We start from the raw sequence: 68,897 nt of genomic DNA on the forward strand, positions 1-68,897 counted from the left end.
TGCCTGGATCCCTGTAGGCCTTGCCAGGGGCTGTGCTCACCTGGCAGACTTCCAACTGGCAGCATCTGTAGCCCTTTCTCTGGCCACCAGAGCTGCTCTGCCTACATTCAGGGCCGGCCCAGAGGTGCCAGGGAATTAGCACTTCCTTCCCCACGAAGAGCAACCCTCAGCCAATAACTATGTGGAATTGGTGTATCCACGCGCCAGCTCCTTCTCTGCTCGGGTGGGAAGTGTCAAGGTGCTTGTTCTACTTTGCGTCCCAGACCTCCCCGGTGGGGTTACACTCCAGGAGCTCATAACAGTCCCTCTGTTGATAATATACCCTTTACTGGCTGCCTTTCCCTCCCCAGCTCATGTCCCTCCCCCACTGGTATTTCCTGGAGTCTCTCTTAAATAAGCTTCTTTCACTCAAATTCTTCTCTTGGGGTTGCTTCTGGCAGAATTCAGACTTCCGGGAATGTATCCTATAAATTGTCTTACACATATGCAAAAACGACATATATTCAATTTATTAATTCACCATTGTTTGTCATTGCGAGAAGTTGGAAATAATGTATCAGAGGGAGACTGTTAAGGACGTTAGGATCCACCCACACAGTGGAACGTGGTGCACTATATAAAAGAATGAAAAAGTACTTTATGTCTTCATATAAAACAATGTCTGAGCCATATTAATGAAAAAAGCAAGATGCAGACAGTATAAACAACGCATGCTGCCATTTGTGTAAAAAAGCTTGTGCGTGTGTATGTGTGTGTGTTTGCATACACCTAGAATCTTTGTGAAGGAGACCCCAAGTGCACAGCCTGGACTACCCGTTACAAGAGACCTAAATGGCTGGCAGACCAGGATGGAAGGGGAACTTCATCACACACCCTTGCGTGTCTTTTGATTTTGATACTACAGACCTGTTCATCCATTCAAAAAATAAAAGTAGCATTAAAATAATAAAGTGAATACATAAAGGGAGGTGCACCATTGTGCACTGGACACATCAGCTCTAGTGCGGAATGGGTTGGACAGGTTCCTGCTGGCTTGTCCGGGTAGGCTCAGGCCCAGCTGCATGGGTTCCTGCTGGCCTGCGGGCTCACCCATGAAAGGAGGTCTCACTTCCTATAGCTGGGGGAGGATTTCTTGCACTTCCCTTTGTGTTCACCCACAAGAGCTGCCATCACCTCTGTCCCTGAGGAAGAACCAATGGCACCTTCACCCCCGCACAAGGAAGCCCAAGCAACTCCCTCTGCCTGAGATTTGTGCCAAAGGCACTTGTCCTCATGCAAGAGAGATCTGAGCCACACACACAATTCACACTCGTGCATGCACACGCGCGCACACACACACACACACACACACACACTGGAATGGAAACCCAAGCAGGTTGCTCCTGAGTGAGACATCACTGCCCTGGTCTCCCAACAGATGTGTCCGTCCAGCAGCCTGGGGACCCGCTCGCTCTTCGGTCTGACCACATCCTGTTTGCTGCAGGGGAGGCCACTCAGCAAAGAGTGGGGAAGGAGCTGCTGTTACTGCGGGGGAGCAGTTTCAGGGCCAGCTTCAGTTATCATGTCCTTGTACTGTCGTTTGAAGAAGCCAAGCTGTGGAGGCAGAGACAGGGGAGTAAGGGCATCAAGGCCAGGAGGGCGAGTGAAGGCTATGCAGGCCAGGCTGGGAGATGGTGGGACCAAGAGCTGCAAAGAATAACGTGGCGGAGTGCAGAATAGATCTGGGGAAAGTGGGACAGGGAGGGGGATGGCATCACTATTGAGAAAGAAAAGAGGGAAAGAAATCTAAAATATAATAATAAGTACTCTTTATATAGTGTTTACTCTGTACCAGAGACTATTCTAAGTGCTTTAGAGATACAAACCCAAAGAGCTCCACAGAATGGGTATTTATAGTCTCATTTTACAGCTGAAGAAACTGAGGCTCTGTGAGCTGCCCGAGGCACAGCTGGGAGCTGAACCCAGGAAGGTGCTGCTGAGTGAGAAGCCGTGGGGGTGGGGGGAGGGGAGGGGCAGGAAGAGGGCCCCGGGGGACTTACCTTGTACAGGCCGCCCGTGATGAGGGCCAGGAGTAACAGCCCCCCAGCCGAGCTGCCCACGATCAACGGGACAGGGTTATGTACTTCGTAAGGCTCCACCTTGGTCTCTGTCTGGAGCAGGGAGAAGGGGAGGGGGGAGCATCAGGGGAGAAAGACTCTGAATTTCTGGGGGTTCCCCAGTCAGACCTTGTGTGCTCCCCGAACCCCATGACTAAATCCCCTGTGCCGCCCAACCCCAGCCCTCACTCCTCCTTCCCGGCCCCCCCCCACCTCTCTCTCTCCCACAAGCCCAGGCCCCTCTCCTGCCTCCAGCGGTTCTTCTGTGTCCGAGACAGATACCTGGGCCCTCACAAACGCGCCCTGTCCTGGGAGCAGGGCAAACTCCGATTCATCAAACAAGATCTCCGCCGTGCTCACAACCTGAAGATGGTTATGCGAAGTCTGTGGGAGAGAGAGGATGGGAGCTGGACCCACTGGCCCTGGAGGATCTCGTCTGTGCCCAGCCAAACCTCAGGCGCCCACATACCTTGATGTACCAGTCAAATGAGAGGTTGCCCTTGAGGGTGACCTTGAATTCTTCCTGGACGCCAAAGGACGGGATGTCACACTGGATTCTCTGGCAGACAGCGATGGAGCAGTGCTGGGGAAGGGAGGAGGGGAGAGAGGTGAGCAGGAAAGCTGGATGCAGGCCACATCCCATGCACTCAGCCGGCAGTTGAGAGCCGGTACTGGGCCCAGGTGAGGGGACAGTGTGGAGTCTGCGTGCAGCCCCGAGGCTGAGGCTGGGCTTAGTCTCACCAGCAGTGGGGCCTTCTTAAGCTCCCCCAGGAAGTCAGAGCGACGAAGGTCAGTGTTGTTGGTGTGGCATCTACTGGAGAGGTTCTGAGGAAAGAGGGACACTGTGAGGACGGATTGAAGCGAGGGCTCCTGGGTCCACCCTCCAGGAGGTGAGAAAACCGAGGTCCAGGAGAGGCTCAGAAATGGCTCCAAAACCCAACAGAGGAAACAGAAGTGATTTTAGGAAAGACCAGGGCTGTGGAGAAAGGAGTTGGACCCAATCCTCAGGCCCAGCTGCGCTTACCTGGGAGAAGGTGACTTGGAGCTGGTCCCACACGGTCACATTGTTCAGCTGGATGGGGACCAAGAAGACCACGCTGATGGGGAGCTTCCTCCCGCCCAGGTTGTTGAACTGCGTCGGGTGGGGAGGGGCAGATATCAGGGTTCTGGCCTTTCTGCCCCCACCAGCAACTAGAATCAGGCTCCCCACTCCCGACAGCCCAGTACTGAATCAGGCCTCACAGACCCAAGCATCCTGCCTCTTGATGCTTTCTGAGAGACAGGAGAGCACAGGGGTTAAACACCCATTCCAGAGCCAGACAGGCTGGCGGAAGCAGTGGCTCTTCCACTCTCTAGGGGTGAGACTGTGGGCATGTTCTGTTAGCCTCTCTGAGCCCCAGTTTCTTCGTCTATAAACTGGGGGAGACAACAGTACCTCCGTCACAGGGTCATTACGAGGGTAAAATGAGTTACTTACATACATGTGTGTATACACATACAGATGCACGTGGTGGTGTGTGTGGATTCACAGCAAGCTTAGAACAGAGCCTGGCCCAAAGCAGGCACCTCATGCATGTTTCCCATCATTTTTTTTTTTTTTTTTTTTTTTGTGGTACGCGGGCCTCTCACTGTTGTGGCCTCTCCCGTTGCGGAGCACAGGCTCCGGACACACAGGTTCAGCGGCCATGGCTCACGGGCCCAGCCACTCCGCAGCATGTGGGATCCTCCCGGACCGGGACATGAACCCGTGTCCCCTGCATCGGCAGGCGGACTCTCAACCACTGAGCCACCAGGGAAGCCCTCCCATCATATTTTTTTTGGCCACGCGGCATGCGGGATCCTAGTTCCCCGACCAAGGATCAAACCCATGCCCACTGCTTTGGAAGGCGAAGTCTTAACCACTGGACTGCCCGGGAAGTCCCTCCTACCATTCTTCCTGTGTTCCCATCATCTCGATTTCCCTCCCCAGGCTCCTTCTCAGCTCCCCACCTGATACTGATGCTCTATAATGTGGCGGGTCTTCTCTGAGGCTGTGAAGTTGAGATATTTGGTCGAGACCTCAAGGCTGATGGGAGAAAGAAGAAGGGGCAGGAGGTGACAGAACATCAGGGGAGTCCTGGGAGGGGGTCTTGGGCTAAGTGTGTAAAGGGGTGAACAGGCACGCAGGTAACACAGCCCTGAGAGGGTGCGAGCGGGATGGTGTGCAGGGGCAGTGTGGGTGGGACCTCCAGCATGTGCCAGTTTGGGCCCCTCACACACACACATACACATGCACGTACAGACATACATGTGCGCACACATATCCTCAGACTCACTCACAGGCACACGTGCACAGACTCGTGCACACAGGTACTCAATGCGCCATGTCCAGCCCAGTGGTGAAGGCAGAACTAAAAGCCCCAGCAGCCAGTACCTGGTGACCACCATGTAGACAGCGTATTTCACAGGCAGCTGCAGCTGGAATTTGGTTTTGTTGTTCCCAGGTATGTTGTTCTCACTGAAGGGAAACAGAGAACTCTGGTCAGCTCTTGAGAATTGAGAATCAGCCTTTCCTTCTCCTCCTTCCTCTCCCTCACCCTCCGTCACCAACCAACCACCAAGTCCTGTCCTCTCAGCATCCTAAACGCTGTCCTCTAAATCCAACAGAGGAAACAGAGATTATAGGAAAGACCAGGGCTGCCCCTGTGTAGCCCAGGCCCATCCCCACTCACCAGGACGGATACCTGCAGAAGGGTGCCTTCTTCTCACTGGTCCCCTGAATTCAAAATGACTCCCACTCCAATCCCCCCGCTCCTGGAGAGTGATCTTTCTAGCATGCAAAGGTGATCACATCACTCCCAAGTTAAGTTGCAAATTCCCTAAGAGCACTCGTCGATCATTTCCTGACACGGCCCATGTCTAACCAACTCCTTCAATCCTGCCTCCTGTGCTCAGACTCAGCCTGACCTTTGCAGTCTCCGGGCTTTGCTTGGTCCACACTTCCTTCTCTCTGTCTTCATGCCCAGCCTCAATTCATGCCTTTGCTTGGCTAACTCACAGCCTGGATGTAGTCTTCTCTGAACACCAATCTCCCAAGAAGACTGGACATCATTCATTTCATACCGTATCATAATCATCGGCTTTCCTGTCTATCTTTGCCCCTAAATTATAACCTTTGTGAGGGCAAGAATCACAGCTGTCTTGTCCATCACTGTCCCACCAGCACAGGGGGCCACGCCTGGCACATGGTGGGTGCTCAGTTGGTGTTTCTTGAGTAAAACAATGAGCTGAAGGGAGAACAAGTGGGGAGAGGGCAATGGTCCACCCTGAGCAGGGGGGCCGGGGGCTGGGACCTCAGAATGGAGGAGGCCAGGCATAGCGCACCTGGTCACGTTGGCCTTGAGAAGTAGTTTGTTTCCAAAGAAAGCATCAGGGTTCACGTCAAATGTGATATTGAAGGTGATCTGGAGTTGGAGAAAGAAGAGACGGTGACAAGAGTAAGAGAGAAGGCACAACCCAAACGTCCATCAGCTAAAGAACGGGTAAATAAAATGTGGCACATCCATACAACAGAATATTATTCAGCAGTCAAAGGAATCTGAATATTAATACATCCTGCAACACGGGTGATCCTTGAGAGCGTGATGCTCAGTCAAAGAAGCAAACCTATTGTATGATTCCATTCATATGAAATATCCAGAGTAGGTGAATCTCAAGACAGCAAATAGATTAGCGGTTGCCTAGGGCTGGGAGAGATGGGACGACACGGGCCCATGGCTGAGGGGAGCAGGGTTTTTTCTTGGGGTAATAAAATACTCTAACATTGATCATGGGGATGGACGCACAACACTGTGAACATTGCAAAAGCCACTGGATTGTATACTTGAAGTGGGTGAATTGTGTGGTAGATGAATTTTATCTCAATAAAGCTGTTTTTCAAAACAAAGAAACATCTACTTAAAAAAAAAAAAAAAAGAAGGGGGCTTCCCTGGTGGCGCAGTGGTTGAGAGTCCGCCTGCCAATGCAGGGGACATGGGTTTGTGCCCCGGTCCGGGAAGATCCCACATGCCGCGGAGCGGCTGGGCCCGTGAGCCATGGCCGCTGAGCCTGTGCGTCCGGAGCCTGTGCTCCGCAACGGGAGAGGCCACAACAGTGAGAGGCCCACGTATCGCAAAAAAAAAAAAAAAAAAGAAGGGAATTCCCTGGCGGTCCATTGGTTAGGACTCCATGCATTTTCACTGCCGAGGGCGCAGGTTCAATATCTGGCCAGGAAACGAAGATTCCACAAGCCATGGGGGGGGGGGGAGAGGAGGAGGAGGAGGAGGGGGAGGGGGAGGGGAGGGGGGAGGGGGGAGGGGAGGGGGAGGGGAGGGGGAGGGGAGGGGGAGGGGGAGGGGGAAGGGGGAGGGGGGAGGGGAGGGGGAGGGGAGGGGGAGGGGGGAGGGGAGGGGGGAGGGGAGGGGGAGGGGGGAGGGGAGGGGAGGGGAGGGGGAGGGGAGGGGAGGGGGAGGGGGAGGGGAGGGGAGGGGGAGGGGGAGGGGGAGGGGGAGGGGGAGGGGGGAGGGGAGGGGAGGGGAGGGGAGGGGGAGGGGAGGGGGAGGGGAGGGGGAGGGGAGGGGAGGGGGAGGGGGAGGGGAGGGGAGGGGGAGGGGAGGGGGAGGGGAGGGGAGGGGGAGGGGGAGGGGAGGGGGGAGGGGAGGGGAGGGGAGGGGAGGGGGAGGGGAGGGGAGGGGGAGGGGAGGGGAGGGGGAGGGGGAGGGGAGGGGGGAGGGGAGGGGAGGGGAGGGGAGGGGAGGGGAGGGGTAGGGGAGGGGGAGGCGGAGGAAAGAAGAAGAAGAACTAGGGAAGAATTCAGAGGAAGACAAAGGAGAAAAAGGGAGAAGGAGCCAGCAGCCTGACCTCCGAGTTGTCTGGGAAGATGGGGTGGTTTATGCTGCAGCTGGTGCTCTTCAAGGTCCCAGACCCTTCAGTGGAGACGTCAGACTCACAGATCAGGCGCCAGGACCGCTGTGAGCGCTGGTTCTGGAAGGCAAAGGAGGCAGAGGTGATGATGTCAAACACCACCCATGGGGGCAGGGAATGCAAAGTCAGATGGAGCCTGAGAAGGGTTTGGCTACCTGGGCTCCTGACACCCTCCGATAGGACAAGCCAGATGGGTAGAAGAAGGTGACCTGTGTTCTGTAGGAGTCCTCGCCCTGGTTTCTCACAGTCAGCGTCACGTTTAAGTCCCGAGAACCACCTACCACCAGGGTGTCCAGGCTGTGGTGGGAACAAGCCAGGCCATGAGATGCTGAGGGCTTTCCTGCAGCGAGTCTGCTCCAGCGGGAAGGAGGCGCGGACACTCGGAGGCAAAAGACAGTGCACGAGGCAGCCACAGAAACACACCTCTGAGGCAGCTGCTCTGCGCCGGGCTCCCTTGGGGGCCAGGAGAAGAACAGAGCAGCAGGTCATGGTGCAGGTCTGGGGGTAAAAATGAGGACAGGAAACTCACCTCATAAAACTGAAGGTGATGCTGAGGTCATCCTGGCAAATGCTGTCATTGCCACAATTCTTCTCAAAGGGAAACTGCCGAAAACAGAGTATGAGGAAAATGAAAGGAAATCGTGAAAAGACGTGAAACGAAACAGTAAAATGAAATCTTGAAATAAAATTATGTGAAATGAAATAAAATGAGCTTCAACAACCTTGGCCTCTGGTCCCTTCCACACCCCGGCTGGACCCCAACTCCCAGACTCACCGAGGCTGTGAAGAGTGTTGGAGCGTCTACATCCAGCACTGGCCGGAGGTTCCCAAAACGGGACGAGGGCTTCCCCACCAGAGAGAAGTTGAGGCGCAGGGCAATGGGGGTCACTGAGTCCTCTACACAATCCTGAGAGACAGTGGGGGTTTGGTGGTCTGCCCTCCTCAGCATCCCAAGCCCACCCCATGCTTGGAGGACCCAGGAGTATGGTCACCCTCTGCTCACCAGTAACCGGAGCTTCAGGGTCTCACATTGCTGACTCAGCCCCAACGTCACTATATGTCTGAGAGTGTTGTTCTTAGTCTCATCAAAGATGGCCTGGGAATGTGGGCGACCTGGGTCCAGAGCCAGGTCATATGTGATGGTGCTCTGGGTATCTCCTGAAGGGCCAGGGAAGAATGGTGGTGAGGAGCCTGGGTTTGGAGTCAGACTGGCAGGAGGTGGAGGCCCAGCTATCTGAATTTGGACATGTTAGCTGACCTCTCTCAGGGCCTCAATTCCTTATTTTTAAATTGAAGATAATAATTGGACCTTCCCAATAGTAAAAACGAAATAGTGCCTACAAAGCATTTAGCATAGTGCCTGCCACACAGTAACTGCTCAATAAATAGTAGCTATTCTGTCACCTACTGGAAAATTAAGTATATTTTTTCTGGCTGCTTTTAACTTCTTTTCTGTCTTTGGTCTTCAGCAGTTTGTGCCTTAGGATGGTACAATGTCTAATGTTATCTTGCTTTGATTTGGTAGAGAATCTTATTATTTTTTATTGTTTTTGGCCGCATGGCATATGGGATTTTAGTTCCCCAACCAGGGATCAAACCCACGCCCCCTGCATTGGAAGCAGGGAGTTTTAACCACCAGACGGCCAGGGAAGTTCCTAATTTGGTAGAGAATCTTGATGTTTTTCATCAATTTTAGAAAATTCTTTACCACCATTTCTTTTTTTTTTTTTAATTTTTATTTTATATTGGAGTATAGTTGATTAACAGTGTTGCATTGGTTTCAGGTGCACAGCAAAGTGATTCAATTATACATATACTTGTTTCTATTCTTTTTCACATTCTTTTCCCATTTAGGTTTAACTGTTGCTTCTTTCTTATTCTCTCTCTCTCTCTCTCACTCTCTCTCTCTCTCTCTCTCTCCCCCTTCCTTTTGGAACTCCAATTACATGTTTATTAGATCTTTCACCATGTCCCATATGTCTCCTATGGTTTATTTTTCATCCTTTTTTCTCTCTGTGTGCTCATCTGGATACTCTCAATTTACTTACCTTCCAGTTCACTAATTCTCTGTTCTACTTGTTTAAAATATAAGTATAGATAATTTACAATATTGTGTTAGTTTCAGGTGTACAGCAAATTGATTCAGTTATACATATATTTTTTCAGATTCTCTTCCATTATAGGTTATACGAGATATTGAATATAGCTCCCTGTGCTATACAGTAAATCCTTGCTGTTTATCTATTTTATATGTAGTAGTATACATCTGTTTGTTCTGTTTCTAATCCACTATTAAATCTATCTATTGAATTCTCAATATCATTCAGTGTATTTTTCAGCGCTAGTGTTTCCATTTAACTCTATTTCATGAATTCCAGGTTTTATTTGAAGTTCTCCATCATTTCCTGTTTTTTCTTGAAGATATTAGTTTTAGTTATCTTTTAAATTCCTATCTGATAATTCTAATTGCTGAATCACCTATGGGTCTATTTCTATTGTCTATTGTTTCTCTTGGTTTGCTGGTTTCAATGGACATTGTCCCAGTAGAAGGACCAAGGTGTATTTTAAGGTCCCTCTCAAATCTCAGCTTCCTAGATTTCTGTTCAACGCTTGAGCTCTCCAGTTGTTGTCTTCCACTGAGTTTCTAAGAGTATTGATCTGAACATGCATGGCTTAGAAGTCAGCCAATGACTTACAGGAAATTTCTATGTAGATTTTGGGACACCTTCTCTGTAATTCTCTAGTCTCCAAGACTTTGCTCTCAATTTCTAGCCATGCTGGCTGCCCAAAACTCTGACTGCTATCTCCTCAGTCCAGTAAGATGACTGCTAGAAACAAATTTTATCCCCTCCCCCTGTTTCCCTCTAGAACCACCATTACTCTTCCTCACCCCAAGGACAATGCCACTCTTTGAGAATAGAGACAAGGAAGGAAGTAAAGTTCGTTGTGATAAAATGCATATCTGAATGCTTTGTGAGTTTGTGTTTAGCTTCATCAGCTCAACCTCCCCTTTAAACGAGTCATCTCTCAGTTTAAAAAAAAGACCTGGTTAGTTCACATGGATGGGGCCCTTCATTCTCTGGAGAACTGAGAGTGTAAAGGAGTGCCACATGCTTACTTCTTTAGGGGTGTTTGCTGGGCCTCCCCACCCACCCCCCCAGCAGGGGAACCACCTGCTCACTCCACCCAAGCTTGAAGAAGGCTATCAGAGCCTGTGAGAACTTTACTCTGGGCCACCCGTCCATGTCCCCAGTGATTTAACCTCTTGAGACTTACCCAACCAGCCTCACCTTCTTTCAGCCTGTCCCGTGTGTTCTTGCGGACACGGAGGCAGACTCTGACCTCCCCAGCGATCTTTCCTTTCACCACCCGCTCACGACACTCATACACATCCCTTGCCACTTCCCTGGGTGTGAAATCCATGGTCACCTCAACTTTCAGCACTGGCTGGGACCTGTGGGGGGACACCAGAGGGCCCTCAGTGGTCTTCAGACAGCAAAGCCACTCCTTAAAAAGAAGATACCTGGGGGACTTCCCTGGTGGCGCAGTGGTTGAGAATCCACCTGCCGAGGCAGGGGACACGGGTTCGAGCCCTAGCCCAGGAAGATCCCACATGCCACAGAGCAACTAAGCCTGTGTGCCACAACTACTGAGCCTGCGCTCTAGAGCTTGTGAACCACAACTACTGAGGTCACGTGCTACAACTACTGAAGCCTGCGTGCCTAGAGCCCACAAGCCACTGAGCCCGCGTGCTGCAACTACTGAAACCCGCACGCCTAGAGCCCGTGCTCCGCAACAAGAGAAGCCACCGCAATGAGAAGCCCACGCACCGCAACGAAGAGTAACCCCCGCTTGCCGCAATTAGAGGAAGCCTGAGCAGCAACGAAGGCCTAATGCAGCCAAAATAAATAAATAAATAATTTTTAAAAAAATTATTAAAAAGAAGTACATATGTTAAAAAAAAAAAGAAAAAGAAGATACCTGGTGTGCTCTCACCTGAGCAGCAGCACGTGCCCCTGAGCCCCTACAGCCAGGTCCACCAGTCCATCCCCTGTGAGGTCCTGGCCCCCGCTCAGTGACTGCCCAAAATACTGGAGCCTCGGAGAGAACTGGGAGCCTGTGATCCGCTGAGGGTAGAAAAGAGGAGGAGAGAAAGGGGTGGGAAAGAAGAGGAAAGAGTGTAACTCAGTCTCCTGGGATGACCCAAGGAGAGATTGTCTGGGCTCTACTCAGTCATATCTCCCACACCTTCTCAAGGAATTAGGGTAACTATTAAGCTTTAGACCACAACCTTGAGATGATATCCAAAGTGTCCATCAATTACTGGGTTTTCCAGGGAAAACAAAAAATATCACAGGAAAGAAGTGATATAGTACACTATTTGACTCAGTTGAATCTCTTACATGGCCAGGAAAATGCAAACACTGAACATAGATCTAACCAAAATTATCATATAAATTTAAGGAATGGGGGGGTGAGATGGGAGGCGTATGAATATGTGTCAAGAGGGGCCTGAAAGAGAGCTCAATCCTCACCTCCCATAGTGGGAAGTCAATGCGAAAACAAAAATCAAGAAGCAGCAAAATAATTGTGCCCTTGGGAAGTATGGAGAATCATTGAAAGAGCTGAAAGTGGTTTCCTCAGAGGAGGGAAAATGAAGAGGAAATCACAGTGTGGGTGTGGAAATTGTTGCTTTTCATAATAAGCTGTTAAGAACAATTTTGACTCTTTAATCTATGTGCAAAAGTAACACTGAAAGGATAACAGCCAAATATATTAAGAAATTTTAAAAGTGATTTTGTCACGTACTTAATGCCGCTGAAGTGTACACATAAAAATGGTTAAGATGGTGAGTTTTAGGGCTTCCCTGGTGGCGCAGTGGTTGAGAGTCCGCCTGCCGATGCAGGGGACACGGGTTCGTGCCCCGGTCCGGGAGGATCCCACGTGCCGCGGAGCGGCTGGGCTCGTGAGCCATGGCCGCTGGGCCTGCGCGTCCGGAGCCTGTGCTCCGCAACGGGAGAGGCCACGACAGTGAGAGGCCCGCGTACCGCGGAAAAAAAAAAAAAAAAAAGATGGTGAGTTTTAGGTCATGGATATTTTACTGACATTTTTTTTAAGTGAATTTATCACCTAGAAAGAATGAGGAAGTGCGGGATGTTGGAAATGTGCTATATCTTAACCTGGGTGGTGCTTACTCGAATTCACAGAGAGGAAAATTCATCACTTGAGATTTGTGTGTTTACTGCATGTACATTACACTGCAAATTTTTTTGAGAAAAAGTTAGCGTATTCTGTTGGAAGGATGCTTTGCTTTGAAATTATATAATAATGGTAGTTGGGAGAGCCACAGCAGTTTTGCTCGTTCACATACTGATCACCCTAGCCCCAGTCACAGGAAAAGAGCAAGTAAAAAACGCAAACAGTAGAGCAATAGTATTGCATGACCCTTTTTGCATTTGTTTTTAATTCCAAAGTCTGTGGGGTGGGAGTGGGTATATGGGGGGTTTGGTTGGTGAGAGCAGGTATGTAGGTGTGGGTGAGGGTGGGTGAGTGTGTGGACCCTCCCCTTACCTTGTTTTCCTTTCCAGGTGCAGATAAGGGGAGGGTGTTAAGACTTTCACTGTTGTTGTTTTTTCTTCTTCTTCTTTTCTTATTATTTTACAAACCCTTGTGTCGAGGGCTGACCTTCAATAGATCGCAGCGACGGAGCTGCTCTGCTTCGTACGAAACCCCGACCCAGAAGCAGGTCGTCTACGAATGGTTTAGCACCAGGTTCCCCACGAACGTGCGGTGCGTGACGGGCGAGGGGGCGGCCGCCTTTCCGGCCTCACCCCGTGTCCCAGGACGAAGGGCTCTCCGCGCCGGACCCCGGTCCCGACGCGCGGCGGGGCGCGCCGGCGGGGACGGCGGGGGACCGGCTACCCGAGGCCCACCGAGGCTTCCGCGGCGCTGCCGCATCGTTCCTCCTGGGCGGGATTCTGACTTAGAGGCGTTCAGTCATAATCCCACAGATGGTAGCTTCGCCCCACTGGCTCCTCAGCCTAGCACATACACCAAATGTCTGAACCTGCGGTACTGTTTACTTTAGATTTTTAAATTTGTACAAGCATGTAAAGCTTTTGTAATAAAAATGAAGTAAAACCAGAGCCTTCAAATCCCATTTACACAGAGAAACAACAGGTGCCAATGAAAAGAGGCATATTATAGTCTTCACACAATTGTGGAAAGAGGCTCCGTGACACAGAGGGAAGAATGTGAGGCAGTAGTGCTTAGCCCGGGCTGCAACTAAAGAGCGTGTGAAAAATACTAGGGCCTATGTAGTGTACTATTCCATACACTAGAATGGGCAAAACTAATCTGTGGTGGAAAATAATTGGAACGGTAGCTTCTTCTGGGAGGGAATGGGGTCAGAAATTGACTGGATGGGGGCGGGAGGGAACTTTCTAAAGTGATAATTATGTTCAGCATCTTGATAGGATTGTGGATTATATTTTTCAAAATTCTTTGACTGGCTAAAGATTTGTGCTTTTCCTGTCTGTACATTTTATCTTAAAAATAACAGTAAGCATATCTGAATATTTTAGATTCTAGTTAATGATATACATGCTGAGGTATTTAGGGGTGAAGTTGGACTGGTGTTGCAAATTACTTTGAATTGCATTAGAAAAAATAATGATGAACTTGATGGACAGGTAGAAAAAGTCTGAATACAAAGGATGGAGATGTGATAAAGTAAATCTAGTAAAATCTTCATCGTAGATTTTAGCTCATAAATATATGGATGGCCACTGGACAATTCTTTCAACTTTGCAGTAACTTTGAAAATTTTCTAAATACAATGTTGAAAAAACTCTACTGATGCCTGGGGCCCTGACCCCAGACCAATTAAATCAGAACCCCTAGTGGCAGGGCCCAGGCATCTGTTTTTTAAGACGTTCAGGTGATTTTGATGTGTGGGTAGGGTTGAACCTCTAGGGTGAGGGATTTGTCAGGAGTGATGAGGAGACAGAGAGAAAGGACAGAAGAAAAACGTGAGGCTGGAAGAAAACCAGAGACCAGAAGCCAGCAGACCGGATGGCCTCGGTGGGCTGTGATGGGAGACTGCCAGACCGTGGGGGTCCCTCCACACAGTGGGCTTCATCCAGCAGGAAACAGGGAGCCACTTTAGAGAGGAAACCATCTGTGGTGACCCGCATTTCAAGTGACCAACCACCAGGATCAGCTACGTAATTTGCAGGACCCCGTGGGGAGAAAAAAATGCAGGACTCCTTGTTCAAAAGTTATCGAGAGTTTCAAGATGGCCAGAGCAGAGCCTTAATCTGAGCACAGCGCCGTTCTGAGAGGAGCCCCGTGTAACTGCACAAGTCACAAGCCTGTCAAGCACGCAGTCCTGGGAGGGTGACCAACCATAGGGCTTCCTGAGCTGTGAGACTTTCAGTGCTAAAACCGGAACAGACCTGGGCAAACCGGGTCTGCTGGTCATCCTACCAAGACTGAGATTCGGGGCTTCCCTGGTGGCGCAGTGGTTGGGAGTCCGCCTGCCGATGCAGGGGACACGGGTTCGTGCCCCGGTCCGGGAAGATCCCACATGCCGCGGAGCGGCTGGACCCGTGAGCCATGGCCGCTGGGCCTGCGCGTCCGGAGCCTGTGCTCCGCAACGGGGGAGGTCACAATAGTGAGAGGGCCCCGTACCGAAAAAATAAATAAATAAATAAAAGACTGAGATTCGGAGGAAAGGAATGTCTACATCCTAACACTTCCAGCTCACCATTCATCACCTCTGAGCCTTCATCTTCTCATCTGTAAAGTGGGAGTGATGATGGCCCTGTGCACCTCCTCTAGTTGTGGTAAGAATGAATCTTTTCTGTGAAGTATGTGTTATTTTTGAAGCTTCCAAAAAGGACTACTGGGAGAACTGATCTGGCAGCTGTCGGAACATTGAATTAGAAAGGGACAGATTGGCAAAGAGGCTACAGTTGTAACAAAAACAGTGACCGGGCCTCACCTGGCTGTGGGCGGGGTTGATGCCCAGTCCCGAGGTTCCGTGAAACAGGTAGACAGCACCCTGGTTCTCCTGCTCTCCCGGGGCCCCGATGGCCACGTCCGACAGCCTGTCCCCGTTCACATCCCCCAGCACCATCAGAGCTGCCCCAAAGCGGGCCCAGAGGTGGCCTTGCTCCCCTCGCAGGACAGCACCACACTGCCACTTAGCCCTCTGCAGAACAAAAACAGTGTCAGGTCCCACCCCAGGCGACCCCTCCACACCCAGATCCCACCCAGCCCGGGTCTCATCAGCCACTCACCCCCCGGGGAAAGGGGCACATGGACACCTGCCCGCCCCGGCTCTGCTCATAGTAATGGGGGGCCCCGATGAGGACCAGGTCGGAGCTGCCATCTCTGTCCACATCCACGGAGCTGAGGGAGGCCCCGAAGTAGGAGCCGATCTGAAAGAGATAAGGCCAAGATCACATACTTCTTTCCACCTAAAGCAGAGCACGGGGATTTTTCTCCCTGTGAAGAAAAATCACGCCTGCTGAGGAAAGCCCTTTGGAGCGGATGTGATCCTCTCTCTGTTTCACGATCAATCCTTGTTTGAATGTACTGCCAGTTAGAGGAGTATATGATAGAGTTGACAGGTAGTGGGTGAGGATCTACCCCAAAGGGTGTTCCAGGGAGATGATTAAGGTAGCGAAGAAACTGGATTTGAAAATACAGACAGAAAAGCCTGGAAAACCAGACAGGATATCCTTTCAATATATTGTAAGTCTTTAGGGAGGTAAGTCAAATTTGGCAGTCTGGCTAACAAGGAATCAACTGGCTTAGACGAAAAACAACTATTGCCACAGGAATTTTTTTGCATGATATTGAGAAATAATGTCTACCTTTAAAAAGAATTTTTAAAGTATGTTCAAAAAAACACCAAAATATGTTCAATGTAAATAGGTAGAATTCATCCATAGGAATCATCAATTTAGTCATTCTTTCATTCAATAAACAAGGGTTTGCTATTTGCTAAGCGTGAGGCTGTGTAGTGGAGACAGTGCCTTCCAAGGCTCTGGGTGCAGCAGGGTGAAATGGAGGGGAATAGTAACAGATTTTAATTTTTTTAAAAAAGAAGTAAAATTTGCAAATATTTTCTCCCAGTCCATAGCTTATCTGTTCATTCTCTTAATGAACAGAGCAAAACTTTCCATTTTGTTGAAATCTTAGTTATCAATTTTTTTCTTTATGGACCATATGCTTTTAGTGTTATATCTAAGAATTCTTTGCCTAACACAAAGTCACAAAAATTTTATCCTATGTTTTCTCCCACAAGTATAGTAGTTTTAGATTTTACATTTAGCTCTATGATCGATTTAAATTAATCTTAACATGGTTGAATTGACAAGATATGGGTAAGGATTTTGTTTTGTTTTGTTACCATGGATGTTCAATTGTTCCAGCACCATTGAACTCTCCATTGAATTGTCTTTGTGCCTTTATTGAAAATCAATATGTGTCAGACTTATACTTCAGGCCTATTCTGTTCCACTGATCTTCATGTCTATCCTTTTGTCAATGCCACGCTGTCCTGCTTACTGTAACTTTATAGAAAGCCTTAAAATCACATAGTGTATGAATCTTCCACTAAATACCTAATGGTATTTACATAAGATCCTTTTCAAAATTGTTTTGGATACTCTACTTTCTTTGATTTTCCACATAAATCTTAGAATTAGCTTGCCAATTCTACAAAATAAAATAGGATTTTGATTGGCATTGTGTTGAGTCTATGGATCAACTTGAGGAAAAGTGACATCTTAACAATATTGAGTCTTCCAGTCCGTGAACACAGTATATTTCTCCATTTATTTAGGGCTTTGATTTCTCTCATTAGTGTTTTGTAGTTTTCAGTATAAAGATGTTGTACACATTTTGTTAGATTTATACCTAAGTATTTCATGGTCTTTGGTGCTATTGTATTAATAAATGGTCCTTTTTCTTTAAATTTAAATTTCCAAATGTTCATTGTTAGTATAGAAATACAACTGATTTTTACATATTGATCTTGTATCCTGAGAACTCACTGAAATAAGTTATATAGCTTTTTTGTAGATTCTTTGGGATTTTCCATGCAAACAATCATGTCATCCCCAAATAGAGACAGCTTTATTTTTTCCTTTCCACTCCGCATGCTCTTTTTTCTTTTCTCTTCTTGTCTTATTGCACCAGCTACGTCTTCCAGTATGATGTTGTATAGGAGTGGTAAGAGTGGATTTTCCTGCCTTGTTTCCAATTTTAGGAGAAAAAAATTCTCTTTTACTTTTAAATATGATGCTAGCTGTAGAGTTTTTGTAAATATTCTTTCTTAGGTTGAGGAAGTTCCCTTTAATTCCTAGTTTGCTGAGAAGAAAACATCATGAAAGAATGGATTTTGTCAAATTCTTTCTGTGTATCTGTTAAGATTATTACGTTTTTCTTCTCTAGTCTATTGTTATGGTTAATTACATTGATTTTTTTTTTCAGAATGGCTCTTTTAAATTGAGATAAAATTTACATTACATAAAATTCATCATTTTAAAGTATAAAATTTAGTGGGTTCTAGTATATTCACAATGTTATGTAACCATCACCACTAATTCCAAAACATTTCCATCACCCCAGAAAGAAGTGCTGTAACTCTTAGAAGTCACTCTCAATCCCCCCCCCCCACAATACCCTGGCAACCACTAATCTACTTTCTGACTGTGGGTTTGTCTATTCTAGACATTTCAGATGAATTAAATCATATAACATGTGTCCTTTTGTGACTGGTTATTTTCATGTAGCATAAATTTTTCAAGGTTTATCCATGTTGTAGCATGTATCAACACTTCGCTCTTTTTATGGCTAAATAGTATTCCACTGTATGGATATACCCCATTTTGTTTATCTATTCATAAGTTAATGAACATTTAGGTTCTTTCTACCTTTTGACTATTATGCATAATGCTGCTATGAACATTCACGTATAAGTTTTTGTTTGAACAACTATTTTCATTCTGGAAAAGGATATATACTTAGGAGTGAAATTTCTGAGTCATATGATAAATCTATATTTAACTTTTTGAGGAACTGTCAAATTGTGTGCCATGAGGGCTGTATTATTTTACATTCCCACCAGCAATATATGAGGGTTCTAATTTCTCCACATCCTCACGAACATGTGTTATTTTTCATTTTTTTCTTTAAATAGCCATTCTAGTGGTATCTCTATTGTGGTTTTGACTTGTATTTCCCTAATGATGAATAAAGTTGAATATCTTTTCATGTGCTTATTGGTCATTTTTATATCTTATCTGGAGAAATATCTATTCAAATCCTTTGTCCATTTTTACATGAGGTTGGCTTTTTATTGTTGAACTGTAAAAGTTCTTTATATATTCTAAATACTAGACCTTTATCAGATATATGATTTGTAAATAGTTTCTCTCATTCTTTTCGTTTTCTTGATAGTGTCCTTTGCTGCTCAAAAGTTTTTAATTTAATGAAGTCCAACTAATCTATTTTATCGTTGGTTGCTTGTGCTTGTAGTGTCATATCTAAACAATCGTTGCCAAATCTAAAGTTACAAAAATTCACCTATGAATCCCTCTAAGAGGTTTATAGCTTTAGTTCTTACATTTAGGTCTTTGATCTATTTTGAATTAATTTTTGCACATTGTGAGGTAAGGGTCCAAATTTATTCTTTTGCCTGTGGACACCCAGTTGTCCCAGCACCTTTTTTGAAAATCAATTGACCATAGATGTATGGGTTTATTTCTAGACTCTCAGTTCTATTTCACTGGTCTATCCTTATGCTAGTACCACCCTGTCTTGATTACTGTCACTTTGTAGTAAGTTTCAAAATTGGGGTGAGAATCCTCCAACTTAGTTCTTCTTTTTCAAGATTATTTTGGCTATTCTGGGTCTCTTGCATTGTCATATGAACTTTAGAATCAGCTTGTCCATTTCTGCAACATTGTTGAACAAGCCCTGCATCATTATAAACCACAACTGGTCACGATGTACTATCCTTTTTATAGACTGCTGGATTCTGTTTGCTGACTTTTTTGAGGGTTTTAAAAAACAGCTTTTGCAGGGGTGATATTCAAAATATTGAACTCCTGGGACTTCTCAGGCACCAACCATGGGCTTAGCTGGAGTGGGTCCTAGAGGTCCCCCCTAGAGGTCCCCTAGAGGTCCCCACCCCCTGGAGTGGGTCCTAGAGGTCCTAGAGGTGTCTTCTCAGGTACCAACCATGGGCTAAGCTGGAGTGGTCACTGACTTCATAGTTGCTGGATCATGGGGAAGTTCAAAGAGTATTGGGGGGAGGGGTCAGAGTGTATGGCAGGTGCAGGGGGGAAGGATGTCTCAAGGAAACAGCTGTTTATTGACAGATATAGAATTATTTCAATATTTTAATAACTAATATGGCTATACTGGTTATGGACTGGTCAAATGCCAGCTTTGTGTACAGGTAGGCTTGTAGAGAGCTCTGTACAGGTCAAGTGTTGTTATTTACCATTATTAGAAAAGTGAGGACACAACATTCTCAAATGCAAAGTTGGTCCCATGACTCTCCAGCTTAAAGCCCTCTGCTTTACAAGACTCTGCCACACTTGGAATCTGATGATGCCCATCCCAGAAGCCCTCAGCCCCCAGGGTGCCTCTGTTGGCACATCCATGCCCCACACACTCTGCACTCACCTGGCTGCCCTTGATTTCAGCGTTTTTCTCCCAAGCACCTGCGTCCTTTTTGAATATCACCACCAGGCCGATGTGCTGATATCGAGGCGCCCCCAGAAGCAGGCTTTGCGCCCGGTTCCGCAAGATGACTTCAGCAGCATAACCTGAAGATGATGAACTAAGAGGAAAAGCACTGCCCCCTCCAACAGGACTATCCCTTGAACAGGGGCAGTGGGGCAGCCCCATGCTTGGGAACTTGGGGTAATTGGACCTTGCACTATATTCCTCTTCGTTAACACAATTAAAATGAAGCTTTGAAATTTCTGCCTTTAAACCTGTCCCAAGAGCTTATGAAAGATCCAAGGACATCTAAACTAGTTGAGTTATGCCATATCCTGACCCCTTCTTAAAGTAACCCTGCCCTCTCTACTTACCCAGGTAAGCATCATTCATGTCTGAATCTACCCTGGTTGTGTTGATGAAGGAGACTTTATCCTGTGACGTATGCAGAAAGGCTCCACCAGCCCAGTCAAAGCTCCCCACAGCACCCAACAAGGGACCATCCTGGGCAAGAATGTAGAACAGGATTGAGAAATCTAGAGCTTCAGTGTTATCCCTATCAAAAATCCCAATGGCATTTTTTCACTGAAATAGAACAAACAATCTTAAAATTTGTATGGAACCACAAAAGACCCCAAATAATCAAAGCAATTTTGAGAAAGAACAAAGCTGGAGGCATCACACTTCCTGGTTTCAAACTATATTGCAAAACTATAGTTATCAAAACAGTATGGTATTGGCATTAAAAACAGACATGTAGATCAATGGAACAGAACAGAGACCCCTGAAATAAACCCATGCATATATGGTAAATCAATATACAACAAAGGAGAGAATAATATACAGTGACGAAAGGACAGTCTCTTCAATAAATGGTGTTGGGAAAATTAGACAGCCACATGCAAAAGAATGAAACTGGACCACTATCTTACACTAGTCACAAAAATCAATTCAAAATGGATTAAAGACTTGGACATAAGACATGAAACCATAAAACTCCAAGAAGAAAACATAGGTAGTAATCTCCTTGACATTTGTCTTGGTGATGATTTTTTAGATTTAACACCAAAAACAAAATAAGCAGTGGGACTACATCAACTAAAAAGCTTCTACATAGCAAAGGAAATCATCAACAAAATGAAAAGGTAACCTACAGAGCAGGAGGAAATATTTGCAAATCATATATCCAGTAAGGGGTTAATATCCAAAATATATAAAGAACTCATACAACTCAAAAGTTTGTTTTAAAACCTGATTTTTAAATGGGTAGAGGATCCAAAAAGACATTTTTCCAAAGAAGACATACAGATGGCCAAGAGGTGCATGAAAAAAGTGCTCAACATCACTAATCATCAAGGAAATGCAAATCAAAACCACAATGAGGTATCACCTCACACCTGTCAGATGCCTGTCATCATAAGAGAAGAAATAAGTGTTGTTAAAGACGTGTAGAAAAGGGAACCCTTGTACACTGTTGGTGGAAATGTAATTGGTGAGGCCACTATGGAAAAGAGTATGGGGGTTCCACAAAACTTTAAAAATAAAACTACAGTATGATCCAGCAATTACACTTCTGGGTAAATATCCAAAAGAAATGAAAACACTAACTTGAAAAGGTATATGCAACCCCATGATCGTTGCAGCATTTTTTACAATAGCCAAGACATGGAGGCAATGTAAGTGTTCATCAACGGATGAACAAATAAAGAAAATGTGGTGTATATGTACACAATGGAATATTATTCAGCAAGTAAAAAGAAGGAAATCCTGCCATTTGTGACAACATGGATGGACCTGGAGGATTATGCTGAGTGAAATAAATCGGAGAAAGTCAAACACTGCATGATCTTACTTATATGTGAAGTTAAAAATAACAAACTTATACATACAGAGAACAGACTGGTGATTGCCAAAGGCAGTGGTGGGTGGTGTGCAAAATGGGTGAAAGTGGTCAAAAAGTACAAACTTCAAACAAAATTGAGTTATTTGTAGTGAGGTGGATGGACCTAGAGTCTGTCATACAGAGTGAAGTAAGTCAGAAAGAGAAAAACAAATACCGCATGCTAACACATATATATGGAATCTAAAAAAAAATTTTTGTTAATAGTTATGAAGAACCTAGGGGTAGGGCAGGAATAAAGATGCAGAAGTAGAGAATGGACCTGAGGACACAGGGAGAGGGAAGGGTAAGCTGGGACGAAGTAAGAGAGTGGCATGGTCATATGTACACTACCAAACGTAAAATAGATAGCTAGTGGGAAGCAGCCGCACAGCACAGGGAGATCAGCTCGGTGCTTTGTGACCACCTAGAGGGGTGGGATAGGGAGGGTGGGAGGGAGGGAGCTGCAAGAGGGAAGAGATATGGGGATATATGTATATGTATGACTGATTCACTTTGTTATAAAGCAGAAACTACCACACCATTGTAAAGCAATTATACTCCAATAAAGATGTTAAAAAAAAAAAAAGTACAAACTTCCAGTCATAAAATAAATAAATCCTGGTGGTGTAATGTACAGCATGGTGACTACAGTTAATAATAGTGTATTGGGGCTTCCCTGGTGGCGCAGTGGTTGAGAGTCCGCCTGCCGATGCAGGGGACACAGGTTCGTGCCCCGGTCCGGGAAGGTCCCACATGCCGTGGAGTGGCTGGGCCCGTGAGCCATGGCCGCTGGGCCTGTGCGTCCGGAGCCTGTGCTCCGCAACGGGAGAGGCCACAGCAGTGAGAGGCCCGCGTACCACAAAAAATAATAATAATAATAATAATAGTGTATTGTATACTTGAAAGTTGCTAAGAGAATAAATCTTAAAGTTCTCATCACAAGAAAAAGAAATTGTGTAACTGTGTAAGGTGATGGATGTTAACTAGACTTATTGTGGTGATCATTTTGCAATGCTATACACATATATTAAATCGCTATGTTGTGCACCTGAGGCTATTACCATGTTTATGTCCATTATATCTCAATTTTTTTAAAAAAAAGAACAGGATTGACAAGGAAGAGAGAAGGGACCACTGCTGCCCATCAAAGAGGTGCCTCCCAACAAACACCTGTCACAGAGATGAGCCCCCAAACCTTCGAACCTCTTCTCCCTCTTCGTCTTGCTCCCAACCCCAATTAAACAAAAGACCACTTACGGAGGTGAAGACAGCACTGATGCCTTCCTGAGACATCTCATACTCTAAGGAGCTGGTACTTCCTGTGTGCGTACCTGTGAGGAGAAGAACATTTACATTAAAGAAAGTAGAGGAGCCTAGAACAGGAGTTGGAAACTCAGGGCTGTGGTGGCCAGACAAAAGGAGGCTCAGATGGAAGCCGTGTGCACCCCCCTTTTTCTTACATGTCCTCTGTTATGCTTTCCTTTTTTTATTGAAGCATAGTTAATTTACAATATTAATGTTAGTTTCAGGTGTACAGCAGCGTGATTCAGTATTTTTGCAGATTATACTCCATTATAGGTTGTTACAAGATAGTGCAGGGACTTCCCTGGTGGTCCAGTTGTTAAGACTCCGCACTTCCACTACAGGGGGTACGGGTTCGGTCCCTGGTCGGGGAACTAAGATCCGCATGCCTCATGGCGTGGCCAAAAAAATAAATGAATAAATCAGAAAAAAGAAAAGATAATGGCTACAATTTATATGTTTGTTGCTCATCTAGCCATATGCCCCTTTTAAAGGGATGGTGGCTATTTGGCTCCAGCTACTTTTTGCCAAGCGGGAATATGGTCCTAAAGGTGTCTAATCTTCCAAATTTTCAAGAGAAACCGTAAATCCAGACTGTATATGAACCTTCCCCCAACTTTTAAATTCTTTTATTCAACAAACATTTATTGAGCACCCTTTATGTACCAGGCATTATTCTAGGCACTGGGGATACAGCAGTGAACCAAAGAGACAAATGTTGGCAACACATCCAAATTTGGGGGAAAATACTGTGAGGGATTTGACTCCCCTACCCTCTAATTTTTCAGCCTATAGCCAAGATTGCAAAAGTAGAGAGAAAAGTCTAAATTTTTCCATTTCAAAGTAGTTGAGCAAGAGAGGCCAGAGTTGCTGGGAAATGGAAGAAGAAAGGAGTTGATGCTGAGGCTCAGGGTTCCAAGGGCTAGGAGGTTCTTGTTTCTACAGGGAAGTACGTGTTTTGGGATAAGGAGCTGCCTTTGCAGCTGCTCCAGGACTACAAAACCTTAGCTCACCCTCAATCGCAAAGATCTTTTCCTGAAGCTGGTTCTGAATGGTCTTCAGAGCTTCAAAGTTATTCACCTGGAACACGTGATCACCACGCGGCTTGGATGCGATGGTATCGAGCTCTTTTAGAGATTTGTCACTGATGAAGGCATCTCCCACCTGTTACAAAAAAACAAAAGCTGAATCAGACACTTTCTGGGGGTAGTACTCTCCTCCAGCAAAGAAAATTCTGCAGGAAAAGAATCTGAAACAATCTCTGTCCAAGGAAGGAATGCACCAGAAGGCCCCTGGGACAGAGCTGCCAGGTACGGTAGAGCAGGTTGTACACTCTACATTCTGTCAAGGGAGAAATTGGGGCTGAAATCCAGCCTTTAGTCCATTTGCAGCCCCTCCTGGTGTGGGGCTGACCTCTCTTCAGAACAAGGGGGCGCTTTCTCCTTCATATGAAGGTGTTTTCTACTTGCCAAGCCAGAGACCCGTGATGATACCTCTTTCTATGTCATGCAAGACATTGTAGTAGTTTGAGGACACTGATGTTCCCAACCCTTTGCCCCTTCCTGTAGCCAAGGCCTTTCCCCAAAGCTGTGCTCTGCCCTCCTCCTCTGGGCAGAGTATTCTGTTCCGCTCATTGTCTCTGGGCTCAACCATGTGTACTGGTTTAGCCCACGCACATTATCATATGTGATAAAAACAGAGGCTGGGGCTCCCCTGGTGGTGCAGTGGTTGAGAGTCCGCCTGCCGATGCAGGGGACACGGGTTCGTGCCCCGGTCCGGGAAGATCCCACATGCTGCGGAGCGGCTGGGCCCGTGAGCCATGGCCGCTGGACCTGCGCGTCCGGAGCCTGTGCTCCGCAACGGGAGAGGCCACAACAGTGAGAGGCCCGCGTACCGCCAAAAAAAAAAAAAAAACCAGAGGCTGGAAAAAGTGCTTGCCACATTTCCACTTGCTCTTTTGTTCCTCTGCCTTCACCACGAGGACACACCCAGGCTAGCCCACTGGAGGATGAGACACAGGGAACAGAAGAGCCAAGTTACCCCGGTCGTTCCAGCCCGGCAAACAGATATCGATGGCAACCCTCAGAAATGGAGAGAGCCCAGCCAAGATCATCAGAGCTGCCAACCAACCTGCAGCTGATTACAGATGCATGAGGGAGTCCAGCTAGGACCAGAAAAATTGCCCAGCTGACGCACAGACTCACTTACTGTTTTAAGCCACTGAATGTTGGGATAGTTTGTTACATAGCATTATTACGACAATAGTTCACTATTGTGAACATATGGGCTAGCAGAGATGAGCCTTGCCCCACTTTGATTTTATTGATGTTTGCAAATTCAAAGGAGGGTGTATCCAAGTAGAATCCTCTACGGAAGCATCAGGCCGGAGAGCCACATTTCCTACCCCAATGACGTAGCGAATGACCCCCTTTCTATCCGCTTCAGGGATGACATCCTTGTAGTCCAAAGGATCGCCAAACTTTTCTCCATCTGTGATGACAACCAGTATCTTAAGGGCATTCTCCCGGGCTCCGTTTCTGCTGTGAAACAGTTCTCTTCTGTCCAGGGTAGAGGAGGGAAAAGTCAAATTCGAGCCGACAGAGATACGCTTGATGCTAGGGAAGGAACGTCAGCAGTGACAGATGCAACTGGGCTCTGTCTAGGAGGTACTTGGGTTCTCCTGGGACAAGCACTGAGATGTAGCTGCCCCAATATCTGGAAGGGCAGCAGGAGAACAGGAAAGAGTGGAGGGAAAGGAAGCCTTCATTGCCGTTATACACTTTGGCATAGATTGATTTTTTTTTAACTGAGTATTATTCCTTCTAAATTAAAAAGAAATTAATAAGCTTAATTGTGCCTTCATCAGACCTCTCCTGATGTGAGGCAATGGTTCTCCAGCATATCATCCTGCACTTTTGTCCCAATCCCCAGCCTTGCCTCTACACAGACACACACACACACAGAGATCAGAGTGAACTTTCTAAAACAAGATATGGGTACGTGTCCCCACTGCTAAAACCTTCAATGGATCCACTGGCTTTTCAGTTGCCTTGATGATCTGGCCTCAACTGATCCTTCTAGCCTCTCTCTAGCCTTCCCTTCCCTCCCCGCCCCCTTAATCCCACCTTTACTCACGACTTGTATGTCATGACCATACCAGGCACAGTCCCTCCTCCACACGTTTACTCACCCCTCCACCGGAAATACCCTCTACCCCAGCCCTGTCTGAACAACTCCCCTCTTCCTGCAAAGCTCAACGAAAAATAAAACCTCCTCCTTCCATCCTAAGCAAAGAGGGAAGAGCTTACACAACTTTGCGGATCCCTGTGGCCGTGTGTGTCCTTCCCAACAGCTGTATTATTGGCCTCACCAGCGATGCCGGGGAAGGGTTTCTCTTGAAATCGTTGAAGGTGAAATGAGTCTGAAATTCTTCAGAGTACTGCATCAAAGAGAACTGGGAACGGGCACCTGGTATTACACTGGAGAAGGTGTCCCTCCTCCCCCTTAACCATCCATAAATCTTGAAACACTCTAGTCTCCAAATTCCTCCCAATTCTGCCCTGCCCCCAGTCCTTCCGCCTCACCAGGACAGAGATCAGCCATCAGCTCCCACTTTCCAGCACTAGAACTCAGCCAGAGATGACATGTGAGTTTCATGTCCCACGCCAACCCCTATCAATGAGTCTGCCTGCTTTACAGGGGGCTGGAGGAAAGCTGAGGCCACATCCAGACAGAGCAAGGAAGCAAATCATGAAAGAAAATGATGATCAGCTGGCAATTGGCAACATCTCTAATAGAAGCAGGACAGGAACGTGGCAGCCTGGTTGCCACGTATTTTCCAGCCTTATGCAAGCTGTTCCCTAACCTACCCACTGACCCTTACCAAGGTTTTGGACTTTTGGAATTGACTCATCACAGTTGAGACAAAGTTCTTCATCCGCTGAAAGTCTGTCGGGTTGATGCTACCAGAGCCATCAATCAAAAAGGCAATGTCACTCTCTTTCTGAGGGCACCCTGGGGAAAAAGGAAAAGGAATTGATTACAAGAGACTCAGGTTCATTTTTTGCATGTCAGCACTCTGCTGACATGAGAATGAAAGGTAAACACGATGCAACCCATGTGCCTAGCTAAATAAAAACATGGGACAGAGTGGTATGGAAAAATATGGTTCATTCTGCTCAAGGCAGTCAGGGAAAGCAGTGCTATCACAGCTACCTCATGAAGAATAAGAAATAATTTGCCAAAGATACAAAGGGAGAAATAAGTTACAGGGGAAAAAAGGAATAGTGCATATAAACGTATGCTGGATGTCCTCCCTCCAGCCCCCCATTCTGCCCCAGCCCCAAATCCACTTTCTACCATTCCCCACTTTGCCCAGAGCTCAGCCCACATGGGACATGTCAACAGGGCTCTTTCAACCTCTGGCTTGTTTGCCCAATTAGGAGCCTCAACAGGAGACTGGAGGGAGGGAAGAGGGTGAGATCAGAGTATTTCCCTCAGCTCCCTTCCTGCAAGCCTGCTTTGGGCCAACTGTGTCCCTCAACAGATCAGTGCTCCTCTCAAGGAGGCCCACTCCCCATGACTCCCTGTCCTTCCAGATTCTGGGGACTTCTGCCTCTCTTTGTCCCATCAGCCTAGGGTGGCAACAGCTCCACTGTTGTTCACCCTGGGTTCCTGGACCATCCCTTGTAGCTTCTTTAGACCCTGCCACACCTTTATAATTAGTCCCTTTCTAAATACAGTTGACCCTTGAGCAACGCAAGGATGAGGGGCCCCCACCCTCCATGCAGTTAAAAATGCATGTATAACTTCACAGTCTGCCCTTCGTATCCGCAATTCCATATCCGCAATTCTGCATCTGCGGATTCAACCAACCTCAGATCCGGTAGTACTGTAGCACGAATTTAGTGGGGAAAAAAAATCCACATATAGGTGGACCCACGCAGTTTAAACTGGCCATTTTTCAAGGATCCAGTGTAGAAAAGGGTAGCACAAAGGATTTTTTTTTTCCTGTACGCGGGCCTCTCACTGTTGCGGCCTCTCCCGTTGCGGAGGCTCCAGACGCGCAGACTCAGCAGCCATGGCTCACGAGCCCAGCCGCTCCGCGGCATGTGGGATCTTTCCGGACCGGGGCACGAACCCGCGTCCCCTGCATCGGCAGGCGGACTCTCAACCACTGCGCCACCAGGGAAGCCCAGCACAAAGAATTTTTTAGGAGGTAAAAGAATTCTTTCGTATCCTGTTCATGTTGCTGTTTACACAAATCTAAGCATGTCTTAAAATTAATGGAATTGTACACCACAAGGGAAAAAACGGTCAATTTTACTGTATCATTAGTGAAAAAATAAGATAAAATTATCCAGAAAAAGTGTTGGCTTTTTAAAAAATAGACAAGCAGATTCTAACATTTATATAGAAAATAAACAGGGAAGATAAGCCAGAAATTTTCTTGAAAATCTCAAAGGTACACTAAGTGAAAAGAATCAAGGTACAATCCAGTGTGTAGAGCACGCTACCTTTTGTGGCACAAAGTGAAGTATACAGACGCCTATGTCAGTAAATATTGATACGTGGAGTACCTCCAGAAGAAGCCATGAGACACTGGTAACAGTAACTGCCTCTCAGGAAGGAAAGAGGAGCTCCGAGACCCAAGAAGGAGAGGTTTTTATAGGATAACCCTTAGTGCCTTTTGAACTATGAACCGAGTGCATGTTTCATCTATTTTTAAGGAAATGAAAATGTTTTCAAAAAGAAGAGTCTGGAATGCTTAAGAGTGAGGACTGAAGAGAGAAACGTGGGGGTGGGAGCTGAAGCCACAGAATTGGATGCAGTCAGACACGAAGAGCACATGGGCAAGAACAGAAGCTGTAATCAGGTGGGCAGGGGAGGCAGAGGAAGACAGCTTGGAGCTGGAGCTTCGTAGGAGCCCTCAGTAGGGGCACAAGTAGGAGGAAGAGAAGAGAGGAGAGGAGAGATGTCTGAAGCCAAGGTGCTGGGGGAAGGAAGAGGTGATCTGCAGGTCACATTGGAAAAGTCAGAGAACGTGAGGACAGAATAGAGATTTGGCCTTTAGAGGGTCACAGATGCCACTGGCAACAGCAAGGTCTATATGATGGGTGGGCAGGAGCCAGATGTCAAAGGGTGAAGGATCACAACATGGGGGCAATGGAGGCAAGGAGAGAGATCCCTTCCAAGAAGGTTGGTGATGAAGGGAAGGAGAGAGGGCAGAAGATGGAGAGGAGACCGGGGGAGGGAAGGTTATTTTCATTGCTATCAGTTTGAGTGGTTGATTCTTTTTAAGTTATGGGTAGCATGAGCAGGTTTACATTCAAAGGAGGGGTTGGGATTTAGGTTCCTGGAGAGAGCAAGTGACTAAAGATGTGAACCCCAGAGTTGGTGATGCGAGAGAGCCTCAAAAGCCCAGATGGAAAAATTACTCATGGAAAGGACAGGTCTTCCTCTAAAATCAGTGAGATGCTGCCAAGAGTGGTGCCAGGAAATCTGGACACGGAGAAGGAGGACGTGGAAGGAGTTTACACCTGGCAGTCTTCGTTTATTCTGTGAAGAAGGAGGGAAGGTTATTGTCAAAGTGAAGTTCAAAGGAGCTTGAGAAAAAAGAAAACTGTAAAAGAAAGACATATCTGCCCTTGGTTCCAGAACAAACTTGGAAACAAGCAAAAAGATGGCCAAGGAGTTGAAGAAATCGGTGTCAGAAATCAGCTGGATATGGGACTTCCCTGGTGGCCCAGCGGTTAAGAATTCTCCTGCCAATGCAGGGGACACGGGTTTAAGCCCTGGTCCGGGAAGATCCCACATGCCACAGAGCAACTAAGCTCATGTGCCACAACTACTGAGCCCGCGTGCAACAACTACTGAAGCCCGTGCGCCCTGGAACCCACGTGCCACAGATACTGAGCCTGCGTGCTTCAACAACCACAGCCCATGCTCCGCAACAAAAGAAGCCACGGCACTGAGAAGCCCACGCACTGCAACGAAGAGTAGCCCCCACTCGCCACAACTAGAGAAAGCCCACGTGCAGCAACAAAGACCCAACACAGCCACACAAAAAAAAGAAAAAAAGAAAGAAATCAGCTGGATAAAAACATTCATTCACTTACTCTCTTTCAATCAAGAGATGCTTGGGGAACAAGGGTAAGGAGCCACCAAGATGGTCCCCAAGATTCTCACCTCCTGATAGAGTTAACACCCTTGCATAATCTCCTCATCTTGATTGTGAGCTGGAGTTTTTATTTATTTATTTTTACTGAAGTATAGTTGATTGACAATATTGTGTTAGTTTCAGGTGTACAGTAAAGTTATTCAAGTATATTTTTCAGATTATTTTCCATTTAAGGTTATTACAAGATATTGAATGTTGTCTGCTGTGTTATACAGTGAATCCTTGTTGCTTATCTATTTTATATGTAGTAGTGTGTATCTGTTAATCCCAGACTCCTAATTTATCCCTCCCACTTCCCTTTCCTCTTTGGTAACCATACATTTGTTTTCTATGTCTGTGAGTCTGTTTTTGTTTTGCATGTAGGTTCATTTATATTATTTTTCAGATTCCACATATAAGTAATACCATGTAATATTTGTCTTTCTCTGACTTACTTCACTTAGTGTGATATTCTCTAGGTCCATCCATGTTGCAGCAAATAACATTATTTCATTCTTTTCTGTGGTTGAGTAGTATTCTGTTGTTTCTGTTTATGTGTGTGTGTGTGTATATATATACATATATATATATATATATATATATATATATATATATATATATATATATCACATCTTCTTTATCCATTCTTCTGTTGGTGGACACTTAGGTTGCTTCCATGTCTTGGCTATTATAAATAGTGCTGCTATGAACACTGGGGTCCATGTGTCTTTTTGAATTAGGGTTTTTGTCTTTTCCAGATATATGCCCAGGAGTGAGATTGCTGAATCATATGGTAGCTATATTTTTAGTTTTTTAAGGAACCTCCGTACTGTTCTCCATAGTAGCTGTACCAATTTACATTCCCACCAACAGTGTAGGAGGGTTCTCTTTTCTCTACATCCTCCCTGTGAGCTGGACTTTTTGACTCACTCCCAAAGAATACAATATGGCAGAAGTCTTCTGAGATTAGATTATAAAAGACTGTGACGTCCATCTTGGGTTCTTACTCTCTCTTGCTCTCTCACTGCCTTGTTCACTCACCCTGAGGGCAGCCAGCTGCCATGTTGTGAGTTGTTCTGTGGGGAAGCCCATGGGACAAGCAAGTGAGGGAAGCAGGAACCAGCAGCCAATGTGGACTGAGGCCCTCAGTCCAACCATCTTATAAGTGAGCTTGGATGTGGATCTTCCCCTAGTCAAGCCTTCAGATGAGACCACACCCCTGGTTTGACAACTTCAAGCTCTTGAGAAACCATGAGACAGAGATCCCCAACTAGTCTGTGTCCAGATTCCTGATTCACAGAAACTGTAAGATAATTAATGTTTCTTGTTTTTGGCTGCTAAGTTCAGGAGCAATTTGTCAAGCAGCAAGTGAACAAGCTCGACAAAATCTCTGGCTATCACAGAGCCTACATCCCAGAAGAAAGGGCATCTAAGAAATAAGTAAAGGGCTTCCCTGGTGGCGCAGTGGTTGAGAGTCCGCCTGCTGATGCAGGGGACACGGGTTCGTGTCCCGGTCTGGGAAGATCCCACATGCCGCGGAGCGGCTGGGCCCGTGAGCCATGGCCGCTGAGCCTGCGCGTCCAGAGCCTGTGCTCCTCAACGGGAGAGGCCACAACAGTGAGAGGCCCGCGTACCACAAAAAAAAAAAAAAAAAAGAAAGAAAGAAGTAAAATATGGATATATAGGTATGAAGAGGGCAAAGCAGGGCAATGTGGTAGGAAGTGATGGTGGAAATTATTAGAAGAGCCACTCAGGGAAGGTCTCTCTGAAGAGTTAACATTTGAGCTGAGATGACAGTAATAGGTTGTCAGCTGAGATCTGGGGAAAGAGCATGGCAGGCTGAAGGAATAGTAAGTGCAAAGTCCCTGAGGCAGGGGCAGCTTGGTGTGGTTCTTGGAGAAGAAAGGCAGCTGGAGCACAGTGACTAAGGTAGAACGGTTGGGAAAGAAGTTGGAGAGGTGGACGAGGGCCACACCAGCTAGAGCCTCAAAGGCTATGCTCAGGCACTGTGGCCAGGCTGAGTCCAGGCACTAACTCTAAGGACAATGGTTGAGACATTGTCTCATATAGATGGGTGGCTATATCAGGACTTTCCTCAAAGTGCAAGATCCTAGCACCTCTCCAGAGCCCCTCTCTGCATTGGAACCCAGTTCCCTCATGCTTCTGCACCAAGACTTTTAAATAACCCCCCAGACTATGAGCCCCTCAGCCCAGTCCTGCCAGCTCCCTCCAGTCTCATGCTACTTGTCTGTACTCACCTCTGAGGGCCTCTGGGAGCCTCCTGGGTTGCTGCAGTAGGTTGGGTTCAAACAGGAAGCAGAAGCCGATCGCATAGGTGTTGTCCTTGCAGATATGGTGCCCAGTGGGGCCACAGGCCTAGGGCGCAGGGGACAGGTGGGAGGGGCTGTCCCTGCTTCCTGTCCTTTCACCCCAGCACCTCCACCCAACAAGACCCCAGCCCCAGCAGTCTTAGGCCTCCAACTCCTTCCCTTGGGACACTCCCATGACCCAACGCAACTCACCAGCAGCTGGAAAGGTTTGGGGGTGAACGCCAGAGACAGGCCCAGGGACATGTTCACAGCCTCCGGGGGTACTGAGGGGACAGATATATATATGGTCACCCTCGGGGATGGACGGGACTGTGTAAGAACTGGACAGGGGATGGACAGGAACCTCAACCAGGGAGACATGGAGGTGTGAGGGGTTCAAAGAAGCACGTAGGCCATGGAAAGGGACACAGAGGGGTGTCCAAGGGTGCCTGCATACAGCTCAGAGGCCAGGGAGCTGGCTCCCTGGGCCCCCATCACAGATCCCAAGACAAAGGCAACGTCTGGCAAGTCCAGGTGTGTACAGAAGTGGAACCCTAGCCCTGGGTCCCAGCGAGGGGCAGTGACTCACCCTGCAGGGGGATGGGTTCACACTTGCCCATGCTGCAGTCACACTTGTAGAGGCCGCCCGTTTGATTGGAAGCCTTTATCTCCTGGGGGGCTCCAACCACCAGCCTGGGGGGAGAGGTGGGAAAAGCTCACCACAGGGACAAGAGAACGCTATGATATCTGGGGAGAGAAGGAGACCATGGAAGTTCCGCCACCCAAAATAAAAGTGGGGGAGCCAACCTCACAGGGATTCCCCAACTCCCAGAAATAGGAGGAAGATTCAGCAAAGAAAAACATGGGAATTTTTTTTAACCGCTGATTGTTTATTGTGAATATTCTCGTAATCCAGTCATTTGAATTCCCAGAGGTCATTTCAGTAAATTCAAGAATTTCCAAATCCTGAAGGCCAAACAATGAAGGTAGACAGTCTACCTTCCCAACTTGGAATCACTTCCCCATTCAGGCAGGGATGCAATATTGCATAGAGGACAGGAATAGAGGCCTTGGAGTTTTACTGCCCGAAATTAAAATTTAGTCCCACCCTTACTTCCTGTGTGACCTTGGGCACGTCAACTAATGACCTTATTGTGCTTCAATTTTCTCATCTCTAAAATATGGATAATAGCAGTACCTACCTCAAGGTTATTATCAGGATTAAATGAGTTAATCCGTGTACAATCCAAAAATGGGAAAATGTTTAATCTTGGAGTAAGAAGGAACTCTCTAAGAATGACATAATACTCAGAGGTCATTTTAAAGTGAATACATTCAACTCCACAGTCATTTTAAATAAATTTCTGTATCTGATCAACTACCAAAAGCGAAGTCAGAAAACAAACGGTAAACCGGGGGAGGGAGATGAGCAACTCATGCCCCAGACTACTTTCCTCAGTATAGTCAGAGCTCCCACAAACCAGTAAGGAAAAAAAACAAACCAAGAGAAAAATGGGCAACAGATAAGAAAAAAGTGTTCACAGAAAAGGAAATAAATCTCTCCTTAAAGAAGAAATGCAGGGCTTCCCTGGTGGCGCAGTGGTTAAGAATCCGCCTGCCAATGCAGGAGACGTGGGTTTGAGCCCTGGTCCGGGAAGATCCCACATGCCGTGGAGCAACTAAGCCCGTGCGCCACAACTACTGAGCCTACGCTCTAGAGGCTTCGAGCCACAGCTACGGAAGCCCACGTGCCTAGAGCCCGTGCTCCACAGCAAGAGAGACCACCACAATGAGAAGACCCCATACGGTCATTAATTAATTAATTAATTAATTTTTTTAAAAAAATAAATGCAGTTTAAAAGTAAATTGAGATACCGTTTCTCACCTGTTCAATTTACAAAGATCATAAGTTTGCTAACATTTTGGGTTGGCAAGTGGGTGGGGAAGTAGGTGTTTGCATAAACTTCTGGTGTGAGTGCAAATTGTTGTCACCCTCATAGAGGGTAATTTGGAAAAATCTATTAAAATTACATATGCACATGTACCCTTGGATCCAGCAATCCTAGTCCTAGGAATTTACTTCCAAAATATACTTGCACATGTACAAAATGCCAACATTGTTCATATAGCAAAAGTTTGGAAACAATCTAATGTCCATTAAGAAGAGATTTGGGGACTTCCCTGGTGGTCCAGTGGGTAAGACTCTGTGCTCCCAATTCAGGGGGCCCGGGTTCAATCCCTGGTAGGGGAACTAGATCCCACATGCTGCAACTAAGAGCCCACATGGTGCAATTAAAGATCCTGCATGCCGCAACTAAACATGCCGCAACAAAAATCCTGTGTGCCGCAACTAAGACCCAGGCAGCCTAAATAAATAAATAAATAAATAAATTTTAAAAAGAGATTTAAATGTAATATAAATGTAAATTACAGTGCTTCCAAATAATGGAATGTGATGTAAGCATTAAAAAGAACAAGTAAGCTCTTTTTTCATTTATTTGTAAAATCAGCAAGCTCTATTAATTTTAAAAAAATGCCAAGGACAGTATAGAGCAGAGGCCAGCAAACTTTCTTCTAGAAAAGTAACATTATTTCCATAAATATTATTTCTGTAAAGGTAAATGTTTTAGGCTTTGCAGGCCATAGAGTCTCTGTCCCAGACTCTCTGTTCTGCTACTATAGCTCCAAAACTGCCCTAAAAAATAAATGACTAGAGATTATCATACTAAGTGAAGTTAAGTCACACAGAGAAAAATGATGTAAATGGACTTATTTACAAAACAGAAACAGACTCACAGATTTCAAAAACAAACTTATGGTTACCAAAGGGGAAATGTGAGGGGGAGAGATAAATTAGGAGCTTGGGATTAACACACACACACTGCTATATATAAAACAGATAACCAACAAGGACCTACTGTATAGCACAGGGAACTCTACTCGATTTTCTGTAATAACCTATATGGGAAAAGAATCTGAAAAAGAATGAATATATGTATATGTATAACTGAATCACTTTGCTGTACATCTGAAACTAATGCAACATTGTGAATCAACTATACTCCAGTAAAATTTTTATAAGTATTGGAAAATAATAAAAAATAATAAAAATAAATGACAAGTGGGGAGTAGGGGTAGCCAAGTGTCAATAAAATGTATTTACAAAAATAGGCAGCAGGTTGTAGTTTGAGTATAATGTGTGCAACAAATTGTGTGTGGGATGATGCGGAGGTCTGTGCGCTGGAGAATCTCTCTGAAAGAACACACGAGAAACCGTTCAACAGGGACCCTGCTAGGGAGGGAATTGGGGGAACGGAGTGAGGAAGAGACTTTCTTACTATCACACTCTTTTGTATCTTTTGAATTTAGAGCTCTGATAAATTAAGAAAAAAACAAATCAAGGAAATTGTGATTTTTTTTTTCAGGTATGTTAAGCCTTGGAGGGAAAGTGCGTGAGCAGGGAGTCCCCCTGTGGCCCTTACCAGGATCCCTCAAGCTGGACCACGCTCTGCCCGAAGCCCCTTGCATTGTTTTGGAAGATGACTGCTTTTTCCGTGTCCAGGTTGAACCCGTGACATAAGGCCAAGGCTGGAGGGAGAACAAGGCGGGCGGGAGTCAGGAGGACAGAAGGAGACAGTTAAGAAAGCAGCCTGGGGACTTCCCTGGTGGCGCAGTGATTAAGAATCCAGGGGACATGGGTTTGAGCCCTGGTCCAGGAAGATCCCACGTGCCGCAGAGCAGCTAAGCCCGTGCGCCACAACTATGATCTGTTGTTTGTTTTGTTTTGTTTTTAATCTTGAAGGAACATATCCCTGACTTGTTTGATGTTCTTTGTTCTGACAAGATATAAAACTGTGCTGAAAACCATGCTTCTCCGGAACAGTTCCTCAGAGTTCTCTGAGAGGCTGTCTCCTGGGCTATAGTCCTCAGTTTGGCTCAAAGAAAACTCTTTTCTTGTTTATTGATCATTTCCATCAACAGGTGCATTCAGCCCCTCTCTGAGCCCCACCCTGGGTTCCCACCCCACTGATTTGCCCAACAATCAAGTTCCTAAAGACTCAGTTAGGTAATTTCCTTCCTATGCAACTTTCAAGCATTTCTTTCCCTTCTCTGGCTCTTCGTCCACAAAACACAGATACAAAGGGAAAAAAACTTGAGTCATTTTGATCAGTCAGTCATTCAACAAACATTTACACCTGAGTCCTTGGAAAAGAGGAGACCAATAGGAGGAGGTGAGGTGGAATCCAAGAAGAAACACTCCAAGAAGAGAAGCCAAGACCTGCTGTGCACACTTAGACGTGTCATTTCACCTCTCGGGGCCTCAGTTTCCTCCTCTGTGAAGAAGGGACCAGCCAAACCCCCTTGCATAGTCCGTGAATTGAGTCATTTATCCAAAGCTTCTCTGCTCATCGCATCTCGGTCTAGTTCTACTCTGCTGCTTGAATCCCTTAACCTTCCCCCAATCCCCTTTGTCCCTCCCAGCCTAACTCCTAAGTATTCTGTACCCTTTATCTCCACAAACTCACAAACCCAAAAACTCCCCCCCTCCTCACTCTGAGGGCCCCCCAACTCCTGGCTCACCTGTTAGTAGAAGGACTCTGTGAGTCATCGCTGGAGACAGCAGGAGCCGTGAGGCTGCAGGCACCACTGAGCCACTTTAAGGAGGCCACCAAAGCCAGGAAGGACCGAAAAAGGGAAGTAAGAGGCAGAAGTCTGTCAGAGACTCAAAAGAAGAGGACGAAGGCTCAGTGAGCACACAGCCCTGCCAGACCTGCCCCCTCTACCCAGCCTCCCGGCCCAAACCATCAGGGTCGCCAACCCATAGGTGGCTTTGTTTGCCCACCTGCTTCTAGAAACATTATGAACAGCAAAGCATGGACTTATGACCTGCCCCTCAGAACATGTCTCCCTGAAAGCACGCTTTGCAAAATGTCCCTCCCTCCTGCCCAGAGAAGTGAGAACACCTGTCAGCCAGAGCATCCTCCTGTGTGGCCATCAGTAAGGTCAACTCAGGTACAGAGAAACCTGGTGCTTTTTTTTAATATAAATTTATTTATTTATGTATTTATTTTTGGCTGCGTTGGGTCTTCGTTGCGGCACAAAGACTTCTCAGTGAGGTGGCTTCTCTTGTTGCAGAGCACACGCTTTAGGCGCACAGACTTCAGTAGTTGTGGCGCCGGGCTTAGTGGCTCCGCAGTATGTGGGATCTTCCTGGGCCAGGACTCGAACCCGTGTCGCCTGCATTGTCAGGTGGATTCTTAACCACTGCACCACAAGCAAAGTCCTCTACGCGGTGCTTTTTTAATATTATTTTGCTTTAAAAAAAAAAAAAACGGCCTCAGGACTTCCCTGCTGCCGTAGTGGTTAAGAAGCCACCTGACAATGCAGGCAACACGGGTTCGAGCCCTGGTCCAGGAAGATCCCTCATGCCGCGGAGCAACTAAGCCCGGCACTACAACTACTGAGCCTGCGCTCTAGAGCCCGTGAGCCACAACTACTGAAGCCCGTGGCCTAGAGCCCATGCTCCGCAGCAAAAGAAGCCACCGCAATGAGAAGCCCACACACCGCAACAAAGAGTAGCCCCCACTTGCTGCAACCAGAGAAAGCCCGCACACAACAACAAAGACCCAACGCAGCCAAAAAAAAAAAAGCCTCAAACTCTTTTGCCCTGGAATTTTCACTTCCAAGAATTTATCCTAAGAAATATCTGAGAAGTACAGTCAAAGATGTCTGCACAAGCTGTTTTCAAAGACACACCAGCATATCTTCATGAAATTACATAGAACACCAAACCATACTTGTGTGTGTCTGCTAATGTGATTCCCCAAGCCAATCATTTTTCATTCTCTCTCCAACATATTTTCTCTTGCCCTTAGTTCGGCTTTCTTAATAACCAGAGCAAAGAAATGTGTGCGCTCTGAAAAAAATTCCATTAAAATTCTGAACATTTTGTTTTAAAATTACCTGTTTAAAAATACGTATGTGTTGGGCTTCCCTGGTGGCGCAGTGGTTGAGGGTCCCCCTGCCGGTGCGGGGGACGCGGGTTCATGCCCCAGTCCGGGAGGATCCCGCGTGCCGCGGAGCGGCTGGGCCCGTGAGCCGTGGCCGCTGAGCCTGCGCGTCCGGAGCCTGGGCTCTGTGGCGGGAGAGGCCACGGCAGTGGGAGGCGCGCGTACTGCAAAAAAATATATATATATGTATGTGTAGGAAAACCAAAATGTTAATAGTAGTTGTCACTGGATCATAGGACAATGGGTCTGTTCTACTCTATTGCTGCAGAGCAAACTACTCCAAATAAAACGGCGACTTCTTTTTTTAAAATTTATTTTATTGAAGTGTAGTTGATTTACAATGTTGTGTTAGTTTCTGGTGTACAACAAAGTAATTCAGTTATACATATACAGAATAGTTTGCATCTGCTAATCTCAGGTTCCCAGTTCATCCCCGCCCCATATCCCCTCTCCCTTGGCAACCACAAGTCGAAAACAGCAGCTTCTCATTGTGTCATGGTGCTGTGGATTGCCTAGCCTCAGCAGTTCTCACTAGGGAATCTCAGATGGCTGCAGTCAGATGGTGACTGGGGCTGGAGTCCTTGAAGGCTCAGCTCGGCTGGACTTTCAAAACAGATCACTCCCATGGCTGGAAGTTGGTACCATCAGCAGGCCAGGAGCTCGGTTGGAGCTGTCAGCTGGAGGACCTCCATGTGGCCTCTCTATGTGGCTTGGGCTGCTCACAGCATAGTGGTTAGACTTCAAGAGCAAGTATTCCAAGAGATAAGAATTGAAAGTTCCCAGTCTCTTAAGATGTTGACCTGGAAACTGTCACAGAGTCACTTCCACTATATTCTAGTGGTCAAGCAGTCACAGAGCTCGACCACATTCTAAGAGAGGGGAACAAAGATGTCACGTCTCAGTGGGAGGTGTGTCAAAGAATTTGTGATCAGCTTCAATCTGCCACAGGGTGATTTTAATTTTCTTCTATATATATTTGTGTACTTAAAACTTTTTTACAAAAAAAAAAGTGACGCTTATAATCAGAAAAAAAAGAAAAACACCAATAAGTAATTTAAACAACAAAGGGCCCATTCTTGTTAGCAGGAAAGGAGGCTGAGGAAAAAGAAATAAGACCATTGGATCAGGATGAGAAGCTACCAACAAGGGTGTGGGGACATATTTTAATAAATAAGCTGGTGGGACTTCCCTGGTGGCACAGTGCTTAAGATTCCACACTCCCAATGGAGGGGGCCTGGGTTCGATCCCTGGTCAGGGAACTAGATCCCACATGCATGCTGCAACTAAGAGTTTGCATGCCACAACTAAGGAACCCACGTGCTGCAACTAAGACCCGGCGCAACCAAATAAATAAATAAATAATTTTTTAAAGAAAAGAATGAATGCAAAAATAAATAAATAAGCTGGGTTTATTTTTGATAAAAAAACTTTCACACTCTGATCACCACAGGAAGTTGCTCGGATATCACGGCCCCTCTGTTCCCTTAGCAGTGACCAAGGGCCCACTTTAAAGGTATAGGCAATATCTCAGAAAGATTGTCCAGCCCCCAGAGCCTTTCTTAATGACCCACCCTATGGTGTGCACCTGACCAGGTAACCACAAGGTGGGCACCTAGCTATAAGCTCCCATCCATCCCCTACCCCTACTCTTGACAAAAGCTTAGCTTGGGTTCCCCTGTACATGAACACTGAGACAAGTGGAAGTAATTTATCTGAGAGGTAATCCAGGAAACACTGGTGAGGAAATGAGCCCATAAAAGCTGTGAGATGGCACAAGTTACTGCTGTGGATGATTGGAGCTCAATACACTGAGGAACTCTGAAATCCAGGGTAGAACATGCCTCAGACTTATCCACCTGAGAGGAGAGGGGGCTAGATTTTTTATCCACAACTCACATCAGCTATCCGTGGAGGGCTGCTTTCCGGGAAAGCCTTACTTCTCTGGTGCATCCTATTTGCCCTGCACCCAGGCAGAGAAGGCTCCAGGAGCAAGAGAGAGCCCTCAGGCAGGCAGGTACTGGCAGCTGGAAACCTGGCCAGCTTGCATGGGAATGATAAACACTGAGGGGACGTGAATGGAGCAATTGCAGTGTCTGCTACAGATACTCAGATATTTTTTCATAGCACTCATTATTACATGAACTTATATTGCATATTTATTTAGTTTATCTATTGTCTGACTCCCCAGCTAGAGTCTATAAGCTCCAGAGAGCAGAGATTCTTGTCTGTCTTGCTCATCACTATTTCCAGTGCACAGAAGAGTGCCTGGTTCATAAGAGAGATCCCCCCGCCCCTCCCTCAGAGAGAGAATTCTGGAAAGAGGGCAGGATAGCAAGCACCAAGAATCCTTCCTCCCCAACTAGGTAGCGATTGTACCAGAAGAATCTCTCTGATGTAACTATTTAGGAGCTCTGAGTCTATAATGCACCAAAAAAAAAAAAAAAGACCTGTGGTTAATTTCAGTGTATTTCAGCTCTTAGCACTGCAGCAGCTACCTACACTACCTGCAGCTACCTCACTAACTGCAATCCCATGGCAAGCTTTGCAGGAGCAGGTTGCATGAAGCTTGTAGGAACCAAGGTGTCAAGAACCCATCCGTTTATGATGCCTATCATGGAATCTTAACTACAAAATCTTCAAAACTTGAAATAATTTGAGTGAACCAGTGTTCCTAACATCAAATCAATCTAAATAGAGCATAAGGCGCTTTGCTGGGTCAGATTAAAAACAACCTCCATGCTCTCTCGTCTCCTCGCTTCCAAGACGACCAGGAAAAGAAGGAATAATGGTCGTGCCAAAAAGGGGCGCGGCCACGTGCAGCCTATTCGCTGCACCAGCTGTGCCCGATGCGTGCCCGAGGATAAGGCCATTAAGAAGTTCGTCATTTGGAACATCGTAGAGGCCGCAGCCGTCAGGGACATTTCCGAAGCGAGTGTTTTCGACGGTGAGTGAGCTCCTGGCGCGAACTGTCCTATGTGCTTCCCAAGCTGTATGTGAAACTACATTACTGCGTGAGTTGTGCCGTTCACAGCAAGGTAGTCAGGAGTCGTTCTCCGGTAGCCCGGAAGGACCAAACACCTCCATCCCGATTTAGGCCTGCGGGTGCTGCGCCACGACCTCCGCCAAAGCCCACGGAAGGAGCTAAGTCCTTAAAGGCTAAAGAAATACGGTCCCCTGGAAAGACAATAAAACGGAAATTATACTTTAAAAAACCCCACCATTTGCTTAGTGATTTACGGGTCCCTTTCACAGACATAATCTCTTCTGATATTCATGCTCAAACTATGAGTTAGATGCTATTATTAATTCTAATTATCATCTTTCTTGTGCAGAAGTTCTTTTGTTTCATGTGGCCAAATTTATTATTAGGCTTTACTGTAACTTGTTTAATAAACCTCCAGAGTTAGAAAATTTTTTTCATCTATATATTCTTCTCAACTACTTCTTTTCCTTCCATTATTTAACTTCTTTGTGTACTGTTGAATTTTTTGGGTGCAGTGTGAAACAGGGAATCCAGTTTCATTTTTGTCCATATGAACAAATAATTTTCCAGTTCCATTTACTGAAAAGAGTTTAAAATAAGCTTTTAGAAGGAAATTTTACTTTCCTATATTTGTCAAATTTTTTTTTACTACCCATCTGTTTTCTACCCAAGTCAGTGTAATGCAAGATTCCAGTGTTACGTATCACCCCACAGCAATTGTCTTCTTTCTGAGTCTGAGTAAATTAGGGTATCCAGAACCCACAGCCCCACTCTGTGGAAAACCACTTCAAAGAGAAGAAACTTTTGTTTCCTCCCCAAGGGCAAAAATGATGGGCAGCAGAAACCTCGAATCATAACCCTATTTCCTACTTGAGGCAGATTCAATGGGCAAAAAAGTCATCATTTGCAGATAGTATGAAAATCCAACACCATTAAGTGATAACTTGTTAGAACTAATCTTATTCAGCAAGATCAACATATAAAAATCTAATCCATTTCTTGTTCAGCTAAGACTAATTTTCTGATTAGAAAATATAATAGGAAAAACACCATTCGTAGCACCAAAAAGCTATAAAACACGTAAGCATAAATCTAACATGAAATATGTGTGAACTATTTATTTTTTAAGCTATTAGTCTTTCCTAAAGGACATAAAAGAATAGAGAGGGCTTCCCTGGTGGCGCAGTGGTTGAGAGTTCGCCTGCCGATGCAGGGGACACGGGTTTGTGCCCCGGTCCGGGAAGATCCCACATGCCGCAGAGCGGCTGGGCCCGTGAGCCATGGCCGCTGAGCCTGCACGTCCGGAGCCTGTGCTCCGCAACGGGAGAGGCCACGACAGTGAGAGGCCCGCGTACCGCAAAAAAAAAAAAAGAAAAGAATAGAGAGAGATGCCATATTCATGGGTGACAAGGCTCAACATTATAAAGATATCAGTTCTCCGTCAGATTACTCAGTAATTCAGTGTAACCTCACCCAACAGGATTATTATCGAATTTGACAAGCTGATTCTAAAAATCACCTGGAGCAGAAAACACACAAGAATAGCCTAAAAAACTATGAAGCATACCTTATTACATAACTCCATTCCATAGCCAGACATGCCATATCACAGCACTACCTTAAAGTCAGATAAGCAAAGGTAAGGTGTTAGTTCTGGAATAAATACATAAAACCAAATACATAAAACCAATACTGGTGTATATACAAAAATTTGATATTCCCACCAAAATTAATATATTTCTTTTAATGAAAAAGCAAACAAACTTTATCTGATCCCACTTCCTCCACCAACCACTGCCCCATTTTTTTGTGTCACTTTTGCAAAGCAAATTCCAGACCAGTTGTCTGTATTTGCTGTGCCCAGGTCTGCCCTTCCCACTCTCCCTTGAACCCATTCCATTCCAGCCTTTGCCCCACCCCAGCCTCCACTTCCCCAAAACTTTTTTCATCACTGTCACCAAGTATAAGTGGTTAGCTCCAAGAACTGGTTTGCGATCTTCATCTTAAGGGATTCCAGAGCAGCTTTTCACATTTGCCCACTCCTTCCAGGGATTAATTTGTATACTGGCTTCCAAGGACCCTCACTCACCTGCTTCTCCTTCACCTCCATCTCTCCTTCCAGGTTCTTTGGCCAATCCTTCCTTTTCTCCCCAACCTGGTAAGGAGGATTCCAGAGCTCAGTCCTTGGGCCTCTTTTTTTATCTACTCCTGTCTTTGGGTGGGCTCAGGGCTATAAACATCACCCATATGTTGCTAATCCTCGGTTTCTGTCTCCAACCCAGACCTCTCCTGAGCTCCAGACTCGGATAGCCAATGGCTCGCCCCATGTCTGACAAGCTCCGCAAACCAAGATGTCTAGACCTGAACTCCTGATCACTCCCAGTTATGCTCCCCGCATCTGGGCCCATCTCAGCCTCTAGCGCATGAGACAAGGCTAGGCCAAGGCACAACTGATTCCACCGGTAAAGTTACAATGAGCCACTGTTAGGTCCATACAGTTTATTACTTACATAGACAGCAAAACCAATCCTTCCATAGTCGTCCTACACAACAAAAAGGACGATACCAAAAAAGGGAGGCTATATCCTAGACTAAGAGACAAAGCAGTTTTAATCTGGAGCTCTGCTGGGGGGGCAGGGGGCGGTGGGTGAGGCAGAGAGCCTCATGCATAATCAGAACCTGGGACATGAGTCATGACTCCTGAGGCCCTCCTAAGGGACGTAGGAGGTGAGCAGGGGGTGGCCCCCGAGCAGCTCCTCATCCTCTGTTCCAGGAAGATCACAGACATTCTGCTGAAACTCAGACAAGCTGTGGTTCAAGCCTTTGCCTGTGTGGCCCATGTGGTAGTGCCAGGTGGCTGGGGGCACCATGGCAGCGCTATTCCCCCACTTTCAATCAGTGGCAGTAGTGTCCCTGTGAGACAGGCTGGCGCCTGGGACTCTTTGCTGCAGTGCTGTAATGCTTGCATCCAGACAAATGTCTCCTTGAGCAACAAAATACAAAGAAACTGTAAGGGGCTATAACTGCATGCACGCGCAGTTGGGGCAAATTCTGGACAAAAGATACAAAAAGACCAAAAAAAAAAAACAAACGCAACTGCCACTTCTGAAGAAAAGGGAGCTAAAACAGGGTACTGCACATGCCCCCTGCAGTCAACACCACCTAAGGTGTGGGCAAACCACCTAAGCCACGCCTCCAACCCCACCCCCTGGACACACCCCTACCCTCGCCCCATATAAAGAGCTGGCTCATCCCCACCCCCTTCGGGGAGCGAGCAAGGAAACCTGTTACTTGTTTTTACCCCCTCCTACAGCTGCAGGAACCCCAATACAGACTTGCCTGAAGTTCCTCACTGGCCTCTTCTCAATTTCAGTTGATTGGGGAAGGCCAAAAACCCTGGTCAGTAACACTTACAGTCACTCAGACTGAAAGTCATAAGGAAATCCTACGGCTCTACCTTCAAATATGTCCAAAAATATAACCCCTCCTTACCAACTCCACTGTTACCAAAATTGTGGAAGCCACCATTGTCCCACCTGGAATGGAGCCTTAGACCTTGTCTGTGCCCCACTGCTTCTCTATTTCCCTCCAACAACACAAAGTCAGTTTTCAACATCGTAGCTAGAGGGAGCCTTTCAAAACACAAGGCATATATTATTCCTTTGCTCCAAAGCTTACAAAATCTCCTCACCTCGCTGAGAGTCCAAGCCAGTCTTTCCATAACCTACCAGGCCCTGCGTGATCTGTCGTCCCAGCCTCCACCCTTGCCTCTCCTTCTCTTTGAGCCCTTGCTCCCCCCACTCCAGCCACATTGGCCTCCTTGCAGTTCTTCAAGTCCAGCACATCGGCTCTTCCCTCTGATTGGAGTATTTTTGCCCCAGATCTTTGCATGGGTCACTCCCTCACCTCCTTCAAACAAGTGGGTTTGCTATCAAATGATTCTCCATGCTCAGCCTTACAAATCCTCTCTGCCGTGTTTCTTCTCCCAAACTTTCCTGGCTTTGCTCTCAAGAGAAAGAAGGTAGCAGGGTCTCCATCTCCTGTTGCCCCGTGCAGCACCCAGGATCAAGGCTCCTCTATCCCCACCACAATCTCTCAGACCCATCTCTCCAAATCTCTTTTCCCTCACCTAGCCAGACAACTTACCTCTGTCTAAACCCCTCCAATTTGCCTGACATACCACATTCAAAGGCAATTGCCTCACAGGATCAACCCTCCTAAGAAGGTTCTGGGAAGTACCAACAACAAAATATTGTTTTTCCATTACACTGAATTGCCAAGGAAAGTTCCACTTGAATGTTATCCTGAACAATCTGGTTAAGCCTTTGATGCCTGGGGCCAGACTTGGGGGGTTAAAATCCTAGCTCTATAAGCCTGGGACCTTGAGCAAGTTACTCTCTGGACCCCGTTGTCCTCAACTGGGAAATGATGGTAATAATAGTACTCACCCCTTGGGGTTGTTGTGATGATTAAATGAGATAATAGATGTCAGAGTGCACGTAGTGAATATTCAGTCAACATTAGCTATAATTATTTGACCCACTGTGTCTTGGGCTGACCATGATATGGCTGGCATGACCCCAATGACACATAAATGGTATATTGGCATCAGAGTTGCCTGTCACTCAGTTGGAAGCATTCTAGACTTTTCCACCTGCTCCCTCAGTTGTCCAAGCAGGGAGCCAAATGTCAGGCAGATCAGAGAAAAATTCCTACCACAGGCTTGATGGGTGTCTTGGGCGTTTCCACCAAAATCATACTAAGAACATGGTTGGCCAGAGGTCAGTCACAGGGCAGGGTCAGATGTGCACTGCCACCACCCCTGAAATACTTCCTCCTGCTTCCCATCCTTGAAAGCAGAAGTAGCTCAGGATCTGACCTGAGCAGAACAGAGGAGAAAACTACTAATTCCTGGAATAGGACGGGGAGGAAGTTGTGCTTCTGTCAGGGGAGGAGAAGAACCAGAAGCTCTTTTGAGCAGATTATTTTGCTTCTGGGGTGAGGGGGGTAGACGCAAATGTAAAAGGGCAACCGCCTCTCCCCAACCCCACAAGCCAGGTTCTTCTGGAGCGTGAGTCTGATGTGTCCTAAGATATCTGACTGTTCAACCCCTAAGAAGTTGGGGCAGGCCTAGGAAGCCACTGTAATTGTATTTCTTTCTCCCAATTGTATGAGCTATGCAAACAGTATTATGACAATACTAAAGAAAACAAGAAAAAACAACACAGAGTCCCACGACAATAATATATCAGCTTTTCTGCACAGATACTATTTACAAACTTGTCATTATAGGATAGGTTTGATTCTGTACTATGGTTTTGTCATATAACGTTTTAGCACAAATATTTCACGTAGCTTTCCAAGACTTTATTTTTAAAAGTTTATTAGGGTATAGTTGATTTACAATGTTGTGTTAGTTTCAGGTGTACAGGAAAGTGATTCAGTTATACATATACATATATTCATTATTTTTTAGATTCTTTTCTCATATAGGTAGGTTATCACAGAATATTGATAGAGTTCCCTGTGCTATACAGTAGGTCCTTGTTGGTTATCTATCTTATATATAATAGTGTGTGTGTGTTCATCGCAAGCTCTACAGGGATATTCTAATGGTATAAAATATTCCATTAAGTTGAGAAATTTTAGTGTTTGACTATTTTAGGCAATACTGCATTAAACAACTTTCTACACACAGCTCTTTGCAATTCTTTTCTTCAGATATAATTTTTTAAAACATTTTATATTTATTTTGGCTGTGCTGGGTCTTAGTTGCGGCACACAGGATCTTCATTGCGGCATACGGGATCTTTGTTGCAGCATGTGGGCTCTTAGTTGCGGCATACGGACTCTTAGTTGCAGCATGCATGTGGGATCTAGTTCCCCCACCAGGGATCGAACCTGGGCCCCCTGCATTGGGAGCACAGAGTCTTACCCACTGGGCCACCAGGGAAGTCCCCAGATAGAACTTTTAAGATGAAATGACTGGGGCTAAGATGATGCACACTTTGGGACCCTTCCTACTCACTGCCAAATGACTCTCCAAATGGGTGGTACTACATGCATTCTATTTTGAAGCCAATGTTTGCAGAAAGCTTTATAGTTTCAAGCCATTTTATAAATTTTTGTCTCAACACCCCCGGGCAGGTTGGTCTGACTTCCACCTCCACTCATTATTCTGTCTGTCTCTCCAATAGGAACTGGAAAAGCTGTTTACAGGTTTTCCCAACCTGTCTCACAGCGAGGAGTGGTCATGTGACCCCATTCTGACCAATGAGGTGTAAAGGAAAGCCTTGATGGACAGAGGGCTGACACTGCCCCTCCTTGACCATCGATGTTCCCTTCTCCCCCCCCCTTTCCAGAATGCGGAAGTGATGCTTTGGGCAAACTAAATTTCGAAGGAGTGGAGGTAACAAAAAGGGAATTGGAGTCTATTCACAGAGAGGAGCAGAGATGTGAGGGAGCGGCACAGCCTCTGAGAGAGGGGTGAAGAGCAGCCTGGTTCTGGGGGTGCTTAGTCCCCCAGAACACACGTCCTCACACCTGAGCCCCATGTGTCTTCACACCAAGCCCCCATTTTCTTGCAGAAATTCAGGCAGGTCTCTATCCCTTGCAGATAATCAACCCTGCAGGGATTACAGCAGTTCTTCTCACGATTAATATGTGAGAAGTGGGTGGATTTAAAGGATCCAGGCAATTAGGGGTTTGTTCTTCCCAAAGCACAAGAAGAGAGGAAGGTGTTCATACACCAGAGGCCCACTGATCGCTGTCTGAACCACTTGCAACCTGCGGGCGGTGTGGAGGGTGAAGCAGGTTGTAGGAGTGACAACCAGGTGTCCGTGATTTTCCAACAATCCCAACTTCAAGTTTTTTAAACTTGAAGTTAAAGCGTGCCCCCAATTTGTGGCCAAATAGGTCCAAGAATCAACAGAGAAAAGGGATCCCATTAGATCCATCTTTACACTCTCTTCAAAGCAGCATCAGTCAGCAGAAAGCCAACTGGGCACAGAAGTGCTCTGTGGAAAGTGAAACATAAAGGTTGGTCATAAACATAAACATTGGTCAGAGTCAATCACTGGAAGCTACATGGCGTCATGGTTAAGAGTATGGCGGTTGACCTTGGTTCAGTTACTAGCTCTGCTTTCTTCTAGCTGTATGACTTTGGGCAAGTTAACTCACTTCTCTGAGCCTCATTTTCCTTATAATATAATTAGAGATCATGTTACTTAACAATAGTGGACATTGGTTGTTTTTAGGCCACTCAGCATTCATTCCCCCCTTCTTTTACTAATAACAGTCAATTTCCTGTTGGCCAGCTACCTCCCCACCATTGTATACAGTCCTGGTGAGACAATAAATCAAGGTAAGTTAAGGTGCCTTACCTTTTCTTAACTAAATGAGTAGCCTCTTGCCCAAAGCTAGGCAAAGTGGACTCTATATTTAGTTTGAATTTTGAGCACAGTGATGCAAGGGTAGAAAACTAATGTTTGGTTTATTTCTCTCTTGGCAGGACCTCCAAAGCCATGGTTTCTGTCCTCTCTGTGTTTTTCAACCCTCTCTTCCATTCTTTAAGCCACTCTATTTCCTTCCAGTAAATTCCATTTTTTACTTGTTAGCTAGAGTCTGTTTCTGTTATTTTTGCCCAGAATGCCCTAACTGATGCACTACGTAACAACAATCAAAAACTTGTAAGGATTAAGTTAAATAATGTATGTGGAAGAGCTTAGCACAGTGGCTGGCATATAGGATATGCCCAACAAATGGTAATTTGTATTAGTCGAGGGTGAGGTTCAACTGCTGTCATAGGACCCAAAATCTTAGAGGCTTAAGCTAGACTGTCCTGCTGACAGTCCAGGGAGGTAGAGAGGCTCCACAGTGTTGGAAAGCCCGACTCCTTCTAGCAAGTTGCTTTGTCATCCCAAGGTACTGTTCTCATCCAGCCCATCAAAGATGGCCCACCGCCATGTCCACCCTCCAGCTGGCAGGAAAAATAAAGAATGTGGATGTGACTCTTTCCTTTAAGAGTGTGACCCAAAAGTTACACATGTCATTTCCATTCCCATCTCATTGGCCAGAACTTAGTCACATGACCACACACGGCGGCAAAGAAGCCTGGGAAACATAGTCTTTATTCTAAGTAGCCATGTGCATGGTTAAAATTTGGAGTTGAATTAGTAAAGAAAAAAGAGGAAGACAGATACTAGGAGACAACTAGCTCTCTCTGCCACGTTATCATTGCCACGACACTAAACATCCTCTGGATGAAACGTCTCCGGTTTGACAAAGTAACCTTGATCCTTGATCTGATGCTGTATCATTATTGTCACATCCAGCTTCAGGGCCTCCATATTCAGGGCTTTACAGGCCTTGGGGTTCAAAGAAAGGCTGCACGTATAAGAGCTTTCCTCCAGAAAAGTTTTGTGTGGCTTAAATAAGATCAAGAAACAGGGAGAAACGGGGACTTAGTTGTTCTAAATGAAGGAACGAGGGTTAGAGAATGGGTACGCCTGGAGAGGCCAAGGAAGGCAGGCATTACCCCCTCCAAGGGGCTCCTCAGCAGAGAAGGGGGCCATGGTAAAGCCAAATATCACCCCCAGGAACACCTTGAAGCTCAGATCCTGAGGACCACGAGCAGGAGATGGACCCAGCCGCACACGAGTCAGATTAGGGGCACCTCCGACAGCCAATAGGCAGCCAGGCACATGAGGAGCCCTCTGTTCTCTCTCCAGTTCTTTCCTCCCAGTCTCTCACCCTGGAGGAGCTACAATCAGAAGAGGGAAGAGGAAAGCAGGAAGAGTAAGACAGTAGATCACAGCCCCATCCTCTCGAAGTCCCTAGAACCAGAAATGGACCTTATATTGTATGGTGAATTACATATACATCTATCTTTCCCCCAGACTATTCATTCAACAGATATTTACTGCATGCCTATTATGTCCCAGGAGCTGTTCTGGGCTCTAAAGATATACATGTGAACAAGAAAGGAAAAAAAATCCCTACCCTCAGAGAGTTTATGTTCTCAGGGAATAATAGACTCTGCTTCACTAGAGAGCTGGGATTGTGTCAAATTCATGGCTCTATCCCAGGGCCCAATATTATCTTTGACTGGGGCTCAGTGACTGTTGTTTAGATGAACCACATCACAATTTTGATTTTGTGTTAAACACTTGCGGTTTCCTCTCTGCGTCCAATTTCCCTCTTCTCAGCAACTTTCAATTCCCATTTGAAGGACTATGTCTGAGGGTGAAGTATGTGGACTAAACTAAGACAATTTGTATATTCCAGACCCTTGACTTCAGTGATGGGTTTAAGTATGGGCATGTGATCTAAACCAGACGAATCACAGTGGATCTGAGGAAAAAGACGCTTTTGCTCTTTCCAGTGCAATATAAACCTTGGACTCAACTGGAGCCATTTTTGCTATTGTGGAGAAAGTCCACCTGAGGATGAACCAACACATCACAGAAATAGAGCCAGATCCCACTTGAAAATGTGAAACTCTGGATCAAACCACAGCTGAACTCCTCTCTACCTCTGGACTTTCCAGCTGTATGACTCAATGAATTCTTTTCATTGCTTAAGTCATTTTGAGTTGAATTTTTCATTTGCAACCAAAAGCATCCCAACCGATTCAGAGATTTTGTTTTACAAAGTGGAAGAATATCCAAGTAGATATATGACGCAGACAGTTTCTAAAAGGGAGTCCAACACAAAACTGAAAGACAGAGTGTGTGTAAATCTACATGAGGTATCGAACAGCCCAAAGAAGAAGCAGAGAACATCAGGGGGTTTATTTGGAGATATTGGAAAGCTCTTGCCATATAATATGGATAAGAAGAGAGAGTTCAGACTTCTAGGTGCCTTCTTCAAAACCTTTCAATAATTTCTTATCACCAACAGTTAAAAGCCAAACTCATTAGGCCCTGACAATTTAGTCCATAAATACCTTTGATTCATTTCTAATCATTTATAGCCCAAGCACAATATATCAGTTACACTTAGCGTGCCCTGTATGGAAGCCAACATCCAAGATGGCCCCTAACAATCTTCCTATCCTAATATTCATACCCTTGTGTAGCCCCCCTTCCACGCTGAATCATGGCTGACCTGTGTGACCAAGAGAAGAGAGCAGAAGTGAAGGTGTGTGGCTCCCAAGGCATTTCAGCTTCTGTCTTGCTCCCTTGGATGGTTCTGTCTCTGGAGGCTGGAGGAAGCCACCCACCATGCTGTGAGGACACTCAAGCTACCCTGTAGAGAGACCCTGGTGGAAAAGAACTACTGAGGGGAAGGTATGAAGATTTCCCATATACCTCCTACCCCCATATATGCATAGCCTCCCCAATCATCAACATCCTCCACCAGTGACATTTTTACTGTCTCCATCGTTTTACCTTTTCCAGAACGTCATATAGTTGGAATGATACAGTATGCAGCCTTTTCAGACTGGCTTCTCTCACTGAATAATATGAATTTAAGGTTTCTTCATGTCTTTTCATGGTTTGGTAGCTCATTTCTTGCTCGTGATGAATAACATTCGGTTGTCTGGATGTACCACAGTTTATTCATCCATTCCTCTCCTGAAAAATATCTTGGTTGCTTCCAAGTTTTGGCAATTATGAATAAAACTGCTGTAAATGTCCACGTGCAGGGTTTTGTGCGGACGTAAGTTTTCAGCTCCTTTGGGTGAACACCAAGGTGCATGGTTGCTGGATTCATGCAGTAAGAGTATGTTTCGTTTTGTAAGAAATTACCAAACTGTCTTACAAAGTGACTGCACCATTTTGCATTTCCACCAACAATGATCATTGTTATTTTAAGCCACTAAGTCTGGGGTCATTTGTTATGAAGCTTTAGATAACTAGTTCAACCTACCATGGAACATGTCTAGAATGCCTTTCTTCTGCTTCTCTTTGTCATCCTCAGAAACTCCTGCCTGCTTTGATTTTCCTACTCAGACCCAGGCTGTCTTCCATACAGCTCTATTAAGAGTCCTCACACTGGGATCTCGTTAAGGGTTTAAGACGTTATTTTTTCCACTATTGTTTATTGAAGGCAATTTTTTAATTTTTATTTTTTATACAGTCTTTAAAGGTTACAGTCACTACAAAATGCTGGCTATATTCCCTGTGTTGTACAATTCATCCTTAGAGCCTATCTCACGCCCAGTAGTTTGTACCTCCCACTCCCCTACCCTTATATCGCCCCTCCCCCTTCTCCCCACTGGTAACCACTAGTTTGTTCTCTATACCTGTGAGTCTGTGAAGGCAACAATTTTGAATTACCCAATTTATATTCTCAGGACTGAGCATGGTACATGCCATGTGAAAGGAGCTTAGCAAATACCAATGGAATAAATAAGTAATGGAAAGTTCAGCTCTGGGCAAGACAAAAAATGACTTCCACTGGTCTAGGGAGCAAAGAAGGAAGGAGTGGAGAGACGAACCAAAGATATTATTGCAGGACGGGTCTCGCTCCCAGCTCCTTAGTTCACATTGAAAAACTCCTTTTCCTGGTCATAAATATGCCAACGAAGCCTAGGTAAGCTATAGTAGGTGGTTCCATAGTGGTTTTCACTCTCAAAAAATTACCCTGCGGATAGAAAAGTGTAAGAACCATTGCAACATAAAACTGGAGCAATCATGTGGCCAAAAGCTGAGTGTCATGGCCATGGTCAGGGGAGGGAAGGAGGCTGGATTTGACAGTGTCCAGAAAAGAGGAACATCTGGTTTCAGACACTTCCTGCTCACAGACAGAGCAAGAGGAAGTGGGGTTTAAAAGGGGACCCATCAGTGGGGTTAGAAAAGCCACGGACTGGGTTTATTTTTGCAGAATCTTTATAATGAAGGTTATTTTGAGGGTAGAGAGTAGAAAGGTCTCAGAGTTAAAGCACTGAGTCTAGAAACAAACTGGAATTTGAGAAAAGGCTGGAATCATGTCCAGTTAGAACACAGGAGGGAGAGGTGCATCTTGGAAACATTAGAAAGTAGAAATGGAGAACAAATTCAGATTCAGTTCTAGATATAGGATTTAAGTGATGGATCTGAACAAAACAACTAATAAGGTAGCATTAATAGACATATGTGGAAGATTAACTTTCAGAAATAGGATATAGGGCTTCCCTGGTGGCGCAGTGGTTGAGAGTCCGCCTGCCAATGCAGGGGACACGGGTTCGTGCCCTGTTCCTGGAAGATCCCATATGCCGCGGAGCGGCTGGGCCCGTGAGCCATGGCCGCTGAGCCTGCGCTCCGCAACGGGAGAGGCCGCAACAGTGAGAGGCCCAGGTACCGCAAAAAAAAAAAAGAAATAGGATATAGTTTTTTAAGCACTAAAGCACATTTTGCGAAAACCATTCCAATTTTATGCCACACAAGGGCAGAAATAGGGAATTTCCTGGTGGTCCAGTCAGTGGTTAGGACTTGGTGCTCTCACTGCCATGACCCGGGTTCAATCCCTGGTGGGGGAACTAAAATCCCACAAGCCTTGAGGCATGGCAAAAAAAAAGAAAGGCAGAAATGATACACGCCATATTCTCTGATCATGTTACATTAAGGTGAAAAATAGAAAATATCAAAAATACAACTAAAAATGCCTAATTTTGAAAATTGAATATTGTAAGAACTTAGAACAAATAGTTAATGCACAGTAATAATAACATATTATATTTTAAAGTAATAATAATAAAACACTAACAACAATTGACATTGTATGAGCATTTGCCCTGTGCCAGGCACAGCTCTAAGTGCTTTGCATGTGTTAACTCATCTAATCTTCACAGAAATACTACGAAGATATTATTATCCCCATCTTGCAGATGAAGAAACTGAGGCACATAAAAGTCATGTAATTATACACCAAGTTTTTACAACAGAGTTTATATCTGTTGGGACGCTTTGGGCTACAAATTAATAGAGATCCCAATTCAAGCAATAGTCAATGTATCATATCACAGAACAAAACCAGAGGGTGTCTCCAAAGCTGGGTATCCAGCTGCTCGGTGGCATTATTAAGGACCCAGTGATTTCGTGTCGTTTCATTTGAATTCCATGATTTTGCTGAACTGAATTGTTCTCAAGTTTGTCTTAACTACTATCAGGGTACTTCTCGCTTTCCCTTTTCCATACACAATGAGGCTCGTTTGCCTGAAGCATTTAGCTTCCACAGTACCTACTACTGTAGTTTGCTTAGTCTCTTGCTAGACCCTTGCAATTGAATCCATGAATTCTTCACTCATTCATTTAGTCATCAAAATACTATGTATTAAGCAACTATTATGTGCCAGGCCTTGAAGATCTAGAAATAAGCAAAACACATGAAGCTCTTGCCCTCGTGGACCTTACATTCTATTTGGGGAGTGTAGCAGACACTGTCAGCATCCTGCCCTCAAATCCCTCAGATCCTAACACCCTCATACCCTGCTGGTCAACTTCCAGATGGCTGGTAGGCCCACACCCCATAAGCTAGAAGTGCAGAAAGATCAATACCCACCCCATCTCCAAAGCAGCTTTCAACCAATTACTTTCAGAAGTTGGTATATCAGTATCCCATCTCCCTCACACCTTAGGTGGGATAATTGTGAAGTATGTGTTTTTCATCATTTCCCAGAGTTTTCCCTCTGGATTAAGGTCCAGTCACTCACTAAGGTGACTGGCTTAATAATGTACTGCCCTTTGTAGAAAGTTTCAATTATGCAAGATAACTAAGTGCTGGAGATTTTGTGTACAGTGTGGTAATTGCAGCTAATAAAACGATCTTGTATACTTGAAATTTGCTAAGAGAGTAGATCTTAAACGTTCTCACCACAAAAAAAAAAAAGATGACTATATGAGATGATGGATGTGTTAGTTACCTTGAATCTGGTTAATCATTTCACAATGTATACATATATCAAAGCACCACATTGTACCCTGTAAACATATATAATTTTTATTTATCATTATACCTCAATAAAACTGGGGGAAAAAATGAAAAAAAATGCACCTGGAACTTCCCTGGTGGCAGAGTGGTTAAGAATCTGCCTGCCAATTCAGGAGACACAGGTTCAAGCCCTGGTCTGGGAAGATCCCACATGCCGTGGAGCAACTAAGCCCGTGCACCACAACTACAGAGCCTGCACTCTAGAGCCCACGTGCCACAACTACTGAAGCCTGCGCACCTAGAGCCCGTGCTCTGCAACAAAGAGAAGCCACCACAATGAGAAGCCCGCGCACCTCAGCAAAGAGTAGCCCCCGCTCCCCGCAACTAGAGAAAGTTGCGCAGCAACTTTGTGCACAGCAGCAAAGACCCATCGCAGCCAAAAAATTTTCTTCTTAATTTTTTAAAAAACGTACCTTTTCTGGAATCTAAAAAATAAAACAAAGTAGTGGATATAACAGAAAAGAAATAGACTCAGGAATATGGAGAACAAACTAGTGGTTACCATTGTGGAGAGGGAAGGGGTAGGGGCAAAATACAGGGTAGGGGATTAAGAGGTATAAATTATATCAATTACTATGTATAAAATAAACAAGCTACAAGGATACATTGTACAGCACAGGGGAAATAACCAATTATAATGACTATAAATGGAGTATGACCTGTAAAAATTTTGAAGCACTATGTTGTACACCTGTAACGAATATAATATTGTAAATCAACTGTACCTCAATAAAAAAATAAGGTAAAATTAATTAAAATAAAATAGGGAATTCCCTGGTGGTCCAGTGGTTAGGATTCCGTGTTTTCATTGCCAGGACCTGGGTTTGATCCCTGGTCGGGGAACTAGGATCTGGCAATCCAGCATGGCACAGCCAAAAAATAAAATAAAATAAAATAAAAATTCGAAATGCACTCTTTATTGGCTTCCTTCCCTCCCCACCCCTCTGCCAGTGATCCCTGCACCTCCCTCATACTCGGAGTCCTTGTCTCAGGATCTGCTTCTGGGAGAGCTAAAACCAAGGCAGAGACAGATGCTAATCAAGAGTGAGGACATTGCTTCAAGGAAGTCAGACGTCCGCCACGTGAAAGGCTGCTGAGGCGTAAAGATGAAAACAGAAGATTGTCCACTGGGTTTAGCAACACAAACACAAAAAGGCCGTTGCAGAAGCGTGGGGCATGTGGAAACCAAGCTGCTGCGGCTTGAAGAGTGAGTTCAAAACAAAAAAACAAAAAATATAGGTGTGGTCTCCATACCAGGAAGAGGGAGGGGTGATGGCCTTGGGGACTGTGGCCACAGAAGACAGGGTGACAGGAGGTGAGATGGACAGATAAGGAACTGGATGGAACCCGTGGTGTGTCTGGACGTACCTAGAGCAGACTTAGACACCTGGCAGAGAGGCTGGTGACTGAATTAGGGATAACCACGAAGAGAACCAAGAAAAAGACAAGTATTCATTATAGAGAGAACAAAAAGCTATGCAAGAGAGAAAAAGAGGCACTTCCCTGGTCGTCCAGTGGCTGACTCCGTGCTCCCAGCACAGGGGGCCCCGGTTCCATCCCTGGTCAGAGAACTAGATCCCACATGCGCTGTAAGAGTTTGAAGGCCGCAGTGAAGATCCTGTGTGGGAGCAGACAAATAAATAAATAAATATTTTTCTAAAAAGAGAGAGAGGGCTTCCCTGGTGGCGCAGTGGTTGAGAGTCCGCCTGCCGATGCAGGGGACACGGGTTCGTGCCCCAGTCCGGGAAGATCCCACATGCCGCGGAGCGGCTGGGCCCGTGAGCCATGGCTGCTGAGCCTGCGCGTCCGGAGCCTGTGCTCCGCAACGGGAGAGGCCACAATAGTGAGAGGCCCACGTACTGCAAAGAAAAAAAAAAAGAGAGAGAGAAAAAGAAATCAAAGTACATTACATGGTTCTGCCATGAATAGCATATACGTAGTCATCATAATATAAAGCCAGAATATTGATTTAATCAAAAATAAAGATTTACCTATATTGGGAGGATGGAGGAAAAAGAGAAGGAGATTAAAAAAAGAATCTTCCATAGTAGGAAGGCCTAATAAATAATGGCTGAAAATTAAGAAGTAGCATTATAAGCAAGTTACTTAGAGTTATGAAGATGAATACCAAAATTAAGGAAAGTGAATGCCAGCAGGGGGGAAGGGGGCAGGGGGAAGGGGAGAAAGACAAAGGAACGGCAGGTTTTTTGTAACAAACATTGTATAACTATTTGACTCTTTAAACCAAGGTTGTTCAAACTTTTCTGAATGTCACCACAGTAAAAATCTGAATTTTACTTTACAACCCAGTACAGACATCCAAGTATTAGAGAGGTCCACGGAATCTCCAATCACTTCTGGTTAGTGTGAAAATTGGAGAACCCATGTTTCCACTTACCCAGAAATTCCACTTTTAGGTATTTTTCAAAACAAATTTAGCACATATATGCCAGGAGACGCATGCTAGAATATTCACACCCATACTAGTCACAATGACTAAAAACTGGAAATGAGCCAACGCCCAACAGTAAGAGAATGGACAGATACAATGGATAACTAGAATATTTTACAGCCAGTGGAACACCCTGGATGAATCCTAGCAAAATAATGTAAAGTCAAATTAGCAGGTCCCTGGTATTACATGGTCATAAGGAATCGTTGTTGATTTTTGTTAGGTGTGATAATAGTAATATAGTTATGTAAGAAAATGTCAACAGTTTTTAGAAACGAGTATTGACATATGTACAAGTGATTAAATGCACAAGTACAATTTTTGACACCCAAATTGTAGTTATTCAAGTTATTTTTACAAATTTATGTCTCCTAATGTGAAAAGGTGGCTTTTTACTTCGTGCTCTGCAAATTTATATCAGCAGTAAGAAGGGCTTCAGTGAAATGATAAGATGTCTAAGATTTGCAGGAAAAGAGAAAGAAAAACATGATAGATGAACAAGTGTGGCAAAACCTTGATAATGGTTGAAGGTGGCTGCTGGGTATATAGAGGTCCATGATATTCTGCTTTTCTCTGTTTTGTGGGTTTGAAATCTCCATAACAAGAACATTTTTAATAAACAAGCCAGTCCCAGAAAACAAAATATTTTCATGCTTCTTTTATACAGTTCAGAAGCAAGTAAAATGAAGCTAAAGACATCTGTGATCATTAAAAGAAGGAAAGGCAGAAAAATGAAAACACAAATCCAGACTAGTGGTCCCTTCTGAGAAGCAGGCTGGGGCTGGGACAGGGCAGAAGCCTGTCTGTGAGGAAGTTCTTAGAAATAATCTATGCGTTGGGTTAGGCACTGGATTCACAGATGCTCAGATTTTTTAATAAATAGATAACAGAAGACAAGAGGGGTATGCATAGACCATTTGATGATAGTGGACCAATGAAGTGTTATGCATAATCCAATTTTGTGCATCTGAGGTTTAAAAAAAGTATATGGGACTCTCAGACACAGAGAACAAACTAGTGGTTACCAATAGAGAGAGGGAAGTGGGGAAGGGCAAGATAGGGGTACAGGATTAAGAAATATAAACTACTATGTATAAAATAGATAAGCAACAAGGGTATATTGTACAGCACAAGGAAATATAGCCATTATTTTGTAATAACTTTAAATGGAGCATAATCTATAAAAATATGGAATCACTATGTTGTACACCTGAAGCTAATATAATATTGTAAATCAATATACTTCAATTTAAAAAAGTAAAATATAGGGCTTCCCTGGTGGCGCAGTGGTTGAGAGTCCGCCTGCCGATGCGGGGGACACGGGTTCGTGCCCCGGTCCGCATGCGGCGGAGTGGCTGGGCCCGTGAGCCATGGCCGCTGAGCCTGCGCGTCCGGAGCCTGTGCTCCGCAACGGGAGAGGCCACGACAGTGAGAGGCCCGCATACCACACACACACACACACAAAAAAAGTAAAATATATATATTTTTAAATACATGATTTCAGGGAATTCCTTGGCGGTCCAGTGGTTAGGACTCTGCACTTCCATTGCAGGGGGCGTGGGTTTGATGCCTGGTCAGAGAACTGAGATCCTGCAACCCACATGGCATGGCCAAAAATTAATTAATTAATTAATTAATTAATTAATTAATTAATTAATTATATGGTTTCTCTACTGGGGATCTTACACTTCCAAAGTGAGAGTGCTGTCTCAAAAAGGTTTCTGAAGTAGGAGTGGGGAAAGAGATCTCCTGTCTTCGTTCTGCTAGTTCCTGTGACTAATTCCTGTGGCTGGCTCAGTTTCCTCACCCGTAAAATTAGCAATATGGCCAAATCATTGCTGAAGCTCCTATTAAGAAAGGAAGGCTGACTGAGTACTGGGCGGAGAGGCAAAACACGACAGGTGTCTCTGGCAACAGGCTTCCAGCGTCCCCGGAACAGCAGAGAAACCTCACCCCATCACAACCTCCCCCAGGGCCCCGCCTCCCTGTTCCCACCCCTCCCTCTTCCAGGACCCCAGGTCTGGCCTCCATTCTTCCTGCTTCCTCAGTCTTAGATAACCAGTGCTGAGCCCATTCCCCACGTCCCCACACCCAGCATCTACCCCTCAGTCTCCCTTCCCCTCCCAGAAACCCAGTCATCCAGGCCTAGCCCCTAGTCATTCTTGGGAAATCCATTCTGCCTTCAGTACATGAAGATCCAGTGCCAGATCTAGTGGTGCATGAAGCCACCTCCACACTCCCTTCTCCAGGCCTGGATGTTGCTCCCGGGCCCCGAGGAGCAGGCAGGGCCAGAGAGGATGACTAGGTCCTCACAGCAGGGGTGACTCAGCCCCAAGGAACAGTCAGGGGGCCTGCTTTGCTGCTGTGTCCCTCCCAGGTCTGTTCCACTTGTCCCCCTGCCACTCCCCTTCTCTCTTGCCCACATCCAGGAACTGAGAATTCTCTAGAAGCCCTCCCGCTGCCTCCACATTTACCTCAGGAAGCCATCTGAGATCAGAGACTCTAAGCCAGTCAGAGGGTGTGACTGACACCGGCTGGTGGCTGGTCCCTCGGGCCTCACACCTCTCTGTGCTTCAGGCCTTCCCCCCACTGCAGCTGCTTCTCCCTGTCTGAGGACTTTCTCTGAAGCCTCAGAAAGTGACCTTGCCCTTGTGAAAGCAGGCTAGAAGTGCAGGGGAATGAACCCCCCCCCCACCTTGGAGCGACCCTCTACCTGTGGCTGACAAAAGCCAGTCATGTCTAGTGTCCAGATCTTCCCCCACAGGTGGGGTGAGGTGACTGCTTCTCAGGGGAGGAAGCTCCACTCGCCACAGTGCAGACCTGCTTCAGAACCCACCTTCCCTACCTCACTTCCCCACACCCTGGAGGGGGCCGGTTCCTGCACCTCGTAAATAACCCCGCTTTCCCTGGGATCTTTGTCTTAAGGTCTGCTTCTGGGGGAACCCAAACTAAGACCGTGGGATCTCACAGAATTCTTTAGAGTAGTCCCTTCCCACTACAGATGAGGAAACTGAGACCCAGAGAGGAGACACCCTGCCCACCCCACCCCCAGCCTCCTGACGCCTGGTCATCACCACGGACATGGCCTCCTCCACTTGAAAGAGAACTTGCCAAAATACCTCAAATCCTTTAAGGACTGTTTCCCAGTCTTCATTCATTCACGTATCGCCTTTACAATTTTTGCCAAAAGCCACATGACCTTTTCATATTTGTCACGTTGCCACCTGTAGTATTTACTTCACATATTTTAATAGACTCTCTTTTTCACTTAAATTTTCTTTTTCCATTGTTAGTTTCTATTTTAAAAATAAAAATTATATTTTAATAGATAATACATTCATATTGTTCAAAATTCAAAAGGTTCAATAACGTACACAGTGAAGTTTCCCTCCCAGCCCTGCTCCCAACCTCCCAGAGACACAGGACCAGTTTCTTGTATGTCTTTCCTGAGATAATCTAGGACTATATAAGCGTGTGTGTGCACGTGTGTGTGTTTTCTCTAATACATGTATTTTTTCAATTTTTTATTGAGGCATAGTTGATGTACAATCTCATGTAAGTTTCAAGCGTACAACAATTTTTAAAGATTATACTCCATTTATAGTTATTATACAATATTGGCTATATTTCCTATGCTGTACTAATACCTGTATTTCTTTTTTCATTTATTTATTTATTTTTATTTTTGCCTGCGTTGGGTCTTCGTTGCTATGCACGGGCTTTCTCTAGTTGTGGCGAGCAGGGGTTACTCTTCGTTGTGGTGTGCGGGCTTCTCATTGCGGTGGCTTCTCTTGTTGTGGAGCACAGGCTCTAGGCACACGGGCTTCAGTAGTTGTGGCACGTGGGCTCAGTAGTTGTGGCTCACGGGCTTAGTTACTCCGTGGCATGTAGGATCTTCCCAGACCAGGGCTCGAACCCGTGTCCCCTCCATTGGCAGGCAGATTCTCAACCACTGCGCCACCAGGGAAGTCCCAATACATGTATTTTTAAAGTTAACTTTATATATCAAAACCATAGATAGAAGCCAGTATTACTTGCTTATAAATAGAAGGTAATGGTAAAAATAAATATAATGAATACAAAAGAAAATTAAATTCCTGCAAGATTTTGCTTATTATAGGGTCTGAACCTGAGACGAACATCTTTCTCTGTTACAAAGATGAGTAAGTGTCCAAAAGGTCCTAAGAGTCCCAAATGCAGACCTTCTCCTGGACTGAATCAGCAGGATTATAGGTGTATCAAAAAGAGAATAACGTTCTCATGTGTGAGTCACTGATGAATGACTGTTCCAGTAAAACCATCAAGTTATTGTTGGAGAACATCTCTTCCAGAGACAAAATTTACTTCATGGCCTTGAGGTGTAAACTAGCTGTGAGTTAGACCGAACCAGCTTCGCCACTTCCTACTTTTGTTACCTCCTCTAAGCATCAATATCCTCACTGGTTTGAAAAAGAAAATAACACTGATGGTCCCCACCTAACTGCACACTTGAGTGTGGTCCCATGAGACATCTCTCTCTGAGTCCTCATCCCTCCATCCTGTGGACATCTATGATGGTACCCACTCACTGCCAAAAACGGGGAGACGGCAGAGAAATAGAAGAAAATTTAAATCACCGGGAATCCCATGGGTGACGTGTTTCGGCATTGCTTTTGTCTTTGTTTCAGAGAAATTTTTCCTCATAATTACAACCATGGTGGATGAGTAGTTTGATATGACACTTGTTTGTTGTCTCTCACTTAAATCATGAGTAAGTCCCATTTCATTAAAAACTCTTTGACATTATATAGTACACTATTTTGTTCACAAAGTTCCATGATGGTTTGAAGGAAAAGAACATGCGTTTACACAGAGGAAGCTGTTTCTATCCATTCAGCCAGGCCTTGGGCAACTGAACAGGGGGTTTCCTGGCTCTCGAGTCCCTTCCTGAAACCCCCAGCTCCGCCCAGCCTTTTGAAATTCTTTGCTCAGGCTCTATTCTCAGGAAAAAGCCTGAAAATCAGTAACAAGTTAGGTTGGCTATGATTACCTTCAATTTCACTAACACAGCATTCCTTCTGAGGATCTCAAGGTACCTGTCATACCCCCCCAGCAACTTCTTCAGATCTCTTTTAAGCTGAGGATTAAATAATGACTGCGTGGAAGACAAAGTCAAGAAAGGTCAAGATTTGGAGAGAAACAGACTTGGGCTCCAAGCCTGGCACCATCAGTCAGTTGTCAGGAGAAACACAGTTTTCTCCAATAAGATGGAAACATAATTTCCATTCTCCCCCAACCCTCCAAGAGGATCAGATAAGATTATAGATTCGAAAGCGCTTGGTACAGTCCTAAAGCACTACCTACCTATGGAAGGTGCGGTTGCTTTGAAATTGGGAGGTTCTGAAGAAGTTAGGGTTTAAGGTTCAAACTCCACTTAGGGACAAGAGATTTTCCTACCAGGCAGAGCAGTTGGGGGCGTTGATACAAAGAGCACATGCCCAAGAGTTAGAAGCCCTCTCCTGCTGGAAAGAACTCACAGCTTAAAGAGAAGCGCCTATCCTTGTTCAGGTACCCTGAGGGCACAAAAATACCCATGCAAAAGACACTTGGGCCTGAGCTTTTCAAAAACTTTTTCTCTAAAACCCACAAGGCATAGAATTCCAAAAACAAAAGACAAACTGTCTGATTAGGAGAAAAAACTTGCAACATATGTATGTAGTAGGCAAAAGATATGTACGCAGAATTTATAAAGAACCACTATAACTCATTAGGAAAAAGGAGCAAGTGATATGCACAGGCAATTTTTAGAAGAGGAAAAATAACTGGTCTATAAATACATGTAATGAAAAATATATAAATTAAAATAACAGTGGGACACCTGAAGCTAACAACTTTGTAAATCAAGTCTACTCCAATAAAAATTTTAAAAAAAAGAACAGTAGGATACTATTTATTTATTTCTTACCACATTGGCAAAAAGAAAAAAGAATTTGAGTTTGATAATATTGAGTGCTGGAGAAGCTCTAGGGAAACTATATTCTTGTATTGGCGCTGTTTGGAGTATAAACTGATAGAGACAATTTTTGTTTAAAGTCCCAAAGCTGAGGACAGTACATGATCACGATCAATACACTGCCCCATATTCTAAAGAGAGCTGCGGACATACCCTTTGGGACTTCCTAGTGAGAGATCAGGTCCAGCCCCACAAATTCCACCCACATCACCCACCTGGATGGACTAGAGAGCTGTGAGGTTTCCCCGCCTGTTCCCCAAAGAGGGTTCCTCACACCCGGAAGCAAGTGACAGGGTTTCCCAAAAGAAGCCTTCATGGAGATTGGAGGTAGCTCTCCCGCCCTGGGCTGCAGGAACTGGAAAGATGAAGGCTGGCCAGAAGTTCTTTTTTTTTTTTTTTACTTTATAACAAAGTGAATCAGTTATACATATACATATGTTCCCATATCTCTTCCCTCTTGCTTCTCCCCCACCTCCCCCCCTCCCTATCCCACCCCTCCAGGCGGTCACAAAGCACCGAGCTGATCTCCCTGTGCTATGCGGCTGCTTCCCACTAGCTATCTATTTTACATTTGGTAGTGTATATATGTCCATGCCTCTCTCTCGCTTTGTCACAGCTTACCCTTCCCCCTCCCCATATCCTCAAGTCCATTCTCTAGTAGGTCTGTGTCTTTATTCCTGTCTTACCCCTAGGTTCTTCACGACATTTTTTTTTCTTAAATTCCATATATATGTGTTAGCATACAGTATTTGTCTTTCTCTTTCTGACTTACTTTAGGAGAACCTGACACATGTCACCTGGGCTTGGAGACCTACATGGACTTGGAGACTGACGCTGGTTTCCCATCTGGAGGACTGTAAAGGAGGGACAGAGTATACAGGAGCAGCCCAAGATGGTGAGGCAAGGAGAGAGATAGGATCACGCCCTTATCTTTAGGTGAGAAGCCCTAGGCCAAGTGAATGCGGACAAAAGTAACTGGGCTCAAGGTGTGATAGGTCCCTGCCTGGGGCAGCCGCCCACCTGCCTTGGCAAAGGGACCCAGGAGTAGTGTAACCACTGCAGGTGTGTGGCGCAGGGACGCAGGGCAGGAGCTGAGGGGTTGTCACAGGAGGGCCCGAGATTGTCTGCCTACATCACCTCTGAAGAACCCAACAACGCCTCCCATGAAAGCAGCAGTATTTGGATGCCTGTCATGACAGGGGTCCCAGATTAGAGCCACCACCAATCATATGTCACTCTGCCTCTTTTTCCTCTAAGTAACCTGAACCTTGAAGGAGCCAGCAGAGCAGGGGTGGGGAGGGTTTGGGGGAAGGAAGGGGATTGAGAGGAGAGTGAAAAACTCGATCCCCACCCCCTTTTCCACTGAAGTGGCAAGTGGTGGCTTTAAATTGACAGTGATGTTGAAATTTTGAATTATGCTGGACTGGGCATTCTCATACCCGAAAATGACATCAGAAAGACTGTTCTGATAGCTGAGAATGACCCCAAAGCTATACAGTCCTCCAGAGCATGGCTGAACCCAATGATAAAAGATGGTTTCCTGATGTAATCCTTCAAGTCCAACAGCTTTGAAGTTTTAACCACTTCATGTCCATGTAATCCTTCCACTCCACCACTTTTTCTTCAAGTCCACAATTTTATGGTGACACCATTAAAATTTTTAAGATGCTCATGCTGGGACTCAGAAACTCTACCACTCAGTACCTACCCAAGAGAAGAAACCCTTGCACATGTGCACAGACAGGCACACCCACAGATGTTAACTGCAGCATTGTTTGTAATAACAAAGGTTAGAAACAAATATCAGTCAATCAGGGAATGATAAAGTAAGCTATGACACATTCACACAGTGGAGTACTACACTGCAATGAAAAAGGAGAAGGTACATTCTATATAGTAACATGGACAGATCTCCTGTCTGTATGACTGAATTGAAAAAAAGATGTTGCAGAATATGTAGAATAGTATGTCATACTCATATAGAGTACGACATCACTTATACAGAAAGAAAAACACTGTATTATATATCAATATTATCTGTGGGACACATGTATGTACAGAAAATCCTGGAAAACTACTCACCAAACTGACAACGGGGATCATTTCTGATGAGGAAGGAAGAGAAGAAATTAGGATTTGAAAGCATGGGCAGAGAACTTTCCCCTTGTAAAATATTATTAAGTATATTCATGCATTATTTATATTTTTTTTAATTTTTAAAATAATTTTAAGAACTCATATCCTTGAGGGTCTGAAAGTCTAGATCCAAACAGCCAGCACCAGGGCAAAACTTTGTGGACATCTCTTGTTTAATCTCAAAAATCTGCGCAAATTCTGTACTCCATAATGTTTCTTTTGATACAAACATGATGCTTTCAATGTTTACCTATTGGTTGAATAACACAACTTTCCCACCACCACCACCATTATCAAGAAAAAGAAGAAGGATCTTGGCGTAAAGGTGAGGCTCCAGGACATACCATGCACCTGTGGTACATCCTTCAGGGTCAGACCATCATGTTCCCAGGGATACTCGAACCCCGGGAAAGAGGCAACCGAGCCTGGCAGCCTAGTGAGATGCTAGTTGTCGTGAGGCCTAGGGTTATGAGGATAAATGAAATATTGAATACAAAGTTATTGACACAAAACAAGCTCTCAATAAATGTTTTTGCCCGCAGTTTAGCATGACCGTTTGTTCTTGGACACACAGAAGTCAGGAGGCACAGCAAACCTCTCTGCAGCCAGTTGCAATGGGTTCCCAGAGTGTCCACAAAGGGGGAAATATTAATACTAAAAGAAGAGATTCTGATCCTTTGCTGGAAGGATCCACATCTCTGTTCCCATTTCCCCTTCCTCCAGCCCCAGGGAGATTCTGACTGAACCAGGTGACCTCCATCCAACAAGGATCACGCAGAGTTTCCCACACACTCGTCCCATCACAACTGCCTTTGGCTCAGGGACTCCATCTCTCACTCAGTCAGCCATGGGGAAGGTCACCGGGTCATTTCTCTCAATGCACACAGCCAAGCCAGGCTAACTTTACACACAAAGAACCCGTGAAGGCTGTGAAAAGGAAGTTTCCCACTGTAATTCCAACAAAAGAAAATTGCCCGCTGTAACTCCAACTCAGGGGAGCAAATGTCTGAGGGCAGCCGCTGAGAGCCATGAGACCTATCCCCGCAGTCTGCTCCCTCAAGCAAGGCAGGGACACCCATGGCCCCTCACGGGGGCAGCTCTCTGGAGGAGTCCCCACAACAGTCAAGGACACATCCACCCAACCTTCTCTCTCTCCTTCACTCGGGGTCAGACGGACATCACAATCTGACGGCCCCATTTTCTCTCTCACAGGCGCCTTCCCTCAGAAAAAAATCCTTGCACATTTAATCCTGTCTTGGCATCTGTGTCTCAGAGTACCCATTTCCTAGAAAAGGGCTGGAGGCTCTTGGGCCCAAGAGCCTCCAGCCCTCCCCAGGCACCCATGATGGGGATTCAGTGCAGTGGTTGCCCATTGTAAAGAGGTGCTGGGATCAAGAGAAGCTAAGAAATGTGTTTCTGGAGAAACTTGTAGGATGAGTGGGGGAAGGAAAAGCCATTCCTTGTGGAGACTTGCATAATATGGGGTGTACAGGGACCCCAAGAGTTCATTAGGGCCAGAGTGTAGGCGTATTTGTACACGAGGCACAAGATGAGGCTGGAGCGGGGATTCCCTGTCCAGCGGTTAGGACTCCACTCTCACTGCCGAGGGCGCAATCCCTGGTCAGGGAACTAAGATCGCACAAGCCGAGCGGCACGCGCGGGCAGCCAGGCCAAAGACTGGGGGCTTCTTCCTGCAGGAAACTAGGAGTCCTTGAAAGTTCTGAGCAACGGAATCACATGACCACAGTTGGGTTTTTAAAAAGATTTGATGGGTCAAGACTGAAGGCTGGGCTGGCCATGAGAGGATACTGCCTAGCAATAGGTCATTCATCTCTTCACACAGATTCAAAGAGGAAGGAGTCGGAATATAATCGCGTTTATTCATGCTGCTGGATTCGACAACCAAAGAATCCCTTTATTTTATGGTTTTATTTTCTAGCATGAAAGAGCTTCTCAAATGAATCCTCTCTTCTGTGTCCCAGAGCCAGGGCCCAAGAGGCCCTCCTCTGTGAGACGCAGCCAGGACTGCACCCCCAGCCAGGTCTTGAGGCCTTTCTTATCCTGCCCACCTTCCTCTCCCCCCACCCCCAGAAAATCCCCACAGTTGCCAGGGGGCCCCAGGCCTTTTCACACAGCAGCAGCAGGCCCACTGGTGACAATGCATGGCTGCAGGCCTCCACCCTCCCTTAGGATGAGAGAGGCAGCAGCCACCTGTCCCACCTGCCTGAGTCCCCAAAAACCTCTCCCTCCAGGAAAGAGGGACTCCCACTCTTGGATTCAGTGGTTACTCCAAAACCCAAGAAACAGGACTTTGAGTTAAAAAAAAAAAAAAAAAAAGTTGGCTTTTGAGGAGGCAACTGGGGGGTGGGGGATGTGATGAGGTGGGAGCTTCTATCCTCCACAAGCAGCAGGGCCCAGGGCAGGGCTTGCTTCAGGCTCTTTCTCTTTGTTGGCAACTTGGGGGATTTCCTCCATGTCCTAGACACTCAGTGAACATATTCCAGAGACAAAGGGCAAAAAATTGGAGGTCAGTTTATTCACCCAGCATAGGCTCTGGCGGTTTTTATTTTTATTTTTTTTAATTAATTAATTTATTTGTTTGTTTTTTACTTTTGGCTGCTTTGGGTCTTCGTTGCTGAGCACAGGTTTTCTCTAGTTGCAGCGAGCAGGGGCTACTCTACTGTGCGTGGGCTTCTCATTGCAGTGGCTTCTCTTGTGGCAGAGCACAGGCTCTAGGCGCGCGGGCTCAGTAGTTGTGGCACACAGGCTTAGTTGCTCCGTGGCATGTGGGATCTTCCCGGACCAGGGCTCGAACCCGTGTCCCCTGCATTGGCAGGTGGATTCTTAACCACTGTTAAGGGCTTCCACAGGGAAGCCCTGTGGCAGTTTTTAAACAGCTGTTGCATGGAGGAATATGTTTTGGGTTTTCCATGCCTCATAGCTGATAGCTATGTGATAACTGACTCTCTATAA

General features: G+C 45.7%; 1 protein-coding gene and 1 pseudogene across 2 annotated transcripts; one reads left to right on the forward strand and one right to left on the reverse strand.

Moving 5' to 3' along the window:
- Nucleotides 1–485: 485 nt before the first annotated feature.
- LOC137206870 (integrin alpha-M-like) lies at nt 486–37,158 on the reverse strand. Of its 2 annotated transcripts, XM_067706045.1 has the most exons (30): nt 37,018–37,158; nt 35,919–36,024; nt 33,026–33,129; nt 32,650–32,720; nt 32,386–32,503; nt 26,852–26,982; nt 26,277–26,422; nt 25,373–25,526; nt 23,982–24,132; nt 22,924–22,997; nt 20,159–20,288; nt 19,746–19,888; nt 15,341–15,481; nt 15,043–15,252; nt 11,034–11,164; nt 10,328–10,491; nt 8,041–8,195; nt 7,813–7,944; nt 7,567–7,640; nt 7,193–7,334; nt 6,975–7,097; nt 5,460–5,539; nt 4,510–4,593; nt 4,086–4,161; nt 3,121–3,228; nt 2,838–2,921; nt 2,566–2,679; nt 2,379–2,480; nt 2,040–2,150; nt 486–1,593 (listed from the first exon to the last, which is right to left on the reverse strand). In XM_067706045.1, exons 1-30 carry the CDS (start codon nt 37,043–37,045, stop codon nt 1,522–1,524), a joined length of 3,459 nt encoding a protein of 1,152 aa, XP_067562146.1. In that variant the 5' UTR covers nt 37,046–37,158; the 3' UTR covers nt 486–1,521. The 2 variants fall into 2 exon arrangements, with proteins under 2 accessions (XP_067562146.1, XP_067562147.1); XM_067706046.1 differs by lacking the exon at nt 35,919–36,024 and having other exon boundaries at nt 37,018–37,143.
- Nucleotides 37,159–41,183: 4,025 nt separating this feature from the next.
- On the forward strand, nt 41,184–47,805 carry LOC137206531 (small ribosomal subunit protein eS26 pseudogene; annotated as a pseudogene).
- The last annotated feature ends 21,092 nt before the right edge of the window (nt 47,806–68,897 follow it).

Source organism: Pseudorca crassidens, chromosome 15 (genome assembly GCF_039906515.1).
Source record: "Pseudorca crassidens isolate mPseCra1 chromosome 15, mPseCra1.hap1, whole genome shotgun sequence".
NCBI lineage: Eukaryota > Metazoa > Chordata > Mammalia > Artiodactyla > Delphinidae > Pseudorca > Pseudorca crassidens.

What these genes read in the sequence shown, in the direction of transcription:
- LOC137206870 (XM_067706045.1), bottom strand. Translation starts at nt 37,045, where the DNA reads ATGACTCACAGAGTCCTTCTACTAACAG. An exon ending in CTGAAATCAAGGGCAGCCAG is followed by an intron (nt 15,482 to 19,745) that starts GTGAGTGCAGAG and finishes TATCTCTTTCAG; the next exon opens with ATCGGCTCCTACTTCGGGGC. An exon ending in ATCACCTTCAGTTTTATGAG is followed by an intron (nt 7,335 to 7,566) that starts GTGAGTTTCCTG and finishes TTCCCACCACAG; the next exon opens with CCTGGACACCCTGGTGGTAG.